General features: G+C 33.1%; 3 protein-coding genes and 1 pseudogene across 7 annotated transcripts; 2 read left to right on the plus strand and 2 right to left on the minus strand.

Annotated features, from left to right (window-relative positions):
• Positions 1 to 5434: 5434 nt before the first annotated feature.
• LOC120156463 lies at positions 5435 to 8615 on the minus strand (annotated as a pseudogene).
• Positions 8616 to 25486: 16871 nt separating this feature from the next.
• Positions 25487 to 26228, plus strand: LOC120156416. Its single transcript, XM_039167724.1, has 2 exons — positions 25487 to 25662; positions 25773 to 26228. The coding sequence occupies exons 1-2, from the start codon at positions 25548 to 25550 to the stop codon at positions 25979 to 25981; spliced, it is 324 nt and encodes a 107-aa protein (XP_039023655.1). The 5' UTR covers positions 25487 to 25547; the 3' UTR covers positions 25982 to 26228.
• A 14318-nt stretch (positions 26229 to 40546) lies between these two features.
• LOC120156442 (histidine kinase 4-like) lies at positions 40547 to 51302 on the minus strand. 2 transcript variants are annotated; one of them, XM_039167768.1, is made up of 12 exons: positions 45675 to 46027; positions 45222 to 45626; positions 44840 to 45073; positions 44588 to 44757; positions 43653 to 43871; positions 43376 to 43562; positions 43238 to 43289; positions 42901 to 43130; positions 42590 to 42688; positions 41748 to 42460; positions 41159 to 41662; positions 40547 to 41073 (listed from the first exon to the last, which is right to left on the minus strand). In XM_039167768.1, exons 2-12 carry the CDS (start codon positions 45501 to 45503, stop codon positions 40815 to 40817), a joined length of 2949 nt encoding a protein of 982 aa, XP_039023699.1. In that variant the 5' UTR covers positions 45504 to 45626; positions 45675 to 46027; the 3' UTR covers positions 40547 to 40814. The 2 variants fall into 2 exon arrangements, with proteins under 2 accessions (XP_039023699.1, XP_039023700.1); XM_039167769.1 differs by lacking the exons at positions 45222 to 45626; positions 45675 to 46027 and adding an exon at positions 51291 to 51302 and having other exon boundaries at positions 40551 to 41073; positions 44840 to 44913.
• A 5450-nt stretch (positions 51303 to 56752) lies between these two features.
• On the plus strand, positions 56753 to 58589 carry LOC120156443 (zinc finger protein 4-like). 4 transcript variants are annotated; one of them, XM_039167771.1, is made up of 3 exons: positions 56753 to 57053; positions 57628 to 57662; positions 57698 to 58589. In XM_039167771.1, exon 3 carries the CDS (start codon positions 57709 to 57711, stop codon positions 58456 to 58458), a length of 750 nt encoding a protein of 249 aa, XP_039023702.1. In that variant the 5' UTR covers positions 56753 to 57053; positions 57628 to 57662; positions 57698 to 57708; the 3' UTR covers positions 58459 to 58589. The 4 variants fall into 4 exon arrangements, with proteins under 4 accessions (XP_039023702.1, XP_039023701.1, XP_039023703.1 ...); XM_039167773.1 differs by having other exon boundaries at positions 56754 to 57050; positions 57625 to 58341; positions 58390 to 58589; XM_039167770.1 differs by having other exon boundaries at positions 56753 to 57050; positions 57625 to 58589.
• Positions 58590 to 60948: the final 2359 nt, after the last annotated feature.

The raw sequence follows: 60948 nt of genomic DNA on the forward strand, positions 1-60948 counted from the left end.
TTGGGCTCCAAAAGTATCATAGTGGAAGGGGATTCTTCAATTTCGTTCCATAATCGGCGAACAGGGTGGCTCACATCTTGGCCATTGATGTAGAACCTTGGGACGAAGATCATTACTGGGTAGAGGAAGGACCTCACTTGTTTGCTACCACCCCTTTTTCAGATTCGAAGGTGAGTTCCCTCCGATGGGTTCCCAAAAATCCCCTCGAATACTATGTATTTTCTCTATTTTTCGAATGAATTTTTTGTGTAATTTGCTTCCAATCTCTTCCTTTTTCCTCCATATTTTTGCCTCAATTTATAGCCATGAAACTGGCTATTTTTAGATAGATTTGTAGAGTCCTATTCAAACTGAAACGCTCCTTTATTCAGTTTTAGAGTCCCACTTGGACTCAAATGCCTTGATTTAGTATTTTGACTTGGTTGTTATTCTTGTTACCGAGAAATACGAGGATAGTATTGTTGGGCAAAAAATTAGTGTCTACATATACGATATAATCTTATGTTATCACATCATTAAAAATTAACACATTGAGTGTTTTTAGTGTTTAAAAAGAATGTTGTTCTCTTTTGAAACCATGAGTTCGAGCAGCTACGTCGTAAGGTGTGTATGTGTTATCAATGATTAAGAAAGATTGTGAACAAATACTATGTAATCAAATTAAAATTCAGATACTAACTTGAGAGCAAAAAAAATTTTAGGTACCAACTTAGAAGAATGTACCTTATTCAAGTACTAGATATATATATATTTACGTATGTATTTTATTATGTTAACATAAAATATATTAAATATTATTTTTTATAAGTTAAATATAATAAAAATTAATTATTGGACAGTAATTTATTTGGTATTTTGCATCCCCCCCCCCCCCCCACACACATCTCCATGCACCCAACGCGTCCCAAACGCGCAAGCAAAATTTTCTTTTATGCCGAGGAAATTGGCGTCGTTTATAGTATGTTGACGTGTGGATCATATACAACTTGTTAAGCGCGTAGGCGTAGTAAATTGGGAAACACGGTGTTTGGGCCTTGTGGGACGAAACGGCGAACATATATCAAATGTAGAAAATTGTGTGTTGTTAAAATTGTGACAACTAATAGAGTGTCTCGGCCCTTGACTACGGGCTTCGTATATCTTTTAGGGTAAACTACATTTTAGTATTTAAACTATCAGTTTTATTTCATTTTAATACTTAAATTTTTATTTGTTTTAAAATCATACCTAACATTTATTTTTTGTTTTGTTTTGGTACATCACGTTAAAATCTTAGCAGAACTATTACAACATAATATTTTTTATGAGTAAATTACATCATTCATCACTCAACTATCTTCTCACTCCTATTTTGGTCGTTGAAGTTTAATTTTTTAATTTAATTACTTAACTTTCAAATTACTCCTAATTTAATCACTCTAACTTTCAAATTTATTTTTTATTTTAATTATATAATAATAAAATAATAAAAAATGTCATGTCACAAAAATTATTAATAAAATAAATTTTAATAATTAAAACATGAGCAATTTAAAAGTTGAGTAGTTAAATTGAAATATTTAAACTTTAGTGAACAAAATAGGAGTGAGAAGATAGTTAAGTGATGAATGATGTAATTTAACCATTAAAAATGCCATAGCAATTCCGTCAAGTTTTTAATGGCGAGATATTAAAATGAAACAAAAAGTAAATGTTAGGTTTAGTTTTGAAACAAATGAAGTTTAGATACTAAAACCAAAAAAAACTAAAAGTTTAGGTACTAAACATGTAATTTACCCAATCTTTTATTGAAGAGCAAAGTATACAAATGGTTCCCTGGATTATAAGACGATGCTTTGCGGAGTCTTTGGACTATTAAAAATTATAAAATAATCATCCGATTATAGGATATTTTTTTATTGAGCAACGTGACTATTAAAAGTTATAAAATGGTCACCCGACCATTCGTATATTCTAAACTTGTCATTTTCTATTAAAAATTTGACGGTCGTCTGAGCTAAACGTCAACATGCTGATTGAAATATAATAAAATCATATTTTAACGATATATATTAATATCATCATTGCTTTCAATAATTGACTTGATTAATATAATATAATCATAATCAATCATTTTAATGAATAATCGAATTGATGATTGAAAAGTATATGTATTTATAATATAATAAACCTAAAGATTCACATATTATAAGACTCGAATTAGTAAAAGTTCGAACTTCGGTCAACATATGACATTTATATATATATATATAGGGTGTTGAAATTATGAAGCCAGAAATGCATGGGAGGAAGAGAAAGAAAAATATGAACTGCTTTGTTGTTGGCTGTACATGAAGGACTTTGATTAGGGTTATGACTTATGACCTTGAACAGTATGGAATTATGGGTTGCTTCAAAAGCTTGTATGATATGAAAGACTAACCCAATTTAAGATCGCTCCAATGATACATCCTTGAACACAAGTTTATAAGACAGGAAGAGCATTCATGCTATATCTAATGTCCAAATCCTATCCTAACCTAAGTCCACTTATCAAATATGAAATATCCAACCCCAAACCTACTTACTTTATATCTTACATTTTATATCCATTAATCTCGGTCAAATATTAGAAATGGTTATTTATTTATTTTATTATAATTACTGTCCTTTTGTGTATTGTATATGGACTTTTATGCCGCTGTTATTATAATAAAGTTAGATACACGAACAAACGTATAATTTTATGTTAAAGGGATAAAATTTAAAATCTTTAAAAGATGAAGAATTTATAAAATTATAGGGAACAAAAATATATTATCAATAGAAGATATAAAGAACAAATCTAAAATATATGGTCATTTTATGATTGTTCGATAAATTTAATAATCATTTTGCAAATGTTTGAACATTATAATGTCCATTTTATAGCTTTTAAAAGTTTTGACCGAAATAATCAATTTGAGTATAGTTCAATGACCTCTAGTGTATTTTATTGCATAATTTATTATAACATCGTAATAATTATTTTGTAATAGATCAATAAATTTAATGACCGGTTTATAATTTTTAAAAGTTAAATGGCTAAAACTATCACCTAAACACTAATTCAATGACCTCTAGTGAATTTTAACCTACAAAATTATGACTTTGACTTTGAAGTTTTACATATAATTTTTTGCATTATAAAAATAGTTGAATATCATTTTATAATTACGCCAGACGATGTAAAAACCCATATAAATAAAAACATGCTGATCACCCATTGGAAGCAAAAGAATGAGCTGAAAAAGCATTCAAAATGGGGTGTTTGATTCAAGCTTAGTTGGCTACAAGAAGTAATAATAGATCGTTCAAACACCGTCTTCCACCGCTCTCATACACTGTGATTTTATGGAAAATTCTTCACCCAATAATGCATCCCAACCCGATTCCACAAGCAAAGGGAAGCTAAAAATAACAAAGCAAAGCTAAACACGCTAATGACAAGTAAATGAGAAAAAAAAACAGAGTGGAACATAAAATTTTATGTTGTAAATATATAATTTTAAAAATATATATTATACGAAAATTTAAACTTTTTAGATAAAATAACAACCTCCCAACGCCCTTCCATTCATATGATTATCATGTGGATTTTTTTATTAAAAGTGGAGGTTAACAAAAGAAAGTTGCATATAAACAAGTTCAAATCACGTCGCACTGAAGAATCCCTAGATAGAGATTGAAATCATACGATTAAACGTGAGCACATGCAAGCCAAATTATAATACAGCTAAGATTTAGACCCACCCACCACAACACGCGTCACATGTACTTTCATTCACTCTTTTGATGCAACATCCTTCTCACGTTGTCTGTGGACGTTGAAAATACCCACATTCCCAAATACTCCAAAACTATCCACTTACAAGATGGATACTTGATTTGAACGGTTCTAATTTAATTATTTTAGATCGGTTTTTTTCTTTAGAATTTAAATTTAAAATTAAAAAGTTGATTAGATCTGAATTCATATTCTAATTTTAGATGAAAAAATTTAATTTTTAAGTCGAATTTGAATAAATAAAAAATATGAAATGAACCAGGGCAATCACTATTCACTTATCATTTATTTGGATAAGCTTGGCCACGTTAATAATATCTGTGTGAAAGTGGAGAATATTGTTGACGTTATACAGCTGGCATGCAATTCCACGTAGACATAAAACCACTCCATCTACGACAAGTGTCATGCTGTGAGGCAATCAGACAAGTGGCACGACATAGATCTTTTAGACATTCGTGTCTGGGTGAGGATGAGTTGTTTGCCTCACAAAAATAAAAAAGGAAGACTGGTAGCGTCGGTGAGAGTTAAAAAAACGAATCCCTTTCTTTAAGCACTTGATTCGATCAATGGGGTTTGTTGACTAATCATGTAATTAAAATTAGGATAAACTACGATTTTAGTGTCTAAACTATCAATTTTGATCCATTTTAGTACTTAAACTTTCAATTTTTTCAAAACTATGTCTAATATTTAATTTTTGTTTCATTTTAGTATTCTACCTTTAAAAACTTAAGGGGTTTAATACCTAAACTATCAGTTTTGGTCCGTTTTCATATCTAAACTTTCATTTTTTTTTCAAAACTTAACTTTAAGTTTTGAACGAGGTACTAAAATGAAACAAAAACTAAATGCTATACATGATTTTAATTTTTTTTTGAAAGTTTAGGTACTAAAACGGACTAAAACTGATAGTCTAGATACTAAACACATAGTTTACCCTTAAATTATTACAAGGTGGATCCTTTCTCTCTTGTAGCCAATAGAATTATGACACATGGCACTCTTATATGATAATCTTCAAATGGCTTCATTTATATTTTATATACTTTTTCAATCAATGTAATAAATACACATTAAAATTGGGATTTAGTTACCATTTATATTAAAAATATTAAAAGTAAATTGATATTTTTTCAGCACATAAGGTAGAGTTTTATTACACACGTTACAACTTTTATTACCATTTATACAATAAAAAAATGGATTTAACTTATGGTAGTTTGAATAAGATTTAAACCTCCTAAAAGCTGGCTGCTTGTGGCTTAAGTAAATGAATAGTATCGCAAAAGGACCAAAGTGGGAATTTTACAATAGTCGAGAGGCCAAAATAGGTAATAAACCCAAAAATAATGTTGTAGAGATGATCACTACAGATAATAAGGTTTTCCTAACATGAAACAATTGTGGCTTAAGTAAATGAATAGTATCGCAAAAGGACCAAAGTGGGAATTTTACAATAGTCGAGAGGCCAAAATAGGTAATAAACCCAAAAATAATGTTGTAGAGATGATCACTACAGATAATAAGGTTTTCCTAACATGAAACAATCAATACTAAATGCTTTGGCCAGTCTACCAAGAATTGAAATGAAGAGCCATCAGCATAAGGTTTTTCTTGATTACATTTGAAAAATTTTAGTTGTTAAAACTACATGGATTAAATAAACGGGAGAAGAAAATCGGCTCCGACGAACTATAGCCAAAGTAAGCGAAGCCAACAATGAGAAAATGAACATTTAGGAGGAATGAACAAACACAAACATCTCGGAGAACTATGGACTGACACTAGAACTTGACTTGTTTCTTTGTGTCTATCATCGAGCATCTGCTGATGCGAATGAATCTGCAAACCCGGGTGGCCGGCATGGTATATTGGTCTGTGTAGTGTCTGTGCTGCCTAGAAATGATGAAGAGTCGTCCAAATTGATGTTCCCTTCGGACGCTTGCCACTTTTTAAGTGCTTGTGGTAAAGTTAATTCGAGGACGATACCGTATATGTCGTCGGAGTCAGGTTCTGAAGGTTTCCAGAGCTTTGCTAGTGATGACAGCACGTTGACCACGTGACTCATATCTGGCCTTTGGTAGGGCTCCCTTGCACAACAGTGGCCAGCCAGCTCGGACCCTGTGCTAACACTGGCGAGTGTTTCCTCGTCAAGCTCGATGGTTGCGTCAATGGCCTTCCGGAATGAGTCCACCTTTGTGGTTACTCGTCCCGTAACTGCAAAAATGTAAGCAATGCCAGAAAATTTATTATATGCTTATGTAATGAAATCAGGAAAATTCACAAATAAATTCATTAAAAAGAATTCTAGCTAGTGTTGACACAAGAAAAATGCCAAATTACCTGGATACTCTGGTGTTAAGTACCCAAATGTTCCTGCGAGTCTTGTTTCGATATATTGTTTGCCATCCAAAGGAGCAAGACGAACCAAGCCAAAATCAGCAACCTTGGCGCGCATATCGTCTCCTAGGAGAATATTAGATGGCTTAAGGTCACGATGAATGAAACTCTGTTGCGCCAGACCATGTAGATACTCAACACCTCGAGCAACATCAAGGGCAATTGTAAGTCGTCTAGTCCATTCAAGTGGTTTCAATCCTTCAGCCTCCCAGTTGAATAGGTGCCTACTAAGAGTCCCTTGAGGCATATATTCATAAACAAGAAGCCTTTCATTTCCATCCAAGCAATATCCAAGAAGTGTGACTAAATGGCGGTGACGAACCTTAGTAAGAACTGCAATCTCGGACTTAAACTCAGCCAAACCTTTATCGCTCACGACACCGGACTCCATCCTTTTCACTGCAATCTTCGACCCATCATGCAATTCCCCTTTGTAAACTGTACCAAACCCACCTCTGCCCAATACATTTTCCTCACTGAAATTATTTGTCACTTCGCTCGAAACTTGAATCGAAATCACCATGCTGCCAGCCTCAACCAAGTGAACATCACTCGGTCTGCTGCTCACGTGGCTGAAAGTTTCACTTCCACCAGTGATGCTCGATCCGACAACAGTGATTTTAACTCCATCTTGGTCACCGGAATGATGAGGATGTATGACCACAGTAGTTGGACTCTGCACCCTACCAGCACGCTTTCCTCTTTTAGCATACAAACAGACACTCAAACCAACAAGACCCAAGCCACAAACTGCACCGATAACAGAACCCACAACTGTCCCCATTTTCGATATATTTTCACCATTCCCAGATAAACTACTGCTGCTGGGAGATCCACCAGGGGACCTACCTTCTGGTGTAGGAGCCATTTCTTTTCCAATATCAGGGTTACCGGCAAACATTAGAGAGACATTTGGCCCAAAAGATGGTATTTTCGCGTACAGCTTGTTGTTTGAAACATCTAATCGCGTGAGCTTCCGCAATGTAGTGAGCTCCGTCGGTATCGTCCCGGTGAGATTATTACCAGAAAGATCCAAGGTTGTCAATGAATTAAGCTTCGCAAAATCACTCGAAATCATACCGGTAAACCCTTTTTTTGCAAAGAGAACAGACACAATATTTCCTTGAGCACAAGAGATACCCAACCAGATATCGCAAGGATCATTCCCTTTCCAATTATCGGCGAAATTCTCCGGATAATCAACTGATTCCATTATAGACAACAATATATTAACACGATCATCACAAGCAACACCAGGATCATCCAAGAAAAATCTGTTACTACCAGGAGTCATATCTACAATTACACCATCAGTAAACTTGGGGGTTGGCCCTTGAAGTTCATTATTAGTCAAATTCACTATATGTAATGTCTTCAAGTTAAGCAAAGGCATAGGAACAACACCAGTGAACTGATTATCTCTCAGACTCAACTTTTTCAACCCTGATAACATCGAAAAATCGGGCAAGGGACCCGAAAACTGGTTCCCATGCAACCATACTTCTTGCGAAGAAGACATGTTTTGTATCACTTCGATTGTCCCAGTCAAACTCTGCCCGTTAACCCACAGAGACTGAATACCCGAACCGGCTAACCAGGCAGGCAAGTCTCCTTCAAGGTTGTTCATGGCCACATGCAATTCTTGCAAACCTGGGAAAGTAACAGAGTCAAACAAACCTGGAAATCTCCCTTCGATATTAGCCTTGTTGGCAGAGAATGTTATCAAGGTAGTTGCTTCCTTTATGCTCTCTGGAATCTCCCAAGGATCGAAAGGGTTGTTATCGATATAGATACGAGATAATGAACCCAAGCCAGTAAAGAAATCTGGAGGGAAAGAAGAGAAATTGTTGTTGAGAAAGCTTCTTGCAATTGGCTTAAACCAGCAAAGCTTGGATTGGACCACTGATTTGGTCGTTAATAACTTCAAAGATTTTAAGCTCAGACAAATCTTTGATATCAGAAGCAAGGGTTCCACCAACATTTTGACTGAGAATTTGAATCCTGGTCACCCTCTGGTTTTCACAGCCAACATGAGCCCATTTGCAAGGATCAGAGTCGGACCAATAAAGGGAAGATGGGATCTTTAAGCTTGCTTTGAGCTTTTCCATGGCCGGAGAGTCCGGGCTAGTTTGAGAAGAAACCAACGAAGCAAACAAGAGAAGAACCAAAAGAAAACAACCCAAGAAACGGGATTTCTCCATTGTTATTTTTTCTTGGGAAAATTGAGAGAGAAAGTGAGGAATCTGAAGCGTTAGTTGAAAACTTTATGTTACTGTTGTTGGCTGAATGGTTTTCTTCTTCAAGGGTTTATGAGGCATTGATGATATGATGAAATGGAGAGCCGCATAAGAGGAGAGAAAGAAAAAAAAAGGGAAGGTAAGGAAGAAAGTGAAAGAGCGGTGATTGAGAAAGAATGAAACGGCGGGGAGACAAACCAAAGAGAGAAAAAAACGAGGGACAAACTTAAACCAAATAAAATAAAGGGTAAAGTATATAAATAATCCTCAAACTTTTATGGAGATTGCATTTTTGTCACTAAAATTTTAAAAATTGCAATATTGTTATTGAACTTTTAGTTCATTTTCAAAATAGTCCCTGTCGTTACCTTCGTCAGTTTTTGCTGACGTGGCACGTTAACTCCATAAAACAACAACCCCCAGGTCTTCTTCTTCTTCTTCTTCTTTCTTTCTTTCTTCTTTCTTCTTCCTTCTTCTTCTGAACTTTTAAAATTATATTTGTATAATTTTGTATAATGTTATATATGTATTTTTTAAAATTATATATGTCCAAGCAATTATCAAAACCCAAGCCCAATTAAATTTTATGCCCATCACCCAAAAAATCCAATACATATAAAGGTAAATCCAATAATGTATACCCAAAAGCCTATTGCCAGTACTTATGTTGCTTGAAAATAGCCTACTGCTAATTTCTTGTTGTCTTAGCTTTGCATTTGGTGTAAATTTGATTTATGGATTATGTTTTAGGTATTAGAAAATTGTGCAATTTAAAAAAATATATATAAAAGTAAATAGAATAATAAATTTAATTCTTAACGTTTGTACATTATGTTAATTTAATTTTGAATTTAAAATTCAACTTTTAATATTCATATATTATGTCAATTTAATTTTAATTCTAAAGATTAAAATATATGAAAAAATATTTTTTTATTGATGAATAAAAATATAATAAAAAAAAATTAACAGAATTATTTGAGTTCCACTAATTTTAACTATACTTAACCCTCCCTTATTTTACTGTGATTTTCATTATTTTATTTACCTCCACTAGTTTGAATAATGTAAGAGAAAAGATGGAGGCAACTTCAAATTCATTTCCCTACCAAGTGGAGTAAATTTATCTTCTTCCCACATGGAGTAGTCTCTCGGAGAAGACTGTATGTGATTAAATTTATATGTTTAACAGCTCAATTTAAGTTTTATTATTATCATTTAAAATCTTTACGAACTTAACTTTTAAATTTACTATACATTTCAACTATCAACGATGTATTCAGGGATGGAACTAGAGGGGGGCGGGTGAGGTGATTCACCCTTAAAATTTTCAAATTCCTATATATTTTAGACATTTTATTTATAATTTTATATTGAAAATATGTTTTCGTTTCCTTAAATTAGTAAATTTACCCCTATTTAAAATTTTATAAATTCGTTCATCCTAACATAAAATCATGCGTCCGTCTCAGGATATACCCATACCTAAGTCACCGAAAGGACATGGTTGGCGTGCCAAGGAAACCTCTCACACCTCATGTCATGTGAATTCAGCCACATCAAACCTGCAAACCTGAAAGATCCGTGAAGCTTATTTTGAGTACTTATAGTTCATAATTTGAATTTAATTTTATTTGGAATTTAAAAGATAAAAATGATATATATATATATATATATATTATAAATAAATAGTTAAGATTTAATATAATCTATACTTTTTCATCTCTCTTTTACCCTCTTTCTTTTAACAAATGTAATCAAGTTAATTAAACATCGATGAATTAAGTCAACTTATCTATTTTGTTCTCCTATGTTCATGTAATTTTTCAGCAAGTTTTTTTTCGAGTATCGTTGATGACAACAAGGGTTTTACGTCAGTTGTTAATAATTTATTCTTCCTGGTTTGGTTAAAGAATCGTGATCAGTGCAAGAATAATTGTTAGCCGATGATTTTCTGTAAAAGAAAAAAGGAGAAAAATCTTGCGGAATAGAAAATGGGTGATACCAATAATTGAGGTAATCAAAGAGAGAAAGAGAGACTCTTTTTCAATATGTTTATATCGTATGTTCATGGTATTCCATTTGCTTTAGATGTTATCTTACTTGGGGTGTAATCTAGTGGTTGTTCTTGTCTTTTTACTTCTTTGAAGCAATAAGAAGTAAATTTAGATTTTTGACGATTAATTATCTAAACAATTCTTTGTTAATAATATTATTATATTTTTGGAGTCAAATATTGTTTTCTTTAACCAGTTATTACTTCTTGACAAGATTATCAAAATACCTGAAAATAAATAAATCTTCTAATTGACTATTGTATTTATTCACCATATCGACCTACAAACATCAATCATGAACTTAAATCTGACACAATCAAATATATAAACCCTTGTAATAAGTAAAAGGAGGAATCATCAGTTTCTTCATCTTATTTATCTCTCTCTCTCTCTGATACTTCTCCTTTTTTTCCATCTTTTCATTATATACAAACATCATTAATCAGCGGATGTATAATTATTGATTCTAATTCTCCGATGAAATTAGAAAAAAAAGTTGAATACAACTTACATATGGCATTAACAAATAATGAATCATATTAGGTTATACAATGATAATATAAAATATGTCAAATCTCATATATGGTTTGCCGTCCCGTACGGGTCACTCTAGAGAAGAGGTCAAGATTCATTGGAGTCAACACAACTTACATGGCAATGGACTGCAAACTCAGACCGATAGCGCCGTTTTCTTTTTTATATGGTGGAAATGCAATTGGGTCAAATTTCACCAATTATAAAATCGAGTTTTTCAATATATGATCCGTTAGTAAACTCCATTCTGTATAAATACATAGAAAAAGCTTACGATTGACAACGAATAATCAAAAGAAAAGGACAGGGTAGGTGAGCGTGTGTTGAATTTTGAGTGTGTTTTTGTAGTATTTATAAGCTGCATGCATGCATGCCATTGGAAAGAACAGATCATAGTGCTCTTGCTGCTTTGAGATTAGGGAGAAAGGTAGCATTTCCAAACTATAATTAGCAGAGAAGGAAAGTAAATACGGTGATCATGAAACCACCATTTTCTCTCATCTTTTGCTGCTTCCTCTTGGCATCGATCATCGTCTTCCCATATGGAGTAGCCTCTGAACGTACGTAATCAAAATTTATATATGTAACAGCTCATTTATTTAATATGATTATTTTAAATCTTCACCAACTTACTTCTAAATTCAGCTCCCGCCCGAGTAGCGACACCTGGGTCACCGGAAGGACCTGGTTGGCGTGCCAAGAAAACCACTCGCACCCCAGTTCTGGTGAATTCGGCCACATCAAAGCTGAAAGGTGGTCCGTGAACACTGCCAATTATAGAGATGTCGGTATCTTTTTTTCTCGGCAAAATAAACCCAACCCAAGAAAAGAGCTCAATACAAGAATCTCCATTAGCTAGCTGATGTTCTGCCAAAATAGGCACTGTTAGTCCTTATCTTTCTCTTGTTTCGTGGCTTGCTTTTACCTGCATCTTCAGGCTTTTCTGTTTTGCTGTTCTTTCTAAATGTTTCGTTTTGTTTTTTTTCTTCCTCTCATCATGTATTGATGATCCAGGTTTTCTCGTGTGCCTTTGCTAATAAAATTTTCTATTGCTGAGAAGAAAAAAAACAAGAATATAATTTATTATGTGCTTTCTACTTATCATTATTATTATATAGATTAACTGATGTAATCATAATTAAAAGTTTGTAAAAATAAATACACAGCTATTTTTTTTTTACATAGAATGCCGGTATTCCGACATATTATCAATCATAAGAAAAACAAATAAATGACTTTACGTTTGTAGAGGTTCTCCAATTTTCGGAAACATAATTTTTTCACCCTATTAGAAAATCTGATAATTTAATTGATTTTTCTAGAAAGTTTAAAGTTTCATTTGATCTTTAAAAATAATAAAATAATATAAAATATAAAAATATTCAAAAATTTTAAATATCTAAAATTATTAAAATAAAAATACTATTAAAAACTTTTAAAAAAATAAATAAAAAATACTAGAAAGTATATAATTATACTAGAAAGTTTTGAATAGATACTACCATATAACTACACTATACTATTAAAAAAATACTCCAAATCTTTATATAAACACTTAATGAATTAAATTATTTTTTTATAAATATGGAACGAATACAAGATATTTGTTTAAAGATTATTTCTATTTGACAATGAACACTTATACTCATACATTAAGAGTACTTGAATCCAAAAAATTAAAAAATAATAATAATTTCGTTAGTTAGATTATTAATTTATACAATGATAACAAACATTAAAAAATATAACAAATCTCCTATATGGTTTTGTTGTCCCGTTACGGGTTCAAGACTCATCGTAGTCGGCACAGCTTGCACCGCAAATAGACTGCAAACGCAGACCGACAGCGCCGTTTTCTTTTCTTTGTGGAAATGCAATTGGGTCAAATTTCACCCATTATATAATCTAGTTGTTCAAAATATGATCCCCCATTATAAATCTCAATGTTTTAAAGACTCTTAATCTTATATTATTAAGTCAATGTTTCATTAGCAATATAAATCTAATTATTAAAGAGAACCCATTAAAAAATCATTTTTATTTAATATAGAAGAAAATTAAAAAGCTTATAATTGACAAATAATTTCATTTAGGATACCACCTTGAGGGTCAGGAAAAAATGGAGGGTACTTTCATTTCATTGCCCTACCAAATTGAGTACATTTATCTTCCAACAATTACTTTGAATATTGGTTCAAAAGAAGACAACCTTATTTATCGAGTTCATTTCATTTGGTGAATGATATCATATAAAAAAATATTGTAACTCCGACATGATGACCAGAGGCTTCATCTTAGCCCAATATTCAATATGCTTATATAGCCCAAACAATATGTTAACTACTCAGCTAACAAATTCTTAACAACCAAATAACAAATCTTAACTATTTCAGTTTCTTCTAACATGATGATAGAGAGTGTAAGTGAGCATGTCTTGAATTATGAGAGTGGTTTTGTAGTATTTGTGAGCAGGATGCATGCCTGTCCTTGGAAACAACATATCCATAATAGTATACTTCATTGTTGCTTTGAGAATTGGGAGAAAAAAACCCAGCATTTCCAAAATATTAGCAGAGAAGCAAAGTAACGATGAAACATAAACTTAGATTTCATTTTTTCAATTTAGATTTTTATTTGGTATGTTATGTAAAAGATAAAAATATATATAGATACATAAACTTATTCTTGCCGTGCTTATTCGAAAATACAGATAGTTACTACTTTTTAAAAAGCAGTTTACATGAATCGATTCAGCAGTAATTCTTTTAATATAAACGCAGTCCACATTATATATGTATGGATTATTACGTGTGGACGCAGTCCAACAACGCAGTTTCATAATACTTTCGTATTAAAAAGAAACCTAAAACTTTCTTATCTTCTTCTTTTTATAATAAAAGAAATCTAAAAAGATGCTTACATTGACCCAGAAAAGAGAAACGAAGAACCCGGAAAATGGGTTGTTAAGAGAAATGAATAATTGATGTAGCATGATTGCGATGTTAATGAACACATACTAAAATATTAGCAGAGAAGCAAATTATGGTGATGATCAAACCTTCATTTTCTGTCGCCCTTTGCTTCTTCCTCTTGGCATCGTTCATCTTCTTCCCACATGGAATAGTGTCCTGTAAACTTGAAGCAGCTTCTCTCAGACCGGCGGTTCCACGTATGTAATCAAATTTATATGTGTAACAGCTAAATTTAAGTTTTATTTTATCATCATCATTAATGTTATTAAAATATTTACCAACTTAAATAAGATTACTTTCAGATTCACATAATGCTTTATCTACCTCCCGTGTCTGCAAACATGAATCAGAGGAGGACCTCAATGGAGTGCCAAGGAAACCTCAGCTTAGGTGAATTCGGCCACACCAAACAGGGTACTCAAACCTGAAAATCACCCTGAAGCTTTCAACAAGGCTGCCCCTTCTTATGATCATCATTGTGAACATAATTAACAATTTCAAAAAAACAAATAAAGGGTGTATTGATGATTCAGGTTTTCTCGTGTGCCTCTTCTAATAAATTTTTCTATTGCTGTGGAAAAAAAACAATAATATATATTGTTAGGTGCTTTCTATTTATCATTATTATAATATAGATTAAATGGTGTAATCATAATTCAAAGTTTGTAAAAATAAATAGAAAGATATTTCTTTGTACATAGAATGCTCTTTAATTCGATAGAGAAGACAAAACTCATAAATTAACACACTGCCAAGATACAGATACACGAGCGAGGAGGACCGAAATTTCCGGTGCGGTGGTGACCGGCCGGAATCTGGGCTTTGGTAGAGAGAGGGGAGAGAGAAATCAGAGATAAAGTTTAAGGGAGAGATGTGTTGAAGAAAATGAAAAGACAAAAAGAGAGGAGATATATCATAGTCAACAATGCGGTTTTGGGCGGCAGGGTAATCCGTTAAAGTAACGTCGTTTTTGCCACCTAAATTCGTGAACCATACTAGACTCGTGTGTTCATCCCACTCAGCCACTCTACTTATGTTTCACTCGTGTAGTTTTTCAACTTTTCGTTTTAATCCTCCGTAATTTGTTTATTTTCGTTCATTTAGTTTTTTTTGAAAGATGGTATTTTATATTATGAGGAACAAAGTACATCACCTTAAGGATTTCATTAAAAAACTTCCCTAATCCTAAATGGAGAAAAAAGAGTTCACCTTGAAGTGGTAAGATCCTAAAACACAAACTCTTACAACATACACACCATACCCTATCCCTACAATAATCTCCAAACCAGTACATAAATAAACCTACACTGCCGAACCATAAAAATGAATTTAGATCTAAACATGACCAATCACAGACAACTTAAACAATGTAAAGAACCAACACATCTAATATAACATCAACAACACCCATAACATGAAACGAAGAACAAACACTGGGACATGGAGAAGCTGACTTGCTGGAACGGACCCAATGAAATCAAGGAGATCCACCAAAAATTAAGCGTTGGCAACCACCCGTGCAAAGTTTGATCTAAACCCTTTTAGCGCCAATCAAACAGTAAATAAACGAGACTACGATCACAATCTTGAACGCTAGGATACATTGATGGCCAAAGCGCATAAATCCAATCCCCTACCAGAACAATAGTTTTGAAATCCGATAGCTCAATCTGCTCCAAACCTTAAATCACCGTCACTTTCGAAACAACGCCCAGTACCTCACCCTCACAAACCGTAGCAACCTCTTCATTTTCTAGATTTTACCTCGACTTTCGCCTCCTCATAATCTTCTTCTTTCTTTTTAAAGCGAAACAATTGTTTACACTTCTATTTACAATCACGTTCGAACCTTCGATAGCTTTTGATAGACAAACCTTTTCTAGTGAAATGGGAAAAACCTGGTTGGTCTGCTGGTATTACGCCATTTCCACCATACGAGTAATTGTTGCAGGGTCCTCATCCACTACACCATTTAGCACCTGAAGCCCACCACTAGCATTGCCAAGCTGGAAATTAGGTCCAACAGAATTTAAAATCGATGCATCTTGCATATTATTTTCGACAGCTTCCCTCATTTCCACTAACCCCATACAAGTTGTCTCCATTACACAAGCTTTAACGCTCCTCTGGCAGAGCGAAGCATGTGATTTAGCCATATTAAAATCTGCCTCGGGACCTATACCAACAACATGTTCTTCGCTAGTAAATGGAACATCAGCTGCTTTCACTACATCTGCGCACCACGCTCCGCCCCCCACCAATGGGCCATTAATGAACAACCGATTCTTCTCCATCTCGAGAGACTTTACTAGAGAGACACCAACAAGCTCATCCACCGTTGATAACGGCTCGGCAAAAACCTTTTCCAACAAAGACGAATCAACCAAAGACGAATCTACCCAGACAGATTCTGGGTTGAAACAATGATCAAACTCAGAAACATATACTGTAAAACTCCATTCCCCGACTTTCAAATCCAAAATTTCTTCCACTCGAGCTTGGCAATTCGTAATAATCTGAATCATTTCCCTATCAAATGGGCCAGGATTTAAGGTTTCTTCCTCAATGGAGATAATATCTCCCCATTTTCCTGCAATATTTCTGAACGTGGAATGACTCAACGCAAACGGTGGAATCCCTTTGCACGATAGCCATGCCCGATGGCTGCTGCACTGGAAATTTTTCGACCACACTTCCACTTGTCAAAGCACTTCTTCAGCGCCCCAATCCGATAATTTAGAGTATAATCCTTACTCTATTCATCTTCAAAAATGATTAAAATTGCTAGCCCGCTTAACCTCATAATTTTCGGACCTAATATACCTTCATTGTGCATAATAGTAGCTAACCCTTTCGTTCTTATAAATTTTCTACACCAACCTACCAAACTATCTCTAAGAGTTAAAAGCTTATCATCGTCAACAAAACCGACAATGGGAGCCTCTGAATGATTATCATCCTCCACTATACTCTTGGCCTCGGCTAATTCTTGACCAAAAAACTTCTTTCTCCAGAAAGCTACACGAGGTTGAAATCTTGCCATGAAAATTCTAACTTTATTACCTTGAATCCAAGATCTATCAACACAGTTGATTGCCTTCCTCGCGTCCTCCAATCTGGTGAAGCGAACAAAGCCAAACCTACTTCCTCCCTTGCTTCTTCCAATCTGGTGAAGCGAACAAAGCCAAACCTACTTCCTCCCTTGCTTCTTTTGTTAGGGATGAAAGAGTCAACCACCTCGCCATATCTATCGAATATTTGCCAAAGACCTTGATGGTGAAGAAAATCTGGAATATTGAAGATGATCACCGTAAAGCAATTCTTTCGAACATATCTAATCACCTTACTCGCCATGAGTTTCTGCTTGGTTGACCCTATCAGCTTTCATTTCTATCATTTAAGTCTCTCAAATCATTTGTGAATTTATTTTGATGATGAGAGTAATTAGTTTAAGGGAAGATCGATGAGTGTAAGTGTGGATATCCAATTTTGAAATGGATTGAAGCTATGAGCGTGAGTGTGTACATCCAACTTTTACATGAATTGAAGCAACGAGAGTGAGTGCAGATACCAAATTTCCCATGCGTGTACGCAATTATTTTGTAGATGACTCGATTTTATGCATAATAACTAATCTGATATGATCTACCAAACTTTTACATTTAATTCTTTTTGCGTAAGTACATTTGATTTGATCTACTAAGTAATTTGTTATACATATGAGGTAACCATTTGAGGTTTAAGGTTTCAATAGTTTTTGAAATTGGGTGTCTAACGTTTATTTCGTTCCAGTTTGATGTTTAACGTTTTGTTCTGTTGCTCAAAATGGGTCAAGCTTGAGACGAACTGTTAGTTTTCGCCATTTAGTGATACGTATCATAATCTCGTAATTTTAAAATTTATCTTTTTTTAAAAAAATATTAAAAATATCATTATATTTATAAAGAAACTCTTATTTCTTTTAAATTACAAAACAGTCTCAAAATCCCTAAAACCCCAAATTCTAACACTAACCTGCCACCAGGCCCTTTTCGACCACGACCACCGCCACTGCCGTAGTCCTTGTCATCATCCTAGTTATAAGTCGCCGTAGTTGTTGTCGATTGGTCGTTGAAATTGCTTGAGATTGCGATTTTCATCCTAGGGTTCAAGGGGTATAAAACGTCAATTTGCCATCGATCAACTGTTGATTAGTCACTATTTCACAGGGGATTTGGTTGCCGGGGGGAGGTGAGGTCAAGTGGTGCTTCGTTGACGGCAAAGGGCGACGGTCGGCGTGGGTTTAGGGGTTAAATTTAAAGTTTTTGGGTTATTTCAAAATTTATGTGTTTTTTTTAAATATATAATTTTATTTTTTTAATTTTATATAAAAATTTTAAAATTATCAGATTGTGACATGTCTTACTTAAAAGAGGAAACTAACACTTCTATCACGGCTTGACCCATTTTGAGTAACGGAATGAAACATTAGGCACTAAACTAAAAAAAGGGCATATATTGGGCACTTGTTATATATTTAAGCCATAATATATTTAATATTTAAAATTTAATTTTGATTAATTTGGTTAATTAACCGATTTCGAACCGAATTAACCTTTAACTGAATCTAAAAAATTTATTAACCGTTACCAAACTAATTCGGTGGCCGATCGAATTAACCGAACTAATTCGATTCGATCGGTTAATTTGGTTAAAACAAAAAAAAATGAACACTCCTATTTAAAAGCATTAAAAAACTTAATGAAGATTTACTTGTTTCAGGTTCCATATGGGGGTGTATCCAGAAGTAACTCATCGACAGCACCTTGTCAGGTTGCCAAGAAAACCCCTCGCCTCTGCTCAAGTGAATTCAACGACATCAAATTGGTTACAAAGACTTGAAAACCATCGTAAAGCTGAGATGGGCCTATGGACATTTTCTTTGAATTTTTTAATTTTATACAATTTAAGTATTTTTTTATTAATAATATATTTTCTTGTTTCAAAATTTTATAAGTTATCTTTCTAACATAAAATTCTATATGTATTCTGCTGTAAAGCTTGTAATAACAATGTTAGATATAGAAATTGTCTATGGACTTTCTTGGATTTGAAAGATTTGTGGTGTTTGTTTAAAATTTGAACGGTGAGAAATATTCTTTCGAGAAGACAAACAACATAATTTGAAACTAGCCTTACTGAACATAGATCAAAGGAGATCGAAATATTAGAATATCGAACTTTTAGATAATCTTTGTCGATTTTGAACGAGTTTCGATCAAAATCAATCTTAAGAAGAAGAAAAAAAGAGGAGCAAAATACAAACATTTCGACTTGTCGTGAATAACAACCAGTGATAGGAGACAATTGATCGATAGTGATAACCAGAGGAGTTGACGATTTTCTGTATGAACCAAATAGACACGTAAACTAAAGTTCAATGTTTAAAATTGAAACATTTTAAAGTTTAGTGACAAAGTTAATACACAAACTAAAGTAGACGAGGAAGACTTGTCTATGCCATGACATCGTTAATGATTTAATGCTTCAATGCCCTAATTGAACTCGAAACAGAAATTCTATAATAATATTGAAATAATTTAAAGTTTAATGATAATATCCTAAAGTCCAATGGTATTTGGGTGTAGTTTATGCAAACAATTATCATTTATTTAAAAAAAATCATTAAGGGCTTGGTGAAGTGGGCCCAAGAAAAGACTGATCGCAACGGGTTTTCGCTGAAATTTCCATTTGGAACGTCGTCTTTACGTCGAGGACTCCAAAAAGATTAGCCCAGTCAATGTTTCAATTCACCAAAAAGAAAACAAATATTATTCAAAAGCTTACATTCACATTGACATGAATCCAAATACTGGGTTGATGAGAAAAATGAACTTAATGTTTTATCATTGTAGTATAATCCCTTATACCTATAAATTAATTTGAATATTATACAGATATAATGAAAACAGAGATCAATAAAAAAAACACATTTTTGTATGCGATGGGTGGAATTAATTAAGTCACATTCTAACTTGATAAATATTTGCCCAAAACATACTCACATTCTTGGTTGACGATGAAAACGAATTATCGGAATACCGGTCTTTATAAGCAGATGGATTCTCGCTTGAAAAATCATTCTAAAATCATTTGCTTTTGGAATTCGGAAACACCCAAACAACAAATAAAATATTCCCCGGATCAGAAGCAAATAATGGAAATAAAACGTTCATTTTCTCTCGTCCTTTGCTGCTCCCTCTTGGCATCACTCCTCTTCTTCTCATATGGAACAATCCCTCGTAAACTACTGGGGATCCAAGGTAATGTAACCAAGTAGTTTACGAGGGATTGTTCAACGTGCGCTTATTGGATAATAAAATATATATAGATATTTATAAGAAAATATAAATCTTTTAGGAAAAAAAAGACATTCACAGCAATAAGTGATAAATATTACACTTAGAAAAAAAGAATTAAATATAACAAAATATTTACCTTGCTATGAAAATTTTATTTATTAGAATATTGTTGATCTTAGTAACACAGTCAAATTTGAAATTAGTTTAACTCAATATAAAGATCGATTTCTTACGGAGTGATTAAAAATAAATTTATATGACTCAAGTTGAGTCACTCAACCAATAGGATACAAAAATACAAATTCACTAAAACTAAAATCTTAAATCCTAATTTTTTTTATAAAAAAAAAATTGTGTGTGAAGTACATGGGTTTAAAGAACCTTAGTCTAATTTTGGGTTGAGCTCTCCAGTCTAATTACGTCGGCTACCACCTCAGGTGGCTTGTCAAACTCATGTAGATCATTTGAGAGGGTCCATGCATACTTAGGTAGGATATCAGTTGCCTTATTCCCTTCTCTCAAGGCATGTTTTATGTGTACTCTCCAATCCTTACTGATGATCCTATCGATGTGTTGTAGGATCGTCAAGTGCCCTCCTCCGTTTGTTATATTCTGTATCAGCTTGACTATCTCCTTGCTGTCCGTCTCTAATATTACCTGTTTTTCTCCCAGTTTTCAGACTAGCCGCAGACCCTCGTAGACACCCCAAAGTTCAGCTTCTAGGATTGAGCACAAACCTATCTTCCTCGGTAACCCCTTCTCCAGTCCCCATCATTGTCTCTAATCACTCCTCCACATGTGGTTTACCTCATGGTGATATTCCTCGCTTTGTCGGAGTTAACTTTACACCAAGGCTCTTCCGGTCATAATCTTTAATACTAAACCTTAAAGTCTCATTTTGAAAAACCATGCACATGCACCGAAAGTGCATGAAAAAATAAATGAAGTCAATAACAGTAGGCTGAATGGTAGGTGCATAAATTGTTGAAAATTGGTGATGGTAAAACTATACAATTAGTCATTGAACTTTAGGGTATTATAAATTTAGTCCTTAAAGCTTCAACTATAAATATCCTAACTCATTTAGCTTCAAAACCATCCCAAAGCATTCTAGATTTCTTCCAATACTAGAGAATTTAGAGAGTTTCTTGAGAGTTGTTTTCTCTTTTTTATCAAGAGAGAATTATCATTGTTTTCTCCTTGGTAGATCGAGAGAAGTTGTAATTCCTATTTTCTCATAGTGAAATTCTTCTACCGTTGCCCGTGGTTTTTACCCTATATAATTTAGGAGGTTTCCACGTAAACTTTGTGTCTCTTTTATCTTTATTTTCTCAAATTATCAGTTGCGATCTTGCTCTATCCGATAGCCGTCTTTTGCAATAATTGGTATCAGAGCTAGATTAGAGTGTGTAATATATGCTTATTGTCTTTGTGGTTGCCACCAAAAGGTGGATCCTCCAACATAAGAAAGTAAGAAGTTATTACCCATTTTTTAAAGGTTCCAGAGAACTATTCACGATAGTGAAATAGTGGGAGCTATCTGTAAAAGAAGCTATGGCAACGAAATTTGATATTGAAAAATTCAATGGGAGAAATTTCTCATTGTGAAAATTGAAGATGAAGGTCATCCTGAGGAAAGACAGTTGTCTAGCAGCTATCAGTGAAAGGCCGGTAGATTTCACAAATGACAACAAATGGATCGAAATAGACGGGAATGCTATGACAAACTTTCATCTAGCATTAGCAAATGAAGTATTGTCAAACATCGAGGAGAAAATGACAGCTAAGGAGATATGAGATCATCTCACCAAATTGTACGAGGCCACATCGCTGCACAATAAAATTTTCCTTAAGAGAAAATTATACATTCTCCGTATGCCAGAATCTACTTCAGTGACGGAGCACTTAAATACACTGAACACTTTATTTTCTCAGTTTACATCTTTAAGCTGTAAAATAGGAGAGCAAGAACGTGTTGAACTTCTACTTCAAAGTCTATCGGATTCGTATGATCAACTCATCATCAACTTGACAAACAATAATGTCACCAATCTAGTCTTCGATGACGTTGCAGCTGCTGTTCTACAAGAAGAAAATCGACGCAAGAACAATGAAGACAGACAAGTAAATCTACAACAAGCAGAAGCATTGACAACGATGACAACGATGAGAGGGAGATCAACAAAACGTGGCCAAAGCAGCAATCACAAACATGGTAGATCGAAGTCAAGAAGAAAGAAGAATTTAAAGTGCTACAATTGTGGAAAGAATGGTCACTTGAAGAAGGATTGTTGGAGTCTAAATAAAAACTCCAATCCACAAGGCAATACCGCAAACACTTCAGATGATGGAGATGCTCTATGCTGTGAAGCGTCAACCACCGTGGAAGGCGTAAAAAGATTTGCAGATATATGGCTCATTGATTCAGGAGCAACATATCACATGGCCTCAAGAAGAGAATGGTTTCATCATTATGAACCTGTCTCAGGAGGATCTGTGTATTATTACAATGATCATGCCTTAGAGATCATTGGCGTGGAAACCATCAAATTGAAGATGTACGATGGAACAATTAAAGTTGTTCGAGATGTGCGGCACGTGAAAGGCCTAAAGAAAAATTTATTATCCTACGGATTGTTGGATAATAATGCAAGCAATATTGAAACACGGAAAGGAATCATGAAGATGTTGCCTCATGTAGTTCAGATTCTACAATGTTATGGCATCAGAAACTTGGACACATGTCAGAACAAGGAATGAAAGTTCTTGTGGAGAAAAAGCTACTTCCAGGCTTAATAAAGGTAACACTTCCTTTGTGTGAGCATTGCATAACAAGTAAGCAGCACCGGTTGAAATTCAACACGTCAAATTCTAGAGGCAAAAGTGTTCTAGAATTGGTTCATTCTGACGTATGGCAAGCACCAGTTACATCCCTAGGTGGAGCAAAATATTTTGTCTCATTTATTGATAATTACTCCAAGAGATGTTGGGTGTACCCTATTAAGAAGAAGTCAGATATGTTTTCAACTTTCAAAAACTTCAAAGCGCGGGTGGAACTTGATTTTGGAAATAAGATCAAGTGTTTCAGAATAGATAATGGAGGAGAATACACAAGCGAAGAATTTGATGACTTTTGCATGAAAGAATGCATCAAAAGACAGTTCAGAGTGGCGAACACTCCTTAACAAAATGGAGTGGCAGAGCGGATGAACAGAACCTTGTTATAAAGAACAAGAGCAATGTTGAGGGATGCAGGCCTAGAAAAATCATTCTTGGCAGAAGCAGTCAATACCGCCTGTTATTTGGTGAATCGAGCTCCATCAACTGCAATAGAGTTGAAGACACCAATGGAGATGTGGACTGGTAAACCAGCTAATTATTTAAACCTCCATGTATTTGGAAGTATTGTGTACGTGATGTACAACTCCCAAGAAATCTCAAAGCTGGATCCAAAATCCAGGAAATGCAAATTCTTGGGGTATGCTGATGGTGTAAATGGGTATCGCTTGTGGGATCCCACAGCTCTCAAAGTGATCATTAGCAGGGATGTTATCTTTGTAGAAGATAAGCTACAAATAAAAGAAGAAGATGGTAGCGCTGAAAAATCAGAGACTACACAGATACATGTGGAAAAGGAGTTTGAACAAGGAGATTCTTCTAAAGTAGAACCACCACATGATGAACAAGACCAGAGAGTTCTGAAGCTCCAACAACTCGTCAATCAGATTGTGTGAGAAGACGTCCCAATTGGCACTCAAATTATGTTATAGAAGGTAATATTGCATACTGTCTTTTAACATAGGACGGTGATCCATCAACATACCAGGAGGCAATAAACAGCTCAGATGCTTCACTGTGGATGATGGCGATGCAAGAAGAAATCGAAGCCCTTCATAAAAATAATACATGGGACCTTGTGCCACTACCACAAGGAAGGAAGCCAATTGGTAACAAATGGGTCTTCAAAATCAAGCAAAATGGTGATGATCAAGTTGAGAGGTATCGTGCAAGACTGGTGGTCAAAGGATATGCTCAAAAAGAAGGTATTGATTTCAATGAAATATTTTCTCCTGTGGTTCGACTAACAACAGTTCGAGTAGTTTTGGCAATGTGTGCTACATTGAACTTACATCTAGAGCAACTAGATATTAAAACAGCTTTTCTTCATGGAAATCTTGAATAAGAGATTTATATGCTCCAACCTGAAGGTTTTAAAGAAAAAGAAAATAAGAACTTGGTTTGCAGGTTGAACAAATCTATGTACGGTCTAAAGCAGGCGCCGAGGTGTTGGTATAAGAGATTTGATTCCTTCATTATGTGCCTTGGATACAACAGACTTAATGCAGACCCTTGTGCTTATTTTAAAAGGTCTAGTGATAACGATTTTGTTATATTGTTGTTGTATGTGGATGACATGTTGGTTGCAGGACCCAACAAAGATCATATTGAAGAATTGAAGACACAACTGGCTAGGGAATTTGAAATGAAGGACTTGGGATCAACAAACAAGATTCTAGGGATGCAAATTCACCGAGACAGAAATAATAGGAAGATTTGGCTTTCACAAAAGAATTACTTGAAGAAGATTTTGTCACGATTCAACATGCAAGATAATAACATGATGGTACATGATGGTACCAAGGAGAATTGATCTGATATTGTAGAGTGCGTGGTATTAATTAATAAGTTTATAAAAAATATATAAAGTGAAAGTTTTAATGATTGTTCTTAAAATATTATAATTTTTATAAATATATTTAATTTTTTAAAAATATCGTTAAAATTTTTGTTTTATTATATTCAAAATTCAACATCACGTGCATGGCGAGCGTGAAGGCAAGGGCAGCCAGATAACGAAGTATTTGTGTTTTATTTGTGGAATTGACTCAAAATCACCCGTTTTGCACTGCAATTATGGCCGTATTAAAGACTTCAAATCCTAAAGTCTTCCCGACCCGGGGGAATCATTTTAGGCCGTCCATTGAGTAAAGAAATGCAATGTTCAAAGATTTTTAATCACAGGATTTTAATTAAAACTAAAAGCTAAGTAGAAATTTAGAATATTGACAAAAAGGGAAACAACTCGGTCATGGGGTTGATTGAGATATCGATTTAGGCAATAGATTTATAAGAAGGATGGTCGCCAAGTGAAAAAGCGCATACTCAAATAGCTGAAATAATAACGTTTGCTGTAAATTATGGAAAACAACCCTTCAGTTGCTCTCATCCTTTGTTGCTTTCTCTTGGCATCGTTCGTCCTCTTCCCTTGTGGAACTGACTCACGTGTACTACTGCAGGATTATGATTATGAAGGTACCGTGATCGATTTTACATATCTAATAACTTTCTTTCGATTAGTGTTCGAACTCGAAACGTTACTTAGAAGATACTATTGTGGTTATATAAAAATATTGGAATTGCAGAAGGAGACAATGGACAAACCAAAGCGGGAGTGAGAAGAAGTCATACAAATTCAGCACAATCTTGGGGGAATTCTCCGCCGACACCGACTAATTCACAGTCATGGCAGAAATCATACGAAGCTCAAGTGCGGCAACAAGCGGAAGGTGAAGCGCGACGTGAAGCTTGTAACTGGACCCGTGGTCTTACGAATAGTTATTGTGATCCTTGATGTTAAAGGCACCCACAAGTACAGACAAAATAGCTCGAATAAAGAGTCTGACTTGTGCTTTCCTTTCTCCTGGACCAGAGTATCTGTGCTATCTACTTTCTGTGTGACTGTGTATTGTGTGGTTTTACATTATGTTTACTTGAATTGTAAGAAATTAGTTGTCCTTGAAGTATTGTTATGATAACTTGTCCACGAAATATCTTACTTGACTGTAACGTTTTCTTTGCTAAGAGAGCTTCCGGCCTTCACCGGTCACATAAGTTCCTAGTTTCCACCATATTCATGTCTATCTAAATGTCATTTGACATATTTAAATGACTTTAAACTTTAAATTTTGGACTTTAAATCTTAAATTTAGACCCTAGATATATAACTCTAAATTCTAAATAAGGAATATCACAATATCAGAATCCAGATTAGGAGGGGAAAAATTCACTGCTACTGCATGAAATGTTTTTCCTTAAACAATTGAGACAAATATTATAAACTATCTATTACCTGAAAATGATAGTCTACTCGATTTGCAAGTTTTGTTACACATCTGAACGCTATCACTTGATTAGTTTTAGATTAGTATGTTGTTTGTGGTTCGATTGTTGAGTCTCGATATGGTGATTCTCTTCAAATTGGATCTGATCTCGACGGTTGCACGTGTTTATTTTCAATTTCTGGTAAGATATCTAGATTTACTCCACATTGCTCTATGATTCTTAAGTTTATTGAATCATGGTATAGTTGATGCGGTTTGTTGTTTAAATGAGGTCATTGTATCTTGGATAGTCTCGAAACACTTCTTAGTTTACTGAAAGTTGATTGTATCTTGAGTGTTCTTACTTTACTCTAATTTGTTGGTTTAAATCGGCTGCTTCAATCTTCTTTGATTACATGTTCTGCTATTCATGTTTCTGTTTGCACGTTGTTGATGGTTTGATGCTAAGTTGGTTATTGAGTGCTTGATACAATTGAATTGAGTTGCCGGTTGTTGGTTGCTGGAAATGGAATTGAGTTGTTTTCGAGAGAAGTCAGTTAAATACTCTTCATTTTCCGTTTGTTTCTTCCACAAGAGAAAATGATGCTTGATGCTTAGCAGCCAAGTTACCATGATAGAAAATTCTCTGGGAAAGATTTAAGAGTTTAACAGTTATCTTTCTTAATAAGACAAAATACAGGGTTTTTTTAGCCTAATAGAGGCTTCAGATTGCACCTGGGAACTTGTAGCTTGACTGTCGTTCTTCTAAAAAAAGAAAGTCTGAATAAATGTTGAAGAAGAAATTGAAAGAGAAAGTTGGAGAAGATCCGGATCTTGTTTTCGATAAACCCTAGTGGTCTTGGGTATGTTTTATGTGTGGAATTGACTCAAAATCACCCATTTTGCACTGCGATTTTTGCTCTATTTTAAGCCTTCCGGTCCTAAACCCCGGCCAATCCGGGGAATCATTCAGGGCCTTCCATAGAGTAAAGAATATATATAATCGGTATTTTAAAAATTTATTATAAAGATGATTCTCTTGGTTTAAATTTTTTTACTTAAAAAGAATTAACATCTCGATCAATTAATGATTAGTATTATCGATATAATTATATATTATAATAATCGATTTTTATTATAGCTATTCTAATAATATTAATTATATTTACCAAAATATTTTTTAAAACTTAGTATATAATAATATATTTTTGTTAATGCATTAAAATTTAGATAAAAAATATTTTGAACTTTATAATGTTTTAATAAAAACATCATTAATAATAATAATAATAATAATAATAATTTATTTTAATAGTATCTTCATTGACTATATAGTCGCTTTCTTTTTTGTTTTAATATAAAGAAAGTAAACGTGTAATTAGAAATTTAGAATATTGACAAAAAGGGAAACAGCCCAAGACGTTGATAGGCTTTATTTGTTTATCGCCTTTCGTAATTGTATTTTGTTGACAAAACAAATGTTTGACAACTCACTATTTTTGTTCTAAGTTTGTCTAATCACGTTTTATTTTTACTACTTAAGTCACTCTGTGAATTTTAATCATGAATTTTTAAATGAAAGTATAATCGATAAAGATCATCCCCTTTATTTATTGTTGAATTGTTAGACAATTGATTGGCACCAAATCTATTATTTTTCAATACATTGATATCATTTGGACGCATATCCACAAGGGAGATGTCATATTCCAGCAGCCAATACTTCAAACCCTGCATCCCAGAAGAAGAAAAAACATGGATGAGTTACACTGTATATGTCGGAGCAACGCCTGAAAGTAACATTAACAATGAAAGTTCGATCGGATTAACATACTGATGGAAGTATATTTTAATTTTTCCGGCATTCGGATCAGCTATGGAAGCGAAAGCTTCCTGTGATAAATCAATGGTGCCTTGACAACCAGATGGACAATAGTCTACAATTTTCACCACCACATATTTCTTTCCCCTGCATGGATGAGGGGATTCGTTGGTTCCCCTTTTGCATTTAATTTTGTATCTTCTCCCGCAAGCCGCTCCGTCATCCCAAATCGCGTCACTCGCGGCAGCGACCATCACTCCGTCGTCTTTGTATCCGTGACAAGCTGATGCTGCAATTTTCGACACCAGAATATCAATATGTGGACATCGAGTAGCTGTAAAGAATATGAAATGAAGGCAAAGGGGACTTACGAACATATGGAGGAGTGTAGAACGTGGCCGTTCCTGTGTGTGCAATTGCTTCCCTGATAGAGAAGCCGACAATGAAGGCAATGGCTGTGCAGAAAAAGATGCCCACTTTCACCATTTGTTCTTTGTATGAAAGGGCAAAATTAATACGATGGGCAATGCTGAAAGAGAAGCAAAGCTTTAAATAGTTGTTTTGGGAAATTACTGTGGTGCTGAAGCTGTGAATAATTGTGTCATTGGATTTTGGGTAAAGTACATTATGAGGCATTTAACCTGTAATTTTTATTGTTGGATTCTAGCAGTCGATCAAAGTTAAAAAGTCTCAATCAAACTCTTGATCATTAACTATTAAAATTATACGGGTGATTATATTTTTAACCATCAATAGTTAAATAAAATCGTATAATTACATATTCTATCAACTTAGTTTTAATTTTAATTTAATTTAATAAATTCAATCCTCAATTTGATTACAACACATATCATCAATTTCATTATTTATCTGATTAAAAAAATGGAACAAGAATAGAGAAGAAAGGAATCGAACTTGAACAACTTGGTTTATATATATGTTTAGTGGTAAGGCATATCCTCTTTTTTTCATAGGTCTTATATCCAAATCTTATAACATCCTTATTTTTTTTATTTATTGGTAATATGATATAATTTAACATGTATATATTTTTGTGATTAAACATGATGCTAACTTTATAAGTTGTTCGAGCTCGATTTTTTTTATTTTATTGACTCATTTAAATAGTTAAGTAGTCAAAATAAAAATATTTAAGGTTAAAATGATATTTTTTATCAATACATATATATTTAGTCGATATTTAACTTAATATTTCTTTCTATAAAATTCGTGGTATACAAAGTTCCAATTGGGAATTAAATGACTTTAAAATTCAATGGTTACATTCGCAAAACATCAATGTTAAGGATTAAAGAAGTATTCTTTAAGTAGAAATTCAAATTGTTGACAAGAAAGGTGATCTCTAGAAGTGATCGAAGTAGATGACACAGCATGTACAGTAATATCGTCCACCTGAATGACCAATAGCATTTATTATATGAATGATGCTTCATATATTTATCTTTTTCTTTTCTTTGTCTCTCTCATTGGTGAAATCCAAAATAAATATTATTAATCAATTTACTAGGGACAGTTAAATATTGGTTATAATAACAATGAAATTAGGAACAATAAAAAAAGATAATACCTAGACTCGCATATTAGCTAAATTGGCAAATAGAGAATATATAAAAAATTAAAAGTGTTAAAAAAATAATGTGTTAAAAAAACTTAAAAAATTGAAATTTCATATATTTTTTTTGTAGGGTGAGTATTCGATCGAGTCGAGTCAAATAAGATAAAAAATTGAGTTAGTTGAGCTAGAGAGTCCTATTTTATTCAATATTTTAAATCAAGTCGAATAGAGTTTATAAAATTCGAGACAAGTTGTTCTAGTTTTTTCTTTAAATTTAAGAGTAATTTTTTATAATATTAAGGTACATATTGGTTTCAATTTAAACGACTTTCTTTAATTGTATGTATGTATTCATATTCTTTTTTCATACATGCAAGTAAGATTTGTAATGTTATTTAGTAAATAAAATAGCATCTAAAATTATAAAATATATTTATAATTTTATTTTTAACTATGAGATTTTAAAGGATAAAATTTTGAAGGGAGTATAAAAGAGTCTATGAAATTGATGAAAAGAAAAAAAAAATCTACAGCGCTCGATCAACGTTCACGAGTACAGTAAACGATGAGTATCATTAAATTAAATTATAAAAACTTTAAATCATAAAGCAATAAATGTATAATTATAAATTAGTTAAAAATCTAAATGTAATTTAATTAAAATACAATATTTATAAAACATTAGTTTTTAGTATAAACTATATCATTGACCACCTAACTATTTACCCTTTTTACTTTAACCATCGATTTTTCAATTTTATTAATCAAGTCACCTAACTATTTAAATCTTGTCAATCAAGCCACCTACCGAAAAATATTAACCGAGGAGATGATGTGGCAGTTAATAAATTTTATATAATTACACATTTTGTCCTCATTACTTGCATATTTTATTAATTTGATCCTAAGTTTTAATTAATTCAATAAATTTAATCCTTAATTAAATGTTGACATGTGTCACTATGTGATTTGATGTTTTTTCTTAATATTTTTATTTAATTTAATAAATTTTTCATCCAATCAAATGGTGTCACCAATTGAGTGAATAGAAAATAAATTGAATCAATAGCGGTTTCTGGTAGGGTTTGAACTCAATGCTTGAGGAGATAAAGCAAAAACGCCCCAACCATTAGGTTGCACCATTCAAATGACAAATTAATCACGACACAATATATATAGTTAATGACAATAAAAAAAGGAAAATGACCTAATAATAACTCCAACATGGAATAATTGAATAATACAATAATATGATATATATACACAAATATTATAATTGATTAATATGTGAATGTATTTTATTTATATTTTAAATCATTTTAATGAAAAAATAAAAATAATTTTAATATATTATAATTGAAATATAACTACCAGCTTCGTTAACTTAGAATTTTCATGATAGTTGAAGCTTATCGTAGTAAGTATTTTAACTTATAAATTGACTTGTTTATATTCCGATTAGAGTAAGAATTTTATATTTTATTATTTATTCATTATATATTTAAAGAAAATTTTAGAGGAAACTTGATTTTATTAATTAGTCTATTTTAGTTGTTAAATAAGATTAGAGTCTGATCGATGATATAATATTTTAAAATATAAGACATGATACATTTCAATTCAATAAAATTAGAATAATGAAGATAATTTATTAATTTAAAATATGTAAAATGATATACTTCAATTATAGCATATTAAAGTCATGGCTTGGAGCGTTTTATCAATGTCTTGTACTATTACTCATATTAGTGACATTTAAATTTGATTAAAAGTTTAAAGATATATTAGATTCTATTCAATTTTAATTATATATAAAAAACTTGAGTCAATTCAACACATTCTGCACTGCATAGATTGCCGTATTCGGAAGAACAGCCAACCCAAAGTCAGTCCAATCAACTTTTTGGGGGGAGTGAGATATAATAAATCACTTATTTTAGTGATTTCCGTAACTTATAAGCAGATGTCTGCAAGTGAAAATAAGCTATGGAAATCAAACCTTCATTTTTTTCTCATCCTGTGCTGCTACCTCTTGTCATCGTTCATCTTCTTTCCACAGGGGATTGTCCCTCGTACACTACTGGAGTTTCAAGGTAATATTATAAATATCTTTCAATTCTTTTAGTTTTATAATTTAATTATGTATATATACATATACATCTCCAATATGCTTGGAATTGCAGAAGGTAATAATGGACGAAGCAAGGCGTCAGTAACTGGAAGCCATACAAAAACAGCAACATGCCACCATCTCAGGCTGACCAGAATTCATTTCCAGTCGTATCTAGGCAGAATACTTCGATGAGTCCGACCTCACAGTCTTCGATGCACGTTGTCAGAGTCGTGACTAGGTTGTTGGAGGCTACAAATTATTGTAAAGAGACCCTTATATCTTGAACTTGTTTTTTTGAAATAATAAATAACTAATTTCATTAACTTAAAAAACCTATTTCGGGTCCTGTGTAAATTTGAACTTGTTTTTTCCAAAAATAATTTTGCTTGTTAACGAGATTCAAACTTAAGATCAACAAAGTCATGGGCCCAATGATCTAACCACTGTTCTATACCTATTTTTTTGCTTCTTAATAATAACAACTGATAGATATACTTTATTTCGAGACCCTGTTTTTTTAGGCCATTTGCCGTCATGCACTTGGCACATGTTCAGCCACACCCCTACACGTTGTGTATTCCCATTCAACTACGACCTCACGGTCATTGACGCACGATGTGTATTCCCATTCAACTACGACCGTATAGTCATGGGAGTATTCTCCTTAGCCTCCGACCGCACATTCTTCGAATCCCTTGGTGTATTCCCCTTCGACTCCGATTGTACAGTCATGGGAGTATTCTTCTCCGCCTCCGACCACACAGTCATCGGATGAAGTGTCGAGTGAAGCTCGCAACTGGACCAGTAATTATAGTCAAGCTAATTGTGATCCTTAAAGATGCTACACCTGTTGAAATGTCAAAGCTTGGAAAATTGGTTCAAGTTAGGCACCTAATATTGCAATGTCAAAATTAGGTGCAATAATGTTTGAAAATTAAATGGGTAAATTATAAACTTTAGTCACTAAACTTTAGGGTATTTATAAGATTAGTCCTTAAGTTTCAACTATAAATACCCTAGCTCATTTAGCTTCAAAACCATCCCAAAGCATTCTAGCTTTCTTCCAATACTAGAGAGATTTTAGAGAGTTTCTTGAGAGTTGTTTTCTCCTTTTTATCTAGAGAGAATTATCATTGTTTTCTCCTTGGTAGATCGAGAGAGGTTGTAATTCCTATTTTCTCATAGTGAAATTCTTCTACCGTTGCCCGTGGTTTTTACCCTATTTTTTTAGGGGTTTTCCACGTAAATTTTGTGTCTCTTTTATCTTCATTTTTATTTTCTCAAATTATCAGTTGCGATTTTTCTCTATCCGATAGCCGTTCGCAACAATTGGTATCCGAGCTAGATTAGAGTGTGTAATATCTGCTTATTGTCTTTGTGGTTGCCACCAAAAGGTGGATCCTCCAACATAAGAAAGTAAGAAGGTATTACCAATTCTTTGAAGGTTCCAGAGAACTATTCACGATAGTGAAATAATGGGAGCTATCCGTAAAAGAAGCTATGGCAACGAAATTTGATATTGAAAAATTCAATGGGAGAAATTTCTCATTGTGGAAATTGAAGATGAAGGCCATCCTGAGGAAAGACGGTTGTCTAGCAGCTATCAGCGAAAGGCCAGTAGATTTCACAGACGACAACAAATGGATCGAAATGGACGGAGATGCTATGGCAAACTTTCATCTAGCATTAGTAGATGAAGTATTGTCAAGTATCGAGGAGAAGAAGACAGCTAAGGAGATATGGGATCATCTCACCAAACTGTACGAGGTCATATCGTTGCACAATAAAATTTTCCTAAAGAGAAAATTGTACACTCTCCGTATGCCATAATCTACTTCAGTGACGGAGCACTTAAATACACTGAACACTTTATTTTCTCAGCTTACATCCTTAAGCTGTAAAATAGGAGAACAAGAACGTGCTGAACTTCTACTTCAAAGTCTACCGGATTCATATGATCAACTCATCATCAACTTGACAAACAGTAATGTCACCAGTCTAGTCTTCGATGACGTTGCAACTGCTGTTCTACAAGAAGAAAATCGGCGCAAAAACAAGGAAGACAGACAAGTAAATCTGCAACAAGCAGAAGCGTTGACAACGATGACAACGATGAGAGGGAGATCAACAGAACGTGGCCAAAAGCAGCAGTCACAAACATGGTAGATCGAAGTCGAGAAGCAAGAAGAATTTAAAGTGTTACAACTGTGGAAAGAAATGTCACTTGAAGAAGGATTGTTGGAGTCTAAATAAAAACTCCAATCCACAAGGCAATACCGCAAACACTTCAGATGATGGAGATGCTCTATGCTGTGAAGCGTCAACCACCGTGGAAGGAAGAAAACAATTTACAGATATATGGCTCATTGATTCGGGAGCAACATATCACATGACCTCAAGAAGAGAATGGTTCCATCATTATGAACCTATCTCAGGAGGATCTGTGTATAGTTGCAATGATCATACCTTAGAGATCGTTGGCATGGGAACCATCAAATTGAAGATGTATGATGGAACAATTAAAGTTGTTTGAGATGTGCGGCACGTGAAAGGTCTGAATAAAAATTTATTATCCTACGGATTGTTGGATAATAATGCTAGCAAGATTGAAACACGGAAAGGAATCATGAAGGTGTTCCGTGGAGCGCTTGTGGTACTGAAAGGCGAAAAAATAGCTGCAAACTTGTACATGCTGAAGGGAGAGACTTTGGTAGAAGCAGAAGCCTCTGTTGCCTCATGTAGTTCAGATTCGGCAATGCTATGGCATCAGAAACTTGGACACATGTCAGAACAAGGAATGAAAGTCCTTGTGGAGCAAAAGCTACTTCCAGGCTTAACAAAGGTATCACTTCCTTTGTGTGAGCATTGCATAACAAGTAAGCAGCACCGGTTGAAATTCAACACATCAAATTCTAGAGGCAAAAGTGTTCTAGAATTGGTTCACTCTGACGTACGGCAAGCACCAGTAACGTCCCTAGGTGGAGCAAAATACTTTGTCTCATTTATTGATGACTACTCTAGGAGATGTTGGGTGCACCCTATTAAGAAGAAGTCAGACGTGTTTTCAACTTCAAAAACTTCAAAGCGCGGTGGAACTGATTCTGGAAATAAGATCAAGTGTTTCAGAACAGATAATGGAGGAGAATACACAAGCGAAGAATTTGATGACTTTTGCAGGAAAGAAAGCATCAAAAGACAGTTCACAGTGGCGAACACTCCTCAAAAAAATGATGTGGCAGAGCGGATGAACAGAACCTTGTTAGAAAGAACAAGAGCAATGTTGAGGGATGCAGGCCTAGAAAAATCATTCTGGGCAGAAGCAGTCAATATCGCCTGTTATTTGGTGAATCGAGCTCCATCAACTGCAATAGAGCTGAAGACACCAATGGAGATATGGACTGGTAAACCAGCTGATTATTCAAACCTCCATATATTTGGAAGTATTGTGTACGTGATGTACAACGCCCAAGAAATTTCAAAGCTGGATCCAAAATCCAGGAAATGCAAATTCTTGGGGTATGCTGATAGAGTAAAGGGGTATCGCTTGTGGGATCCCACTGCCCGCAAAGTGATCATTAGCAGGGATGTTATCTTTGTAGAAGATAAACTACAAAGAAAATAAGACGATGATAGCTCTGAAAAGTCAGAGACTACTCAGATACATGCGGAAAAAGAGTTTGAATAAGGAGATTCTTCTGAAGCAGAACCAGCACATGATGAACAAGAACCAGAGAGTTCTGAAGCTCCAACAACTCGTCAATCAGATCGTGTGAGAAGACGTCCCAATTGGCACTCAGATTATGTTATAGAAGGTAATATTGCATACTGCCTTTTAACAGAGGACGGTGAGCCATCAACATACCAGGAGGCAATAAACAGCTCAGACGCTTCACTGTGGATGATGGCGATGCAAGAAGAAATCGAAGCCCTTCATAAAAATAATACATGGGACCTTGTGCCACTACCACAAGGAAGGAAGCCAATTGGTAACAAATGGGTTTTCAAAATCAAGCGAAATGGTGACGATCAAGTAGAGAGGTATCGTGCAAGACTGGTGGTCAAAGGATATGCTCAGAAAGAAGGTATTGATTTCAATGAAATTTTTTCTCCTGTGGTTCGACTAACAACAGTTCGAGTAGTCTTGGCAATCTGTGCTACATTGAATTTACATCTGGAACAGCTAGATGTTAAAACAGCTTTTCTTCATGGAAATCTTGAAGAAGAGATTTATATGCTCCATCCTGAAGGTTTTGAAGAAGACGAAAAGAAGAACTTGGTTTGCAGGTTGAACAAATCTCTGTACAGTCTAAAGCAGACGCCGATGTGTTGGTATAAGAGATTTGATTCCTTCATTATGTGCCTTGGATACAACAGACTTAATGCAGACCCTTGTGTTTATTTCAAGAGGTCTGGTGATAATGATTTTGTTATATTGTTGTTGTATGTGGATGACATGTTGGTTGTAGGACCCAACAAAGATCATATTGAAGAATTGAAGGCACAACTGGCTAGGGAATTTGAAATGAAGGACTTGGGATCAGCAAAAAAGATTCCACATGCAAATTCACCGAGACAGAAGTAATAGGAATATTTGGCTTTCACAAAAGAATTACTTGAAGAAGATCTTGTCACGATTCAACATGCAAGATTGTAAGCCAATTTCTACCCCTCTTCCTATTAACTTCAAATTATCCTCCAGTATGAGTCCTAGCAGTGAAGAAGAGAGGATGGAGATGTCTCGAGTACCGTATGCATCAGCAGTGGGAAGTTTAATGTTCGCTATGATATGCACAATACCAGACATTGCACAAGCAGTGGGAGTGGTTAGTCGGTACATGGCGAATCCAGGAAAAGAGCATTGGAATACAGTAAAGAGGATCCTGAGATACATCAAAGGGACCTCAAATGTTGCATTATGTTATGGAGGATCAAACTTACTAATCAATGGGTATGTAGATTCTGACTATGCAGAGGATTTGGATAAAAGCAAATCTACTACAGGATATGTGTTCAAAGTTGCTGGTGGAGCTGTAAGTTGGGTTTCAAAATTGCAGTCAGTTGTGGCTACATCCACAACAGAGGCAGAATATGTAGCAGCTACACAAGCCAGTAAAGAAGCAATTTGGTTGAAGATGCTATTGGAGGAGCTTGGGCACAATCAAGAGTATGTCTCTCTGTTTTGTGACAGTCAAAGCGCCTTGCATCTAGCAAGGAATCCAGCATTTCATTCAATGACTAAGCACATACGAGTTCAGTACCATTTTATTCGTGAAAAGGTGGAAGAAGGAACGGTAGATATACAGAAGATCCATACCAAAGACAACATAGCAGATTTCATGACGAAGGCGATCAATGCTGATAAATTTACCTGGTGTCGATCCTCTTGTGGCCTGTCAGAGACGTAAGCAACATGATGGTACAAGGTAGAAAGAATGGTGTGAAGATATGATTGTTCCAATCAAATCTTCAAGTGAGAGATTGTTGAAATGTCAAAGCTTGGAAAATTGGTTCAAGTTAGGCACCTAATATTGCAATGTCAAAATTAGGTGCAATAATGTTTGAAAATTAAATGGGTAAATTATAAACTTTAGGGTATTTATAAGATTAGTCCTTAAGTTTCAACTATAAATACCCTAGCTCATTTAGCTTCAAAACCATCCTAAAGCATTCTAGCTTTCTTCCAATACTAGAGAGATTTTAGAGAGTTTCTTGAGAGTTGTTTTCTCCTTTTTATCTAGAGAGAATTATCATTGTTTTCTCCTTGGTAGATCGAGAGAGGTTGTAATTCCTATTTTCTCATAGTGAAATTCTTCTACCGTTGCCCGTGGTTTTTACCCTATTTTTTTAGGGGTTTTCCACGTAAATTTTGTGTCTCTTTTATCTTCATTTTTATTTTCTCAAATTATCAGTTGCGATTTTGCTCTATCCGATAGCCGTCTTCCGCAACAACACCCATATATATATAGTTGGATAGTGTTCTTCTGGAACAGATTATCTGGGGTATTAAATTGTTTGTATGCTGTGTGTGTTTTTATATAATAAAGGAGAAAACGTACATCAAACATATTATTTTGATTGAAAATTCATAACAAATCTACTTTGACACATTTCATATTGCTCCTTAAATTAAGTTTTAATCTTTCTTTCTCTCCAAGTTGTGAGTTCAATACTTATGAAGAACAAAATTCTTGTTCTTTTCCTGCAAGTAGAAAATATTCCAAAAAAAAATACAATTCAAAACTATCAATTAAACACGAGCAGCTTACCTCTTGCCAAATTTGCTCCATTACATAATTTAAGATTTGAGTCCAATGATACCATCATGACTAGCTCCTACTAAACTGTCAGCACCCATGTATTGATTGAGTCCCCCATATCAGAGCTTTATCTCCCATATCTGCAGTAGAAATTTACGAGTTACTTCAACCATCGCATTCACCTGTAATATTCTAGATCTATCATTTAATGCTCTATATGCATCTACGTGATCTGTTTCCACCATAAACTTCCTGATTCCTAAGTTACACGTATGTTTAAGTACATTGTGTAGAACCTACACCTCAGACTACGAGTTAATCTATAAATTTATTATCTATGCTCGTTTTGATTATATCATCTCATTCGGTTGTTTCATTCTCAAATCAAACGGTATCATCAGTGTTCATTTGAAAATATATATAATGACTTTTTAAAACCGTTGAGTCTATTTTTTTTAGAAATAGCTTTTAGCTTTAAAAATATGAAAATGGGATAATTAAGCCATAAAAATTACCAGGATATCTTAATTTCTCAAACTAATAAAAAAAATGTCAATGTTCAAATTTTAAATCGATTCTTTTAAAAAAAATTATTGACCAAAATATGAGAAAAAGAAAGTTGAATGATGATAACAAGAGATTCTTTGAACAAGAGAAAGGAACATATTTGATAAGGAAAAACACCATTTAGCTGATAAGCAAAGAGTGAAACTGAGAATATTGAACAGTCCAAAAGTAAGGAAGAACAAGTTTCCAGAGCTGTTGCTGGTAAGGAAAAAAATCAGCAGCCTCGATGGTGAATGATGAAGATTTCTAAGCTGTGTTTGTTTATTTATTTACTTTTTTATTTGCCATCTCTTTTAATGATCTTGATCTATTTTGTAACACTTTCTTTCATAGGTATCCATACTTATTTGGCAGTAAATCCTCTCAGATAAGTATAATATCTCTTGATAGGTCCAACTATTTAAGAATTTCCATATTCATCGAGTCAACTATAGTATGTATGTATATATATATATATATATATAAATACCTCAAGAAAATAACGTAAATCATATTTCATGTCAAAAATGGTAGCAACCAAGTTAATGACAAATCGTTTGACGCTTGTTTTTCTGGTGTTTGCCTCTCTTCTAGCTTTCCATGAATGTACGTATTTATTTTCCTTCTATTTTTTCGATAATCCATATTTATCGAAGTGACTACACTATATATTGAAAACCTAAATAAAAAATAACATTAATCATAGTTGATATTCAACAATGGTAGCAACCAAGTTAATGGGCTTTCGTTTGAGTATTCTTCTTCTGGTGTTTGCCTCTCTTCTTGCTTTCCATGAATGTATGTGTATGTATATATACATGGATAATAATTCACCCTTTTGATCTGCATATATTTGATCTTCTCGTTTGAACAGGTAGCAACGGCGGCGGTAGTAGCGGCAACGTGCTCGATCGGAGAGTGACGATAGGCAGGAAAATAACATTATCGCCATGCAGTCGTGGCCCTTTTCACCTTAGTTGGTGCTGCATAACAGTCAATCCACCGGTTTGCTACGCTAAACAGGAGGACTGTTTAGCCAATTGCAATGGATTTTGATATGGCTGAGTTGTTCGGATTGAGCTTTTGTCATTTGTTTCCAATAATCACTAATGAGAAGTGGTCATGATAAATTCCATTATTTGATATCCTTTGCCACTATGCTTCAGTTATCTCGCTTCATAGAAATCATTTTTAAAAATATAATTTATTATAAATATAAAGATCACCTTAATTATAAAATATTCTATAATTAATAAACTCCGAAATTAAATAGATGAAACCAGATTCACCCCTCCAAAGTTTGATTTATTTCCTTGATAGAAAAAGTTAAATATTGACACAGAATTTTTTTATTTTTATACTATATTATATATAAGAGTAAATTACAACAATGGTCACTATTATTTTTGTTCTATCTCAATTTGATAATTGAAATTAAAAAAATATGTTTTATTCACTTATATATCTATTTATTATTTTTTGGTCACTAATTCTTGTTAATTTAATCTATGAATTCATATTAATAAAAGTTACTTTCTAATTTGTCCTCTAAACTTTAGACGAAATGTTAATTTATTCTATGAATTCTCTCGATCTATCTTTTAACCCACACTGTCCTCGTTACTCTGACAACCTTCTCCAACCACCACCATCTTCCTCAGGCCACATAATTTTGCATTTAGATGGAACTTTGAGCAGTGGAATAAATAAAGACAACAATTATTACAATAGTTTCATTGACGAGCTGATTAAAAATGGTAAATCAAAGAAAATGGCATAAAGGCCAAGTCCATACGAAAGTGAGATTTACACCTTTGAATCTAATGTGAAGATATATACAAACAGTTGGGGATATAGTTCCTGTGGTAGCATACAAGATTCTACCAAAGTTAATTTTGTAGTGGTTAGAAATGAATGCCATAAGGGTCAAGAATACTCAGAAATACAAGCAAACCAGCAGGATGAGAAAATCGCTGGCAATGTCCGACCACCATATGATTCTCGGTTTTGTTTTTGTCTTCTTTTACAATGATTGAAGAAGGTGCCGTCGCTACGAGTCCGAGACAGGTTTGGTTTCGAAGAACTTGGCTACAGCATGATAAAGATTTTCCTCCTCAAAGGGCTTTGAGACATATCCATCCATCCCGCATTTCAGGCACTCGTCGTAGGTGGCGTGAATTACATCGGCTGTCATGGCTAATATCGGCAAATGCCACTCGTCCTTCCCGACAGACCCTTTCTCTGTATCTCCATTCATCTGTTCGTTTGCTTGATTCTCCATCATTCGAATTCGACGAGTTGCCTCGAACCTGAAATTATATGACAAAATAAATAATCAGAAACTACCATGATGCAGCAGTTAATCAAATGATGTTAAAGATATGGCATACATACCCGTCCATTTCAGGCATCTGAACGTCCATGAAGCAAGCATCAAAACTGTGTGGAAGTTGAAGCAATTTTAGTGCAGCTTTTCCACTTTCAGCACATTCCACGGCAGCTCCAAACTTCTTTAATGCACCTGCAGCTACTCTCCGATTTACCATATTGTCATCAACTACCAATATTTTCTTTCCACAGAGAAGACCCCCGAGGACGGAAGATCCGTTCAGCATGCCTTTCCCTGGCTGTCTCTTCCCTGTCCCAAGCACCTGCTGAAGACATGCAGCTACCATACTTGCCCTCAAAGGTTTCATAATCGTTGTATCTGCAAATCCTGCTGCCTTTGCTTTCTCGAGTTTGGCATTCGTAATATTTGTTGCAAGAAGAATCAGCTTAGGCAACTTAAACATGTGTCCATTCTGTTTCCAATCCAACATTCGTAAGCTCAAACTCCCATCCTCGCCGGAAAGCCATGAATCCTTCTCGACAAGAACTACATCGGGTTGGATTTTACTTCTGTGATGTTCAATGAAATAATTCAACAAAGTTAACATTAGAAGATGGACCATTGAGCAAATTCTAAATGGGAACTAAAACAAACCTGCATGAAGAACCGTTTTCCCAACATGCAGAAGCTGCTATCTTGACATTATTTGCAACTTCAACCAGAATACCAAGCCTCTTCAAGTGGTACCGGGTTACAGCAGCTCTAACCGGTTTCCCGTCAACTACTATTGCTTTCAATCCTCTGAAACCAGAAGGAAGATCTTCGGCATTGGCTTTTTTTGTATCACTAAGTGAAGCCTTTTTACACCTTCCGAAAACTGTGGTGAATGAGAATGTGCTTCCAACTTGTGGCCGGCTAATGAAGCTTATCTGACCACCCATTAACTCGACCAAACACTTAGTAATGCTCAAGCCTATACCAGTCCCACCGTAATTTCTAGAGGTTGAGCTATCTGCCTGCATAAAGGGCGTGAAAACCCTGTCCTGGGCAATTAAAGGGATCCCAATACCAGTATCCTCCACAGATACCATCAAAGTAACACTCTGAGAAGCTTCATCAGCAACTTTCATTTTTACGGAGGCGTCATCTTGCAATGCTTCAGCGGCAATTAAATGCTGGAAGGAATCCCAACTGTTCCGTTCATCAGCTGCTTCATAACCACTCAAGGTATTAACCTGGCGACCGCCTGATATCAATGAACCTTCATCCAACCCTCCGTTCAAACAAGTTTCAGTTTTAGCATCATCTAAAGGCTTTGGATTTTCAGGTACATGAACTTTAACAAATATATGTCCTCGTTCTGTAAACTGTCAAAATGCTCATTTTTAAGTTACAACCGACTTACTAAAAGATGTTTTACAGGCAATGATCAATTAAATAGATGCAATCTCCCTATATGAATGCCAAAATGGTTGAAGGTTGAGCAACACACTTACTTTAACAGAGTTCCCAACAAGATTCGTAATTATCTGTCTGAATCTCCCTGGATCCCCCATAACCATTTCTGGAACTTTATCAGAAACAAAGACTGCCAGCTTCAGTTCCCAAACAATCACATCGCATTTGAGTCATTTATTGACGTCAACAACACAGTGAGACAGGAAAGAATAAGGACAAAAAGAAAGCACCAAATTAGTTTGGGCATGATAAACCATAAGCCTATAGCCTATAGGAACTATCTAACATAGAGAAACATAACATATTTGAAAGATGCACTGGCTTTTCTTTAATTTTATCTAGACTTTACCTCAAGACCTTTGTTTCTTGACTTCTCAGAAAATAATGAGAGCACGTCATCTAGGATAGAACGAAGGTCGAAGGGTACAGTTTCGAGCTCCAGCTTTCCTGCTTCAATTTTTGCACGATCAAGTACCTCATTTATCAATGTTATCAGTGCCTTTCCACAGACCTGAGCAGTCTGAGCATAATCCCTTTGGGTTGAACTTAAATCCGTATCTAAGAGCAAAGCAAGCATCCCTGCAACAATTCAAAGAGTCATCAGAACCTTGCCGAGTAAAATTCATTGATGCACTTGAATGCATATTTCACAAAAAAAAATCCTTAAGGAGCAATCTCGAACATACCAAGGATGCCATTCATGGGAGTCCTAATTTCATGAGAAACTGTTGCCAAAAACTGCAAAAAGAACGCATCATAATTAGTGTTTAGCTTGGAAGTCAATGGTCAAGAATCTGTCGATAGATATATCTTGAAATAAATACCTGTGATTTGGCCACATCAGCAGCTTCTGCTCGAACCATCAGTTCTTGCATTTCGTGGAAATCATCTTCAACTTTAACAATGTGTATTGCCGCACCATATAAGATATAGCCAACCAATAAGCAGATCACAAAGAATAAGAAGGCCGTTGTCAGCGCAGTCCACGATGTGGGTGCCTTTTCATGATATCTGTTAAAAATTGCCAAATATTAGGTGCTTGCAAACACAACTGCAGCCATCCCATCAACCTAATGAATAAGTAGCCATTGATACACTTACCTACATATCATCTGATGCTTCCTGAATGGATCTCCAAAATCAAGGTTGCTTTTGTGCAACAAAGCCAAGTCACCATCTTGGTTTTGGTGACCATACATGATCAAGTGATCGGAAGAGTTAGTAATATCGTAGACGTTCACTAGAATCGCCTGATTCCCAGCAAGTTGCCCAAGTAGATTCTCCACAAGAGATTCCACATCAAAGGCTCCACCAAGGTATCTGTGTTTATTTGTACATTAGAAAATTGAAGATGCACAAACAAAAAAGTGCAGTAACTGAAGCAATTAGTCTCTTTTATCAAGCCATCACATAACTGGAAGCCTAGTTATCCAGAAAGAAATAGTAGTATTTAAAAAAAAATAAAGGTTATGAATGTCAAAATCAAATTTATAGAAAAAATATAAAAGTAAACAAGTGACGTAAATATGGTAAAGGTGCTTATGATGGCACCAATGGAAGTGCTTGCAACTGTATGTCATGGAGCACCACATTGCTGGTAATGATCGTAATGGAGCAGCATATGTTTTTCGCTGTGGTAGCAAAATGCTGTTGTCAGCACAACCATGATAGAGGTTAAAGCAATGACTACCCTACAAACATGTTGAAGTGGTAATAGGAGTCGTTTTAGTCCATTCCGGTGCCAGTAGTTGGGCTGTCAAACTCTCATAGGAGAAAAGGAGATGACAACTTCTCCATCAGCAAAAATCACATGAAGAAAAGCCTAAGCCTTTTTTATTTGAACTATGTTTTCCAGTACAACTGTAGTTTCTATATACTGCAAACTCTGATCATCATCACTCTCGGACAACATCAATATAGTATCAAACACATTCGCTAACTCTCGATAGCAAAAGCTTAAAGACGAGACCAACCATAAATAAGGTTCCAAACAAAAACTTGTATTTCCAATTAGAAAGACAAGCTGGAGGACTTACCCTGCAGTTGCTTCAATGCGCTCGTCCACAGTCGGCTTTGAAGGAAGCTTGGATTTGTACACAGGGAATGTCAACACAACACCAAGATGATGAGAACCCAGTAGCCTGAAGGGACTAGTTAGGACAGCTTTCCCAGTAGCCCTAGCCCTTAAGATGTTTTCTCGATCCTCCTGTGCATCGCAACACGGATAATATGAATCCAATCCAACACTCAAAAAATTATAAGCAGATTGTAGGTAGTAAATGGCATACCTCCCCCGACATCATGTCGAGTGATTCAATATAAGAAACTGTTTCTTGAGAGAAAATCACAGGAGCATATTCATCTCGAATAGGTGAAGGTTCCCACTTCATTGTCTTTATTGTCCAGCCATGCTGTCTCTCAAATCTCTCCCTCTCTGAATGTTTTACTCCTTCTGCATAGGCCACGCCACTAAGCAATGACCTCTCGAAAGATGTTCTGGCAGTGTACTCAGCAAAAGTTTCCTGCATTTCTTGCAAAAGGAGAAAATAGCCCAATGTGCACAATCAGAAACTCAGACAAAAGATCAACCAGAATAAAGATTCTCTACAACGAATGTATAACTTCAAATTAAATGGAAATTTTTAAACTTAAGGAACAAGAAGCAGAAACCTGATCAATAGCAGATGGATCCTTGTAGTAATGAAAAGTGGAGACAAGAATGGCCAGGGCATGAACATGGTTAACACCAACACTGAATTGATCCTGCAACATCCTTGCCCTTTGTTCACACATGCTACTCAACAACTCCTTCCTCCTCACTTTGTTGTCAGCATCCATTTTCTTGTAGATCCATGTGCTGAGAAAAGCCATCACCATTACCCAAAGCAACAGAAATTTGGGCAACCATGCCCTGTTAGCTTGAATAAATGTGTACCCTCTTTTGGTCCCCATTTGTTCATTCACTTTCACAGTCTCTGACTGGTGCTAGCTCTGCTTCAACTTAAGACACATCAGCAAAGGAACAACAAAATCAAAATCTCAACTTGTTTCTCCATGTCTTGTTATTCTTCATTTCTTTCTTTGTTAACACTCACTTCATATCTGAGCTAGAAAAAAGAGGGCCCCCAAGAAAAACATGCAAATACTGTAACTAAAGTAACTTCCTTTGAAGTACAAACAATTTCAACAAATACCTTTTTTTTCTGCAATAGAACACGATGATGAGCTAGAACACCAGGTTTATGTACAATCGTAGCATTGTTTTGCGTGATGAAAACATAATTACAAGCTTGCACAAATAAATGGACCAAAGCAATAATTTTTTTCACATCACGGCAAGAGGAAGAGAGACTCAGAACTCAAGAAAGAGAACAACTTTTCGATTCTCAGGGATAAAGCATGGCTCTCAAAAGATGTAAAACAGCTCAAATTCCAAAGATATCTCCCTCTACAAAAAAAAAGGGTTCTTTCCCCCCTTTTTTCTCTTAGAACATTTAAAAAAATGGAATTTTCACAGAGAAAAAACACCACTAATATTCTCTCCCAAGCGTAAAAATTTTATATTTTAAGACTAGAAACACAAAAGAACATTCACTGTTTTCACTTGTATATTAAAATCAAATTCTGCAGAATGACCAACAAACACTTACTCAGAGCTCTCACTGCAAAGCACAAGAAGGCAAAAATCAGAAAATAAAAATAAAACACACACGCGCACCGCACGCACACACGTGAAAGTCCTTTGGAGAAAGAAATATGATTATTTTAGAGGGAACAATTTCTACTTTATACTACGGTTCACAGAATGTAAGATTATCGGTGGGAATGTAAGATTATCAGAGAATAAGATTACTGAAATATTGTATTTTTTGTTTGGTTGACTTAATAAGAATGTAAGAATACATTGTTTGGTTAAAGGAATAAAAGATTATTGAAATGTATATTTGACCAAATTTTCCTTATTATACATTTATTTTTTTAACAAGTTGAAATATATATATATATATATTTTAAAAAATTAAAATTTATAAAATTTATATAATTTTTTTATAAAATTAAAAATATAAAAGGTTTAATGAAATGATAAAATTTTATTTTAACCCCTAAACTTCACATAAAATTTTAATTATAGATTTTTTTGTAAATCTAAAATAGTTTAAGGATAAATTTGTAATAACATTAGTAAAATTTTTATTATTCAATGACAGAAGAAATATATTTTTAAAAGAAAAAAAAATTAAAGACATTTTAGTCTAAAACGCTGGTAATCCAATAATACATAAGGAAAGGGAGGTAATGATATTCCCGATAATATACCCCAAAAAATCCACTATTGATAATCTTACATTATCGGGAATGAGATTCCCGGGCTAACCAAACGTGGGAATGTGGATTCCATTCCTATGGGAATCCCACATTCCCATGTTTGGTTGGCCGGGAATCTCATTCCCGGTAATATTTTATTACCAATAGTAGATTTTTTGGGGTATATTACCGGGAATTTCATTACCTCCCTTCCCTTAGGTATTGTAACATTACCGGCGTTTTGGACTAAAATGCCCTTAAATTATTATTATTTTAAAAAATATCATTCTTATGTCATTAAATAATAAAAATTCTATGAAGGTTAAATTACAAATTTATCCTTAAATTATTTTAGATTTACAAAAAAAATCTATAATTAAAATTTAATATGAAGTTCAGGGGTTAAATTTTTTTTTTACCCTTTCATTAAACCTTTTTTATATTTTTAATTTTGTAAAAAATATAAATATTATGAATTTAATTTTTTAAAGAAAATATATAAATATTTTACAATTTGTAATATTATACAAATATATAATAAGGATAATTTGGTCAAATATACATTCCAATAATCTTTTATTCCTTTAACCAAACACGGTAATCTTACATTTTTGCTAAACTAACCAAACACAAAATACAACATTCCTAGTAATCCTATTCCCTAGTAACCTTTTATTCTCACTGGTAATCTTACATTCTATGAATCAAATGCACCCTAAGGGGTTGTTTGTTTACTTGTTCTGTATGAATAAATTCTGAATATGACATGTTGTTTGATAATGTCTCTGAATCATTCGTAATGTACTTCTGTACTGAATCATTCAGCACGATTCAGAAACTATTTTGTTGAATCAGTCAACACTGAATCATTCAGAGGTGAGAAACAAACGCGTTGAATATTGAACGATTCAATATTCAATATTAAATGATTATATTCAAAATTAAACAAACAGCCCCTAAGTATAACTTAGTATAGTACGTTGAATCATTATTATTTTTCTTTAAAAATTTCACACACACACAAGTGAAAGACCTTTGGAGAGAGAAATATGATTATTTTAGAGGAACAATTTCTACCTATACACTAAGTATAGCTTAGTATAGTACGTTGAATCATTTCTTATTGTTCTTTAAAAATTTCTCCTTTGATCTTTGCTCCAATTTTCTAATGTTTTCAACTTTCGTCTTTGTTTTTTTTTTATGCGTTTGATTCACGGAATGTAAGATTATCTATAGGAATAAGATTACTATAAATATTATATTTTGTGTTTGGTTCGTTTAGCAGCAATGTAATATTATAGTGCTTGATTAAAAGAATAAAATATTATTGAAATGTATATTTTACCAAATTATCCTTATTATATATTTATTTTTTAACAAGTTTAATTATACTATAATATTACTATAATTAATTTATATATTTTCTTTAAAAATTAAATTCATAAAATTTATATAATTTTTTTTTACAAAATTAAAAAGATAAATAGGTTTAATGAAAGGATAAAATTTCATTTTAACCCTTGAACTTCATATAAAATTCTAATTATAGACTTTTTTTGTAAACCTAAAATAGTTTAAGGATAAATTTGTAATTTAACCTTCGTAAAAAAAATTATTCAACGACAGAAGAATGATATTTTTGAAGAAAAAAAATTAAGAGCATTTTAATCTAAAACGCCAGGAATATAATAATACCTAAGGAAATGGGATAATTACATTCTCGATAATATATCCAAAATAGTACTGTTGAGAATAACTTATTATCGGGGGGCTAAGAATGTTTGTCAACCAAACGGGATAATGACATTTTATTTCCCTTATAATGTGAGATATCCTGAACCAAACACACTCTTAAAGTAAAAATAAATTAATTTTTTTTGGACTTTGACAGATACGCTTTTGTCTTCCTCTACACAAAACCAGCATAAACCAACGCTCTCAAAACCCACACCTTTTCTGTATGTGTGTGTGTTTTTCCCCCTTAATGCTTTTTAGAAATATATATATTTATTCCATAAACTTATAATTAAATAAAAATATTAAATTAAGATTTTCTCAATTATGGGTTAAAATACAATTCTATGTTATCTTACCTTAATACTTTAAAATTTAAAAGAACTAAAATTAAAATTGACTTTGAGACGGGGTAAAAGACCTTGCAAGCTTACGTATTTAAATAAGTTATTAAATAATAACTCATATCTACTTTATTGATGAATTAATTTAAATTAAATATTATAAAATAATTTAATAAAAATAATTTAATAAAAATAATTTTTAATTCAATTTATTTCATTCATAATATTAAAATATGAATCAATGATCTTACTTAAATAATTTATTATTTTATTTCGTTAAATCAGTTGATTATTAGTGTATTAAAGAATCTTTTGATGACTATCAACAACTTATATAACAAGTAGTAAAAAGTTCTTAGCGATATCTCTCATCTTTTTTCGGTTGTGGATTCAATATCTATTAAGAGTAAATTTTTTCTTCATTTCCTCTTACACAGAAATTATTCAAAAAAGTATTTTATTACATTATGAACTTAAAATATAATAATTTATCTTATCCTGAGTTTATATTAAAATTGGTGAAGTGGAATTGATTTAGAAGAGAATATTGAAAGAATCCATCAAATAACTTTAGTAGTAAAATAAAATATTTTTCTTTTTAAATGTTTTGAGTTTAAATAATTATATTTTCATAATATACGTATTATGTCAATTAACTAATAAATTTTAAATAAATATTTTTCTTATATAACTATTTCGGAGCAATAAAAGGAATGGAAAGACCGAAAGGGTTTCATTCAACTTGTGATCTGATTTAAAAACAAAAAGTTTATTACTAAACTTTATATAACTGTATAATAACTTAAATTATTAAAGTTTATATAACTATATAATAACTTAAATTATTATATGATAACTTATATTATTGTTTATTTTGTCCTATTATGTCTCTTATTGATTTTTCTATTAAATTTTTTATTTAAAATTATTATTGATCAAATTATGAAAAATATATTTTAAAAACCTTAAATCAAGTAATTTTAAATATATATTTTATAAAATTTAATTATTTAAAACATTCAAAATAATCATGATCAAGGTTTAAAAATTACAACTTTTAAAAAGTCAATAAAAGATATATTTAATGGGACATTTGAAGTATAACAAATAATAATAATAATAATAATGTAAATATATTAAGAAATAAAATAGCAAAAACATAAATAAGTTTAGTTAAAAAATGGGGGAGAGGGGGTCCAATAATCACAGTCACATATCTTAGAGATAAGACATAGCTACGAGCCAAGGATCTCATTCTTTTTTTTTTCTTTTCTTATTCACACCAAAAGATGGCAATTGCTCTGAATTTTTTTTTTATAATATTCAAATTTAGATTCATATAATTTCATTTATTATTTATATTAAATTAAATTATAATAATAATCATTTGAATATAATTTAAATAAAATTATTTACCAAGTATTTTTAATTTAATAAATTCAAATAAATAATATACAAAATTGACACATGATCTTTTACTTTTAATAATTTAATCTTAATTATTTAAAACATTACTTTAGTTTTTGTTAGTTGTATCTAAAACCCATGTTCAAAAGAATTAAACATGTATATATATGCTAAGCTGGCTTTGATTTCACATGTAATAAACATGATTTGATTTTTAATCATGATCATACTTGTGAAAAAAATATTAATTATAACTAATGCAAGGATAATTTATATTAAATGGCATTAATATTGGGGTTTGTATTAGTTTTATCGCTAAACTTTAAAACACTTTAATTTTAACACTACTAATTGTGATTTTAATGTAAGTATTGTAATTGTTAACGGTAATGACGTGATTGTCTTCTTTACTATGAACTTTAGTTTTTGAATCAAATTTATCACTATATTCTAAAAGGTTTTATGTGACATTAAATTTTAATTTATGTTTCATTTTGGTTCCGGTAAATACTCTAACCATCATTATCGATCAATTGTTTTTCATCATTAGTCATCATTTTGCGATAAGAGCAACACCACAATATTTGCATCTCCCTCTTATTTCTTCTCCTTTGATTGGTTTTTCATAAAATTTACTCAAAATAAAAAAATATTTAAATGATTGACGTTCTAATACTCTCATCTTTGTTAACGGTCATTCGATGAGGTTAATTTCAAAATAAGATGTTCGGCTTCGCAAAAGAATGCTTCTAACCGTTTGGATTTTTTTTAAATACCTCTTAATTTGAGAAGACATCTAAACCTTAATTTTCTTTATTTTCATGAGTTTTAAAATAATTTGAGAAGTCTAGACTAAAAAAATAATAAAATATGATGAGATAAATTGATGGATATCTAAAATGTTTGTAAAATATGGGTGAAGAAAATTTGACTTTTTATGTTCACCCACATCAAAATCATATCCTCGTTTATCTGTCATGTCATGGTAGTTAATGAATTAGTTGCTCACTGCTATAATTGAAGTCTAAATCAGATGATTTATTTGCTTCATTTTGGATAATATTAGACTCTAGACAAAGGTCTCGTACTATTTTTAAAATTTAAAATTTAGTCTCATACTTTAATTTTATAAGATTGAGTCCATATAATATTTTTATTTGGAAATCTTGATCTCCATTAAATTTTGTTTACTTTATTGTTAATTGTTGACCTAGCAATTATAAAAAAATATTTTTTTCAATCTCTATATGTAATTTTTTTTATCAATTTGACCCTTCAAAAAGTTATAAACATAGATGATTAAAAATGAATAATTAAATTAATAGTAATTTTAAGAGTCAAATTGATAAGAATAATTAACAAAAAAGATTAAGAGGTTATGTCATTTTTGTAGTGGTCAGATCAACAATTAATAATAAAATTAAACATACATTAGAAAGTGGACTAAGAATACAACTAAAAATATTAAAATACATAAGCTTATTGATGGAAATAAATAGGTTACAATAATTATTGACAGTTCGTTCATTCTAGTTTGGACGGAGAGTTATACTCGGTAGACAAATGGTTATTAATTGATGTTTAGTGTTCTTTGTCTCTATTGTGAGGTAGCATATAAACAAGTTAGGGTGAGGTGGTTCAATTTGGGTTCCACCCTCTCTCGGTCTTAGTTTAGAGATTTTATAGTGAATATTAGAATTGATGTCAAACGTAAGGTCATGATAATTATTCTTAGACTGACATATTATTTGGATATAGTCAATTAGAGATAGATTAGTTCTGATAGATCAGATAGACATATCATATGTCATGTCAATTAATCATAATTTCTCAAAGACTATTAAATATTTGAGGTTTAAGTTATTAATTCTAAAATACTTGTTTTGGGATCCTATTTGCGGAGAGGCTTTTTCTCCATAAACTTTAAGGCACAGTACGAAGATGATACACGAAGGACGTTCGGCAGAGATACAATAAGATTTTTTTTCTTCCAACAATGGTTAAGGGACCCTTGACATATTAATTAAACATTGATTTTTGCTTTTGGGTCAAAAATTTTTACTTCCGACTCAAAGAGCATGGGTGAGGATCATGTGGCTGTGGGGGTGGTTAGTGATTAGAGAATCCCCACACAAAACCCATCACTTTCCCTAAAATAAGTGTAGATATTTTGTTCAATCAATGATGATAAAGGTTTTTCTCTCCTCACATGGGGCGGGCGGTTGCTTCCTCCAACAGCATCCCTGGGCTCTCTGCCACTCCTCTCTTGAGTTTGAATTTGCACTGCCACATTCTATGCTCTCTGCTGTGGTCCCTCTTTTTCTCTCTTTGCCTTTCCTTTCATTCAGCCATGTGATCTTCTCTTATGCCCAAACATTTATCCCTCTTACCCCTCCATAATTACTTCATTATTTTTTAAGATTATCTTTAATTTAATCTGTAATTAATTTTGTGACATTTTGATCAAAATTTAATATATAATTTTGAGATTTATACCGTTATCTCTTCACTCTTAAGAGTTATTTTACCCATTCGCTTGATCCTTGTCTACTTTTTATATATTATTCAACGAGTTTAAAGTTCAAATTTCAATATTCAACAAGGTTGCAGTTCAAATTATCAATTTTATTAAAAGAAATATTTTCTAAGATTAGAACATGCGATCAACAAGTCTTAAAAATTCTCACAATGTATATGGTACATGTAGGTATTTCTTTTTCCCCCCCGAATTCTGTGAGTTATTATTGTCCGAGCACGACTTCATTTTTTTCCAAGTACGAATAACCTCGAAAATGCCAAAACAATCTTAATCAAATCTTGGGTGTAATCTTACCGTATATCTAACATATCTAATTGTTTATGTAAGGCGTCAACTTTCCTACAAGAAAGACAAAAACGTATTAATGTTTTGGAAAAAACATGTCTTGATTTTCATTTACATATGAAAATGAATCATGTCTTTGTCACTTACACTGTTCCATTTCCAATTCTTAACGAATGCTACAACTTTCACCCCATCCACTCAGTCAAAATATTTTGATATTTCGATATAACAAATCAAGTTTTAATAAATTTTAAGTTTTCTATTGATTCTTACATTATGTATTCGATTAATTCGAATATCATAAATCATTACTCCAAGTTTTCAAATGTCTATTTTAATCCTTACTAAAGTGTAAAATTAAGTTTCAATCATAAAATATTTTTGAAACAATTTTTTTAAAAGTATTTCGAGCCAAAAATAAAATTCATTTAGTATGGTATCAATACCCCCTATAGGGTACCGATACTCCTATAAACATTTTGGTTCCGAGAAATAACAGAATGTTCTGATAGTACCGATACCCTCATAGGTATCAATACCCCCATGCAATGGTACAGATACCCCCTCAGGAGTAGGGATGGCAAAAAAAACCGAACCTGACGGGGAAAACCGAATTAAACGGGTCGGTTCGGGGATGATAAACGGGGACAGGGACGGGTTTGGTAATCCCCGCCCCAATTACCCGACCCGACAAATATTAAAAATAATTATTTTATATATATAATATTAATAAATTAATTTAAATTAAAAATATATATATAATATTTATATATTTAATTTAAATATATATACCCGGCCCGATACTCGTTTAAATAACCGTTTATGCTAAACGGGGATACTCGTTTCCCCGCAGTTTTCCCCGATTATCCGATGGGGATCCTCGTTTAAATCCCCGCAGTTTTTTTAAACGGGTACGGGTTTTTTAAACGGGGATGGGGACATGGGAACCAATACCCTGCCCGAACCCAGCTCGTTGCCATCCCTACTCATGAGGTACCGATACCCTTAGGCATATAACAGTCGAAATATTTAAATTTTACACTGCAGGTACCGATACCCTATGAAGGGGTATCAATACCCCCTGCTCCCAACATACAAATTTAAGTGGTTTTTCACTCTATAACGGCTCTAACTTCATCCAAATGGTTCCCAACGGTTAGAATCATCCCACTGTGTATTTAAACAAGTTCTGAAGCCATTGATCAATAAGAAATCATTGAGAGACAAGAGAAAAAGCATCAAACACTAAGTTTGTGAAAATCAAACCAATTTTCCTTCAATATTCATTTTGCTTTCAATAACACACATTGTGCTCATTTGTAATATTTTTTAGTGTTTTTTTCTTGTTCTATAATTGTGCAAACATCTTACTTTGTGAGGTTTTCTTGTAAGTTTACGAAATTTGTGTATTTCTCTTTGGGAGAGAGTGTGCTAAAAAATTGAGGTATAATTCTTGAGGGAGTTGTAAGGTTACTCTTTGTCCTTAAAAGAAAGAACAAATTAGTGAATTTATTGGAAAATCCTTAGTGTGGATAGCTAAGGTAGTGGACGTAGACTTTGGTTGAGAAAGTCGAATCACTCTAAATCGCTGTGCAAATATTTTTCAATTTTCTGTAAAAGCTTCCACCAAAATTTTTATTGCTAATTCACCCTCTCTTGGCCAATTCCATCGATCGATTAACTCAACACACTTGCATTACATGTCAATGTTATATATATATATATATATATATATATATATATATATATATATATATATATATATATATATATATATATATATATATATTTAAGATCATTTGATGTGTAAAAATAAACAACAAAAATCGATTCCTTATTTTTTTAAATAAATATTTTATTATTTTCTATTATTAATCTCAGTCATCTATTTTTACTTATCCAATGATCATACATTTGTACATAATTAAATTTTATATTCTATAATCGGTCCTATCTATACATATATATATATATATATATATATATAATATCATTTGAAAGAAGTTGTTAAGAAGAAGAAATCCAATTTGATTAGGGTCGGTGCCTCTCATTATTAATGGCAAAGCCTGCAAATCTTCTCAAACTCGATAGAACAAAGATACGATGACATTTTCGTTCTTTATTGATTACTTTGATTATCATTATTATTAATAATCATTCGCCCATTGGATGCAATAATGTAAGGGACCTTCTTGTAAAGTACCTTTCTTTTTGACTCTATAATCATATTTGTCACCTTTTTAGACACATGAAACAACAACAACAAAACTCTATTCTCATATACAATGGAGGTTAAGGGGAGGTAGGGGAGTAGGTTGCCCCAACGTCAGGTTGAGAGCAGCTTCCGTGGTAGACACATGAAAGTGAACCAATAAATTATATGAACAAATGGATTTACTTGCATTCTTATTTTGGAGAACTTGGTTTTATCATTACCAAAGATATGATTCTTGTGTTGATAGAATCAAGTATGTGGGTCAAAAGTTTGGTTGATTGAAGACGAAAGTAAGGATTCTAATTTCACATGAATTCGATGGGTCTTAAAGCGATCCAATAGGAATATTAAAATAATTGATTTTGTTCGAGTTGGATTGAGTTTTATAAAGATTGTGGTCGGGTTAGATTCGAGTTTAAAATGAAAAATGTTTAGTCTGAATCGATTTGGATAATAGTATAATTTTTTATATATTTAAATATAATTGTTGTAATACTCCTCTTTTTATATATTTTTCAATTAGGTTCCTGTTTTGTAAAATAATTTTTTTTATATTTATGTCATGATATAATCATTTTTCTTAGTTTAAATTGATATGGGGATTGAAATATATTTATATATATTATTACTTTAAGCTATTATTTGATACACAAGTTGTATACAAATTATTTTACATAATTTTTCTATTATAAATCCAAATCCTAAAATCTACTGCCCTAATCCTTAAATCTTAAAACCCTAGCTTAAACCATAAATATGATGAAATCTTTTAAAATTGGCATATTTGTATAAACTAAAATTTATATTTATACAATTCATATATAACATAATTTTCTTACATTAATATTACAGGTTAAAAACTTAATCATGAAGGGCGAGACTTTTAAAAGCAAAAGTATGTGGTTGGAGCTTAGGCATACAATTCCCAAATTGCTGAAGGTGACAACAATCAGGACAACCAAATACCAAGTTGCTAGAAACAATGATAACAGATTTGAATTCATAACGTGGACCAAGTCGTGTACACTTTGTACTTTATTGTGTCAATTTTTCATATATATATATTTTTAATGAAATAGAGGAGGACAAGACAGAGAACATAGATGTTCCATTTGGACAAATATCATCTTGCATCAATCTACCAAATTGAGATAGAACCCAAGCAATGCAATTGGATTCATGGACCATGTAATGGGCTAGATTGGTATGCAAATTCCATAAGTAGGCATGGGAAGAAGAATCTGACCACAAACAACTTTCTCTGTTGTGTTGTTTATGGTATATATCTATCCCTCTTTTCTCTCTCCACTCATTGAATTGTAGCTATTGGAACACTAGAAGAGCCCATAATTCAACACACACTTGTTAGTGTGTTTATTTTTTTTCTTTTTGGATTTGTGAATTCTCTGACTTTGCTCCCTCATACACCTCTGCTTTCCCATAATTGTACACCTCTTTTCCCTCTCTCTCCTTTCCATCTCCTGCCTGGCAATCTTATCCCATTTATGTTCTTTTTCTTCTTGAACAATCACAGTATTATCTGTGTAGAAAATAGAAGAATAAAAAAGCACCCACAGATTACAGTGATTTTGTCTCTTGATACTTCAGCTCGTAACTTACAAAGTATTATATCATGCCAAGTAAGAATCTTTTTCACAATTGTCTCATAGGTTATGGATTTGATTTTCTTTCTGTTTTGTTACTGATTTTAAGCTCCAGTTTTTGCAGTGTTGTTATTAGTATCATTTTAAATTTGTTGCTGTTTTCAGCTTGGGATTTTCTTTCATCAGTTCCATGCATATCAGCTAATTCACCCACATCCTTAATTTTAGAATTGGACATAGGTGATTCTTAGTTATCTATATGCAAGTATGTCTGTCTGTATATATAAATCTCACCTGTATTTTGAATCACTATGTCCATTTCTCTGTTTCTTTCTTCATTACTCTCTTGTACCTTTTAGCCAGTTAGTTCTAAGGTTAACCGAGTTAGAATCCGGGGTTTTGTACTACTATAAGTGAGTTAAAGCACTTACCCAGTCTTAGGTACCGAGTGAGTTAATGCACTCAATGAAGTGACTCAATCCAGTCCAGTTTCATTCAGTGTCATATTGGAAAAGGGGATGGACATTATGTAAATTTGATTCTACCCATAGTGTTTGCTCTTTGCTCCGTGATTGACGAATCTTAACATCCTCTTATTTGTGTTCCTGTATTTATTATCTTATATTCAAGTTGTGTGCAGGTTTTGAAGAGCTAACTTATTAGTAGTGTAGCAATCGTACCAAATCGAACTGAACGGGCACGGAACTTGCTGCTATACCTGAGAATGGCACCACTAAACCTCGGGTTAGAATTCAAAAACGTCTCCGAATCAAATAGCCGAGTGGCTTCCAACAGATCCGCTTCCCCGGATCCCTCAAAGGATACCGCAACCACTGCTTCATGCCTCTCCAATCCCGTCAAGGTTCAACCACATTCGGGGTTTGTCTCCCTCAACCTGACCCTGCACTTCGGTGCCACTGATACTGAGATGAAGAGTGTCACGGGTGAGACTACGGCGACCGACACTTTGCCAGCCACAATTGCGAGGATTTTTTCTTGTAATTACTGCAGGCGCAAGTTCTATAGCTCACAAGCACTAGGTGGACACCAAAATGCTCATAAGAGGGAGAGGACAATGGCAAAGCGCGTGATGCGGATGGGGATATTATCCGAGAGGTATACGAGCTTAGCATCTCTGCCCCTTCACGGGTCGACATTCCGATCACTTGGGATCAAAGCTCATTCCGCTATGCACCAAGGGATCATGCCATCATCCAATATGCCTATAGATACAGGAACTGGTGCACGGTTCGATCAAGGGTATTTTGGAATCCCAATATACGTTGAAGATGACGATGTAGACTTGTTCTGGCCAGGGAGCTTCAGGCAGGTGAATGAAGATCAAAGAGTTGGCACTAACCAGGCATTGGACTTGACTCAAAATTCAACTCAAAGTTCGAAAATAGGATTTATAGCAGTGGCATCACCACCAACAACAGATACATCTGCACTCGATCTTACTTTGAAGCTCTGATATTTTCTTTCAAGTTTCCTTTAGCAATGGCTACTAGCTCCTAAGATTATTTTTGCTAGATTTCTTTAATTTAATAAAACTCTTTGTAGCCTTAGTGTGCCAGTTTTTGCTGCTGATCTGCAGATTATGGTTATATAATTTCAATATCAAATGTAGTATTTGGCTCGTTTATATGTTGAACGTGGAATTAGCATAATTTCATTACGACTTCACATTTTACAAATCACATAGAAATTTTAACATGTTCGGTCATCGAATTTTTATAATAAAACATATAATAACTTGTCTTATAGAATAACATATTAGTTAAATTACTTAAATAGTATCAAAATTACAATTTCGACATTATATACATGATACCTACCCAAATTAAAATCACAATTGCATATAAAACACAAATAGTGACTCGATTTCAATTACATTTATTTAACCCGCCCCTATTTAATAAAAATAGTACCAACAATCAATTGGTCTATTGAGATAAGACATTAGATTTCTTAAGCAAAGTCAAGAGTTCGAATCTTAGCATTCTCGAATGGAGCAAATTAGGTTAGGTGGGTAACCCTTGACTTTGCAGTATCTAATCTAAATTAGTCGATCAATAAATCGAATACCAATGATTAATTATGATCGATATAATCATAAGACCAATAACGTCCTTAAAATTAACATAACGCTTTTATATTCGTACATCCAATTGAAAAATACGAAACTCAATCAACATTATTTTTTTTCCGGCAGAGAAAAACAACAATAGAAGAGAATAAATAGATTCTTCGATATGTAAAATATTAATGATAGACTATTTTCTTTTTATAGGAATCGCAGAAGGACAAAATTATTCAATGATTAATTATCTATTTCAACAACACTCTTAATCACTCTCCTTAATTTCTTAATGGTATTTGTATTACTCACAAATTACACTTAAATTTAATCATCATATACTTTTTAAGACATAAATTACGCAGAACTAATAACCCCGAGAGTCCAACCAGTGCATAAGCAAAGTATAGGATTGAAAATAACTAGTGAATCAATTAGGTGAAAGTAATTGATTGACCTTTGAATGGTTCAAATTAGACTGATTCTCTGTTGATTTCTTTTTCTAATGAAACTAAGTCTATAAAAACACCGTAGAAGACAATAAATGTGAAACATAAGCATGCACCCAAAAAAATCATTATGAATAAAGAAAAATAATGAATGTCAGAAAGCTAACTTATAGCAGCAATGTTTGTAATAAAAACACCGTGTTGACTATGAAATCTTCGACCAACTGATTTCTTCATGCTATAGTTGACAAGTTAGTGGTGAGACCAACGGTAGAATTCATAACAACTTTGTAATCTTGTAAGAGAGAAGAATAAAAATATTTATCATAGTTTTAGTGGTGAATGAGAAAATTGCTTTTCTCATAGATTATGGGTCGAGCAACTGCATCTACATAATATGTGTATGTTTTCAATAGTTAAGAAAGATTTTAAATAAATACTACCTTATAATCATCTCAACCTAACATTAACTACGATTTTGAAAAAGAAATAACTAAATTACCAAAACATAATAAAAATAATAGTTGAGATACTAAAAATGTAATTTATCTTTATTATTACCGGTTTTCGGCGTTGTTTACGAATTTTGAGGTAAAGTAAATTAGTACTTTACAACAAAGCATACTTCGTCACAAGATTCTTGCTATAAATCATATATATATATATTAGATAATAGATTTATTATTTAAATTTATTTTAAATTTATTTATAAATAAAAATATATTAAATATTAAATATATATATATATATATATATATTACGTTTTTTATTATAAAATATATCAATAACGATGTTAAATAGTAAAATTTACTTTAAGTTTCAACCTTGTACCTGAAATAATTTAAGTGGCTTGTTCCTAACCAAATCTAATCGAATATTGTGCTTGATTTTGGTTGGATTTGGACTGCCCAATAATAAATGATAACAATAATTTAATCAAATACATCATCTTCCTTAATCCTAAGAGTGCGTTTGGTTCACGGAATATAAGATTACCAGTGAGAATAAAAGATTAAGGTAATAGGATTACTGAGAATGTTGAATTTTGTGTTTGGTTGGTTTAGCAGGAATGTAAGATTATCGTGTTTGGTTAAAGAAATAAAAGATTATTGGAATATATATTTAACCAAATTATCCTTATTATATTTTATTTTTTAACAAGTTGGAAAATATTTATATATTCTCTTTAAAAAATTTAAATTCATAAATTTTTTTACAAAATTGAAAAGATTTAATGAAAGAGTAAAATTTTATTTTAACCTCCGAACTTTATATAAAATTTTAATTATAGATTTTTTTGTAAATCTAAAATAGTTTAAAGATAAATTTTTAATTTAACATTCGTAGAATTTTTATTATTTAATGACAGAATAAGAATATTTTTGAAAAAAAAATTAAGGGCATTTTATTCCAAAACACTGGTAATCCAACAATA

This window comes from Hibiscus syriacus, unplaced genomic scaffold, assembly GCF_006381635.1.
Source record: "Hibiscus syriacus cultivar Baekdansim isolate YM2019G1 unplaced genomic scaffold, ASM638163v2 tig00111220_pilon, whole genome shotgun sequence".
NCBI lineage: Eukaryota > Viridiplantae > Streptophyta > Magnoliopsida > Malvales > Malvaceae > Hibiscus > Hibiscus syriacus.

Excerpts from the sequence above, each read along its gene's own strand:
- LOC120156442 (XM_039167768.1), bottom strand. The coding sequence starts at position 45,503 with ATGGGGACCAAAAGAGGGTACACATTTATTCAAGCTAACAGGGCATGG. Across the intron at positions 45,074-45,221 it reads ATCCATCTGCTATTGATCAG|GAAACTTTTGCTGAGTACAC; the intron begins GTTTCTGCTTCT and ends CAAGAAATGCAG. Across the intron at positions 41,663-41,747 it reads GAAAACGGTTCTTCATGCAG|AAGTAAAATCCAACCCGATG; the intron begins GTTTGTTTTAGT and ends TGAACATCACAG.
- LOC120156416 (XM_039167724.1), top strand. The coding sequence starts at position 25,548 with ATGGAAAACAACCCTTCAGTTGCTCTCATCCTTTGTTGCTTTCTCTTG. Across the intron at positions 25,663-25,772 it reads GCAGGATTATGATTATGAAG|AAGGAGACAATGGACAAACC; the intron begins GTACCGTGATCG and ends TTGGAATTGCAG.
- LOC120156443 (XM_039167771.1), top strand. The coding sequence starts at position 57,709 with ATGGCACCACTAAACCTCGGGTTAGAATTCAAAAACGTCTCCGAATCA.